Here is a 71,079-nt window from a genome sequence, read left to right on the forward strand (position 1 = left end):
CAATACTACAATCTTGTGGACAGGTGAACTGCAAATGGACATAAAATGGAGGGAGGTCAGAAAAAATGGTCGAGAGAATAAAAGCCACCCTCGTTATGTAATATACTATTTGATACGGTTTTCAAGAACCAACTTGCATCTTCAATGTTTTAATTAATTCTCTAACCCATCTTTTAACCTTTTCCACTTGTGAGTAAGTAAACTATCTAACTCTAATAGTTACTAATATACGTCAACATAATAGCCGTTTAGAATATTGTGGAAAATTACGGAAAAGTTGAACCAAACTTTGCAGTTTAAATAAAATAGAGCTAACGTAAAATGCAAACGTTTGCACAGACTGATGTCCGTCGTTAACACGCTAAGGGTGGATCTGTTACGTGAAAATACGAAGGTGGTTCAATTCGCTTACACGCGAGAATGGCCCTCCTTGACAGCAATCGCCCTCATTTCCTTCCAGACTTGTAATCTACTGCGCCGTTACGAGGGCAACAAATTTGACTTACGAACTCAAAGGCGTACGGCGGAACTGTAAAAAAATCGAGTAAAGAAGCTAATCTCATCGGTTAAAGAAGGGAGGTGGGCGCTCCATGCAACACGTGCTCAGTAACCACGTTACTACGGTTTACCCCTAATTTCCGAGGCGGTTCACAGGTGCTTACGGCAGTCTGCCCTCGTTATCCGCGCCAAACCTTGCCTTTTTTACTTCTATATTTTTATTTTACGACCCCCCCTTTTGCAGATTTATTCCTTTTCATGCAAACAGCTTAGAGAGCACGTTTTCTTATTTTCTTATTTCAAACGTGATACGCAGATTTTATTAGGGAGCCGTTACGGGGAGACAATCTTAAACCGGTTAAATGTTTTTTTTTATTCTCCATCCCCTCGGTTTAAAGGCGTGAAACTTTCATGAGTATAGAATTACATGTCGGCCCGATGTGTTAAGGGGGTAGTAAAAGCGGTTACCTGAACCGCACATTCGATGCTTACAATCGTAAAGGCCGTTTACGGTCGATATGTGTTAGTATTGAGCGAATTGCCTTCTTTTAATCAAATCGCAGCCTCGATACCGTGTTCGAAAAGGAATTCGATAGCAAATACGGCCATTTAAATTTTCGTCTGAGGAAATTTGGAGACGCGTTCCTCTTTTCTCTCTTTTCTTTACCTTTGGGCATTTTGTATAAAATATGGAAAGGATATTACAATTTTAATAGTGACAATTATGTCTAAAAAAATGATTTTGGGGGTTGAAAATTGCGGTATAAAAGTTTCATGATGAAGAAGTTCAAAGATTTATAATTGAACAGGTTTGAACACTACTGCTACTGCCGATAGTGATTTGAAATTTTGATAAGAAAAAACAAAAATTGACAAAACTTCGTCCGTGTTCGGTTGACGCAATTTGGTTCAGGAGTTAACCACGCTTTAGGCTTATTAGTTGACCTTTGAGTTACTCACAGAAATAAATTCCTAAAATGTACCGTTGTAACTTAGGGTTTTAACAACCAGAAACTTAAATTTAGTCTTTAACCTTTTTACCGGTAGCCGTTTTGTTCATAATTTTGTTCGCACTTAATATAAACATATTGGATGCACAACTTTAATTAATAAATTGGTTTTTTACGTATTTTTCCACTACACAGCTGGCGGGCGTACCGGAATGTTTTGCCCCGTGAACCCTAAGTCGTTTACGTGTTAATACGGTCGCTTCGCAATATTCACGTCCGTCCGATCGCCTATTTCGCGCAATAAAGTTCTCTTTCTGCATAAACCAGTCACGTATGACTAGGATTACTTCTGATGACTACTCGTAGCTAATTTAGAAGGCACCGACGTTCGCTATACTCGTAAAAGATAACCCATAATTGATTTACTCCACGAAAAATTTTTGTCTATTGTTCATAGATAGGACTAAACGCCATGGAATCGGGTTTGGCCTTTTGCTCAACAAAATTGGTGCATAAATAGTGATTTTCCCATCTGTTAAATAGAAATATTTTTTTCATCAAAAATACACATTGGTAAATTCTTGGCCATCGAGCAATTGAGCGTAGTGTTTTTCCCAAGAAAATAGATGCAAGTGCAAATGGGAAAGTTCTGCATATTTGCTTACTTCCGCTTCCGCTTTCGATTCCCCTATTTTGTAACGGAAGTGCGAGCGGGGTTTGTCAGCACAGTCTGTTGCGACTTGTTAGTCATTGTATGCTTTCAGAATCACCTCATTAGTTCATCGCAACAATTCGTGCGTTTTATAGTTACAAGTTGTATCCTTGACTAAATGTATCTATACGTCCATTCTTTAGATTAGATTCTTTAGATTCTTTAGATTCTTTAGATTCTTTAGATTCTTTAGATTCTTTAGATTCTTTAGATTCTTTAGATTCTTTAGATTCTTTAGCTTCTTTAGCTTCTTTAGCTTCTTTAGCTTCTTTAGCTTCTTTAGCTTCTTTAGCTTCTTTAGCTTCTTTAGCTTCTTCTTTAGCTTCTTTAGATTCTTTAGATTCTTTAGATTCTTTAGATTCTTTAGATTCTTTAGATTCTTTAGATTCTTTAGATTCTTTAGATTCTTTAGATTCTTTAGATTCTTTAGATTCTTTAAATTCTTTAGATTCTTTAGATTCTTTAGATTCTTTAGATTCTTTAGATTCTTTAGATTCTTTAGATTCTTTAGATTCTTTAGATTCTTTAGATTCTTTAGATTCTTTAGATTCTTTATATTCTTTAGATTCTTTAGATTCTTTAGATTCTTTAGATTCTTTAGATTCTTTAGATTCTTTAGATTCTTTAGATTCTTTAGATTCTTTAGATTCTTTAGATTCTTTACATTCTTTAGATTCTTTAGATTCTTTAGATTCTTTAGATTCTTTAGATTCTTTAGATTCTTTAGATTCTTTAGATTCTTTAGATTCTTTAGATTCTTTAGATTCTTTAAGATTCTTTAAGATTCTTTAAGATTCTTTAAGATTCTTTAAGATTCTTTAAGATTCTTTAAGATCCTTTAAGGTTCTTTAAGGTTCTTTAAGGTTCTTTAAGGTTCTTTAAGGTTCTTTAATGTTCTTTAATGTTCTTTAAGGTTCTTTAAGATTCTTTAAGGTTCTTCAAGGTTCTTCAAGGTTCTTCAAGGTTTTTCAAGGTTCTTCAAGGTTCTTTAAGGTTCTTTAAGGTTCTTCAAGGTTCTTCAAGGTTCTTCAAGGTTCTTCAAGGTTCTTTAAGGTTCTTTAAGGTTCTTTAAGGTTATTTAAGGTTCTTTAAGGTTCTTTAAGGTTCTTTAAGATTCTTTAAGATTCTTTAAGATTCTTTAAGATTCTTTAAGATTCTTTAAGATTCTTTAGATTCTTTAGATTCTTTAGATTCTTTAGATTCTTTAGATTCTTTAGATTCTTTAGATTCTTTAGATTCTTTAGATTCTTTAGATTCTTTAGATTCTTTAGATTCTTTAGATTCTTTAGATTCTTTAGATTCTTTAGATTCTTTAGATTCTTTAGACTCTTTAGACCCTTTATACCCTTTAGGCCCTTTAGACCCTTCAGACCCTTCAGACCCTTCACACCCTGCAGACCCTTCAGACCCTTTAGACCCTTTAGACTCTTTAGACTCTTTAGACCCTTTAGACCCTTTAGACCCTTTACACCCTTTAGAGTCTTTAGACCCTTCAGACCCTTCAGACCCTTCAGACCCTTCAGACCCTTCAGACCCTTCAGACCTTTCAGACCCTTCAGACCCTTCAGACCCTTCAGACCCTTCAGACCCTTTAGACTCTTTAGACTCTTTAGATTGTTTAGACTCTTTAGACTCTTTAGACTGTTTAGACTCTTTAGACTCTTTAGACTCTTTAGACTCTTTAGACTCTTTAGACTCTTTAGACTCTTTAGACTCTTTAGACTCTTTAGACTCTTTATACCCTTTAGACTCTTTAGACTCTTTACACTCTTTAGACTGTCTAATTCTGTAGGCTCTTTAGATTTTTTACTTTTTAAACTCTAGACTGTTTGTACTTTAGACTCCTCAGACTTGACTCAGACTCCTTAGACTCCTTCGACTCAGACTCCTTAAAGTCCGTAGACTCTTTAGACTCGTTAGATTCTTTAAATTCTTTAGACTCTTTAGACTTAGATTCTTTAAACTCTCTAGACTCTTTAGACTATTATATATTATTATATATTAATTACGATTAAGGCGAATTTATTAACGATCACAACAAACGAACTTAAAATATTATTGAAGCTGAAGGCAAAACTTTTACGTCAACACTTGTACTACGATTCTCAACTATTTTACTTGAACGAATATGATAAACAAAACTGGATCGTCGTTAAGCGACTATCAATACAGAATATAAAATACTGTAGGTACAAATTGATATTATTTTAAAAAGAAATGTGTCTTTTCTCTATAAGACTCTTTAGACTCTTTAGACTGTTTAGACTCTTTAGACTCTTTAGACTCTTTAGACTCTTTAGACTCTTTAGACTCTTTAGACTCTTTAGACTCTTTAGACTCTTTAGACTCTTTAGACTCTTTAGGCTCTTTAGACTCTTTAGACTCTTTAGACTCTTTAGACTCTTTAGACTCTTTAGACTCTTTAGACTCTTTAGACTCTTTAGACTCTTTAGACTCTTTAGACTCTTTAGACTCTTTAGACCCTTTTGACTCTTTAGACATTTTTGGAGTTTAGACTCTTTAACCTTTTCTTACTCTTTCAAGTCTCTTGAATACCTTCAAATGGTTTTAAACATTTTTTTAAGGCTCAATGCTCAAAGAGATTGTTGAAAACCTTTTAAGATTCATAAAACCTCGTTCTTGAAAAGAGGGTGGAAGACTCTGAGAGCTCTTTGGTACCTTTTGAGGTGTAAGTAGTCTTTAAAAGTCTTTTAAAGATAGATACTCGTTTTTAAGTGCCTTTTGGTATTGGTTTATAAAGGCTCTTAAAGATACTGCTACAAATGTTTTTTAAGCGACCTTTTTATAGCTTCAAAACCCTTGCCGCCTCATAACAAAAGGGGTTAATTTCGACTTTAAATTCTAAGCAACTTTGGCAGCTTTTCCGGTTGTTTGAAACCTTAGTAGACCTCGAAATGTCCTTAAAAACCCTTAAAGAATATGTGCCAGCTCTTGAGGCGCTCTTTTAGAATATCGAGGATTTTTTAGCATTATTTTGAAATTCTATAACCCACAAAGGTTCTAGACTTCTAGAAGACGTCTTGCATCCCTTGGAGGGCCATAAATGTTTTTAAAGACCCAAAAACTCATTCCTTTAGAAGCTTTTGGACACTTTAAAAAACCACCACGTACGCTTGAGATGCCTTAGAGTTAGCTCCGAGCCTTTATACCTTAAGTACCCTCAAGAGGTCTGCCTCTAAATTAGAGACTCATAATGGTCACTTACTAAAAGCTTTTACGAGCTCGAAAGTGCCATGAAATTTTTGAATTTTTTGAATGCTCTTTCAAGCATTTTGAAAAAAAGGGCCTTCAAATGTTAAAAAATAGGTTCTTAAACATTCTTTTAAAACCCTTCTTAAAAAGCCCTTAAGACACTTACAGCTTTTAAAAGCTCGCCTCCTAGATGCGAATGACATTTTCCTATTAAGTAGAGATTTTGAATTGTAGATATTTTGCCATTAAAAGAATTTATGTCGGGATTTTGTCGTGTAGATGTTTTGCGCTGTAGAGACATTGGGGTCGGAAAAGTTTTGGCAATAAGCGATATTGGGAGCGACATGCGGCAAAATTTGAAAATGACTTCCTGCGATTATTTAAAGCAATTTTCCTCACCATAAACTTCCAACCTTTTCTACATAAACAAAAAATACAATAATAATTATAGTAATTCCTTAAATGGATTACACCGGATATAAGCCCGTGCCCCTATGATTATATTTAAATTACGAGCATTATTATTAGATAAAAAGGTGCTAATTTATAAGCGTACTCTTTTTCGTACGAGAAAACGCATTACCCAAATACCGACGATTACAAAATAAACATATAATAATAAAGATAATGATGATTGCGATATTAATAATTTCCTAAAGGTAATTTTACACGAAACGTGTATAGCGTGCACGAGCTTATTGTAAGCTTAATTAAAACAACTCTCTCACGTAATTAGCATATTTTGTATTTCGGCGCTGGCGAAAAACTTAGGAAGTGGAATAGTTATCGTTATCATCGCCGCCACAATTCATTTTGGTAGCAATTTTTGTGAGAAAGGGAAATTAATCAAACGGATAAGATTAGCTCATAACTTTCCCTTGTACTACCTAGCGGCTTAGGTTGGGAAATTGAAAAGAAACGAAAAAAAAACGTAGAAAAGAATGGTGGACACGCAATTCCTCCTCACACGTACGAAATTATTTCTCTCGCTCATATCTGATTTAAATTATAATTGAGGCGCTAATTTGATATTGGAGGGTAGTGATCTTATTTTCTTTGCAGATGAGGATGTGCGAGAGGAATAATGGATGTCTACCAAAGGAACAGGAGGAAGTTTTGGTGATGATTTTTTTATACTTTTTTACGCGGTAATGCGGGTTTCAATTATTAACGACAGGCGGAGTTCGGCGTAAATTTTATCTGCTTATCATTTCATCATTGCGAATAGTTTTAAAAGCGACTTTTCATACAAGCAATGACAATACAAAGATTTTAGGAATTAAAGGACCAATTTTGAGAGTTCTATTAACCTCCTCGTGTAGTAGGTAGTCAGAGAACATGTAACAGATACATCGTGATATAGAAGCAGTATTTATAAAAGTATTTAAATGAAATTTTTTACATAGTGATGATATTATGGGACTTTTTTTAACGAAAAATCGTATGGAAAGTGGTACTTCTTTTCACGATTTTTACTATACGTTTCCATGGAGTTTAGTCCTGTCTATTAAGTTATACACTAGAAACCAATTTCGAAAGAAAATTCAAAGGGCTGTAACTTTTGAACTAGTAGCCCACTCATGGAACTGTTTGAAATTATGGATTCTACAGGCCACATTCTATAAGAAAAATTTTCCGGGTCGATCTGAGACAATTTTTTTTAAGGGCCTCAAAAAAAGGCAGTGTATAACCTTCCTTTTTTATCAAAAATCGACTGCACCCAAATTTCTCGGGAAAACACTTTTTCTTATTAATTTTGGTGCGTAGAATCCAAAACAATTCGTACTTTTTCGATCAGACTTCTCAATCAAAAGTTATAGACTAGAAATCAATTTCGAAAGAAAAGTCAAAGGGCTGTAACTTTTGAACTAGTAGCCCAATCTTGGAACTGTTTGAAATTATGGATTCTACAGGCCACATTCTATAAGAAAATTTTTTTTCCGGGTCGATCTGAAACAATTTTTTTTCGGGGCCTCAAAAAAAGGCAGTGTATAACCTTCCTTTTTTACAAAAATCGACTGCACCAAAATTTCTCGGAAAACACTTTTTCTTATTAATTTTGGTGCGTAGAATCCAAAACAATTCGTACTTTTTCGATCAGACCTCTCAATAAAAAGTTATAGACTAGAAACCAATTTCTAAAGAAAATTCAAAGGGCTGTAACTTTAGTACTAGTAGCCCAATCTTGGAACTGTTTGAAATTATGGATTCTACAGGCCACATTCTATAAGAAAAAATTTTTCCGGGTCGATCTGAGACAATTTTTTTTAAGGGCTTCAAAAAAAGGCAGTGTATAACCTTCCTTTTTTACCAAAAATCGACTGCACCCAAATTTCTCGGGAGAACACTTTTTCTTATTAATTTTGGTGCGTAGAATCCAAAACATTTCGTACTTTTTCGATCAGACTTCTCAATCAAAATGCACCACCTTGCACATTGTATTGTCCTGACACGACATTTTACACTAGAAACAGTTGTATAACATTCCTCCTAGAAAAATACCTCCTTATGAATTATAGTCTCCTAGTAGCTAGATACCTTTTACATATTCTTAACAGATACTTGAAATACCCCTTCAGCAAGGGAGGTCTCACCACCTCGTTCATTAAATTTTCTTCACAGCCTAAACGAAAATAGTACTTGTGCTATTGTGTTCTCCTGATAGCTACAGAAATGTTACCTTCTTAGCAAATACTCCGTGAATTAGGTGCAGAAACACAATCTTTCACATTATATTTTCCTGATACAAACGTTTAAATGAAAGTAAGGTGTTGGAATATTTCCCTTGAGCATAGATTATGTTCTCCTGGTTATCGGAGAAACATCTTTTTGTGCACTAACAGCACAAACACCATTTTGCAGTCAGATGAAAATATAGTAGTAGAAGTTTAAGCTAAAAAAATGCCTCCTCATGGATTATGTTCTCCTAGTATTTGGAGAAACTTTATACTTCCCTAATAGATATTTTGTGATTTAAGTGCCAAAAGTTTAAATTACTCACCCTCGCGCATTGTGTTTTCGTGTTACAGCAGTTTAAACGAAAATATGGAGTCGGAACGTGTTCCTTGATCTTACAAAAATAATTCCGCATGAATCTCCTGGTAGCAACAGAAAATAGAGATAATCCGTAAATTGGGAGCAGAAAAACCACTCGGACCATTATATCCTCCAGACAACACTTAGGTATTGATGGCATGTTTCTCATATTATGATCTCCTGATGCTATCAAGAAAAAATTTACCTCTTTCCTAACCGATACTCCGTGTATTAGGAACAAAACACCTCCTTCTGCATTATATTCTCCTGATACACCAGTTTAACGAAAACAGTTCTCTTATAAAAGCACTTCCTCATTTATTATGGTCTCCTGAGAACTTTTTCAACATTTTCCTAACAGATACTTTGTGAACTAAGAGTAGATACACCACCTTGTACATTAACATTTTTTCACACAATGGAAATAGCGTATTGGAACATTTCTTTATGGCGATTATGTTCTCCTGGTAGCTAGAGAAACGCCTTCTTAACAAAAACTCCGTTAATTATGTGTATAAACGCCATTACTCACATCATATTCTCCTAATATAAGAGTGATGAAGTCTTGGAATATTTCTAGTGGGCATGGACTATATTCTCCTGGTTTTACGAGAAACTTTATCATTTTTCTATGAGGTTTTCTGTCCACAAACAATACAGACACCATCTCGCACATTATGTTCGCCCAATGCAACAGTCGAACGAAGATACACATTTCCCTTCAGCTAAAAAAAGACCTCCTCATGGATTATGTTCTCCTGGTAGTTGGACAAAATTTACATTTTCCGAACATATACCTACTCCGTGAATGAGAAGTAGAAGAGCAGTATTTTCTCGACACAAGAATTTAAGCGACAAAAAAGTGTCAGAACGTCTCCTCTGAGCTTACAAAAAGACCTCCTCATGAATCTTCTGGCACCAAGAGAAAATTTCCAACATTTTCTAACAAAAAATCCATAAATTACAAGCGGAAGGACTACCTCGCACATTATATTCCTTCTACCAGTCCCGTCAGGAAGGTATAGGCACTTTTCTCGTATTATGATCTCCTGGTATCAAAGAAAAATACAAATTTTATTAAGAGAAAAACTCATTATATTCGCCTGGGACATTTTCCATTAAAATAACATGTTAGAGGAATTCTTATGAACCTTCCGTGTTATATTTTCCTGATACAACAGTACTGTTTCAGCATTTCTCTTGGCCGTACAAAACGACCTTCTCGTGGATTTTCCTTTTATGACATAAAGTTTACCGAATTATGAGTAAAAACGTCACCTCATGTTGTTTTTCTTAAGCTTACAAAGAGAATTCGGCTTACCAAACTCCTGGCAGCTAGAAAAAACTCATTTCTTAATAGATACCCACTTCCTTGCAAATGACACTTTTCTGATACATTAATAGTCTAAGCGAAAATGAGGTATTGGAAAACTTCTCTTAAGATTAGCAAAAGCCTTCTGAATTATGTTCTCCTGGCACTTTTCTTGAGATTACAAAAATATCGTCTTATTGTTCGCCTGGTAGCTAGAGGAACATTACAACATTACTCACAGAATACCCAAAAATACCTCCTTACATATCACACTTTCCGAATAGGTATAACGGTTTAAATAAAGATAAGGTGCTAGAACGTTTCTCACGAGGTATTGTGTTCTCCTGGTTATCGAAGAGAATTTGCAAGGCTTTCCGAACACATAATCCGCGGGTTATGAGTAGAAACACTACCTCACGCATTATATTTTCCTCATCCAAGAGTTTAAAAAAATATATATCCCTCTTGCGTATAGATCATGTTCTCCTGGCCGTTGTTGTAAATTTGCTACGTTTTCTTAACAAGATACTCAATGAATTAGGATTAAACCTCGTACACTCTATTCCCGATGCAACAATTTTACGAGAACAAGGTGTTGAAACATTTTTTTCAGCCTGGATTCTGTTCTCCTGGTTGTATTAGGCGCTTTGTTAAGTTTCCCTAATAGCTACTCAGTGAATTAGGTGTAGAAACTGTACTTCTCACTTTATATTTTACTGATACAAGGATTTCAACACTATATTCTCCTGGTAGAACAGACTATACAAAGCAAGGAACGTTTCTTTCGAGCATGGATTATGTTCTCCTAACTGATACTCTGTGAATTGTACAAAAGTGTGAACGAAAATGAAGTGTTGACACAGTTTCATGTTTTCTATGTTTTCCTGGTGGTGGGAGGAACTTGACAATAGACACACCACCTCTCACATTATAGGTATCTTCCTGTTTAAAGACAAATAAGGTATTGGCACGTTTCTCACTATATGATCTCCTGGTATCGGGAAAACACTTACCTCGCTTTACTAACAGATACTCAATGTATTAGGAGCAAAACACTTCTTTGCGCATTATATTCTCCTGATACAACAGAAACGAAAATAAGCTCTTTGAACTGAGTTGGAGACCTGTTCTCAAAGAGTAGAAACACCACCTCACACTTTATATTTTTCTGATATAACATTTTAAACGAACGTCTTAGAAAAATACCTCCCTATGGATTAATATAGTCTCCTGGTAGTTAGAAGATCTTTGCAACGTTTTCCTAAGAGATACTTCGTGAACTAAGAGTAAAAACACCCCCTCGTACACTAAATTATTTGGATTCAAGGGTCTAAACGAAAATAGCACTTGAGTGATTGTGTTCTCCTGTTAGCTAGAGAAACTTTATAACATCCTCTTAACAATAATACCCCATTAATTAGATGTAGAGACACTAGGTCTCACATTCTGTTCTGCTGATACGAGAGTTTAAAAGGAAGCTTGCTATTGTTTTGATTTTGTATTATGATCTCCTGGTATCAAAAAAATGTACCTCATTTTCCTAACAGATACTTAGTGTATTAGGAGCAAAGCACGTCCTTATGCATGATATTCTCCTGGTACACCAGAACAGTTCTCTTAGAAAAGTATCTCCTTATGGATTGTGTTCTCCTGGTAGCCAGAGAATCTTTCCAACGTTCTCCTAACACCACCTCGTACATTAAATTCTCTGGACACAACTGTCCCAATGATAATACCTACCGCTTGAGCGCGATTGTGTTCTTCTGATAGCTATAGAAACTTTTATAACACCCTCTTAACAAATAACCTATTGGCACGTTTTTAGTATTATGATCTCCTGGTATATCTCCTCATGGATTATGGTCTCCTAGTAGCTAGAGAATCTTTGCAACATTTTCCTAAGAAATATTTTGGCGCATTAAGAGTAAAAATACCACGTTGCAAGTACTCTCTTGACGCAACAGTTAAAACGAAAGTAGAGCGCTTGAGCGATTGTGTTCTCCTGATAGCTAAATGCTTTCTTGATCAGTACTCCATGAATTAAGTGCAGAACTATCACTTCTAACATTATATTCTTCTGGTACACGCGGGTTTAAACGAAAACAAGGCATTGAAATATTACTCTTGAGCATAAATTATGTTACCCTGGTAGTTTTCCCGAACAATTTTGGATTAAGGCTATAGTCTTCCCTATAAACTGGGTAGAAAAAGTAAATTTCACAAAATTTGCTAGGTTATTCTAATGGATACTCCGTGAATTAGGAGTAGAAACACCACCTCCTCACTTGTCCCCTGGTTTATACAAAAAACCTCCTCATGGATTACGTTCTCTTGGAAGTTACAGAAACTACAACAGTTACCTTACTGTTGCTCCGTGAACTAACAGTAGAAAAACCACTTCGGGAAGTTTTTTCTTGAGCTTACCACAAGACCTTATGGATCTCCTGGTAGCTAGAGGAAGTTTCGTAACGGATGTTCCGTGAATTATGAGCAAAAAAAAACTCCTTTTCAGGGATTCTAAAATACTCAAGAGGTTATTCAAACATTCAAACTAGGGATTTAAGGTTCCTACTCTGAAAAGGTTGAAGAAATGCTTTAACCATCTAAACCTCTTGTGATAGTTTAAGGAATGCAAGATATGATTCGAGAATGTCAAGCGGTTCCCAAAAGATCTCGTAGCTTAACGGTCTCAACAAACTAAGAGACTTTGAGGTACATTTTGAAGATTGAGGGAATACAAATCCAACCTGGAATCCCTTTGCCAGAACGCTGGGGTTTAGAAATCCTCAGAATTTTGGATTGGAAGGCATGAATCTCGAGTCCATTCAAGCGCTTCAAAATGTTCAGTTCAAATTCATTTTAGGTGTCAATTGTAATGGAATTAAAATCGCGTGTTTCAATCGCCATTCTTGACGATTAAATCAAAACGGTGGTGCTTTTGGATCCACTTTCGCGTTTCCGCAATCGCCCACTTTGCACCAACGTGCAACCCTCAAGTAAGTGTTAAGTTAATGCACAATCAGCCATTACCGTTTAGATGGGCATTAAGTAGATATGGCACTTACTTTTCGTTACTAATGAGTGAGTCCCATTAAAAAACTTGAGGCGATAATTTATGTATCTTTGTAAATATGTCCAGTCATTAAAAATATTCAGGGGAAAAAAGGCGGTGATTTCAGAGATGCTCATACGGAGGATAACCTTCGGAGCCGGACAACAAAAATAAATTAAATCCACAACGCGCGCACACTGCACCCCGAAAAAAAGAAAGAGGTGTAATAGTTCGAAAACTGAAAGAACCAGTAAATAAAGATAAATTATAATTAAAATAAGATGGCGGACAGAGATAGTGCACGTTTCGGCGCGTGCAGGTGAGATGGGGCGAGTAATAAAGTTACGAGAATTTGTGTGTTAGAGAGAGTGAGTGATGGGCGTGGTAAAGTGGCGCCAAGGTGGCCGCAAATGTAAGTACATTCCCCGATATAATTTTATTCGGAAAGGTTGCTTGAGACGCTTCTTTCTTAATGATCTCCCTTCATGGTTCAAGGAATTTAATTTGTAAAACAAATAATAGGTTAAATGCTGTCGTGTTCAACAATTTAAGGATGCGGCTCGCCGTGTCTCCCCCCGCGACGGCGCACCGAATTTAATTTTAGATTTTTTGGTCGCTTAATTAGAGCTAAGTGAATTAGTCGAGTGATTTTTTTCCCTTTTCCTCTTGTTAATGCAATTAGGGATAACGTGCGTAACGAAATTGGCGAGCTCACATGTTTCTCTGTGTGAAGTTTACATGCAGCTTGTCGTAAGCCTTTAATTTGATTATCGGCGCAAAGGTCTTAGCGGTTTACACGGAAAACTTATTATGGGGAATGTAATTACATTAAGTACATTGACTATCCGTTCGTCTTATTCGACAATGAAGAGACCACCCTTGGGCGAAGCGACCTGCTGAAAGGTCCGTAGGTCAAACGTTTCAGATCCTTTACTTAAATTAACAATTAACAAGTGCTTTATATAATCCGCAACAGCACATTTACCTATTTACCTATATCGCGCTTTTCAGCACCTAGTTTTCCGGAATCTCTTAGTTTCAACATCACGACTCAAATTTTAAAATTACCTACTTAAGGATTTTAGGTACTCACTTTAGGATTAGGGGCAGTATCCTTTATCTTTCAAATTGAAAGAAAGATTTAAAATTATTATTAGACTCGATCCTAAATGGGAGTGTGACAACTTTAACTCAGAAACCTACTGTATAATAGTCCAGGCTAAATAGCTCTAAAATAATTTATTTTCAAAAAAAGGTAATTAACGGGCGGAATCGGGTTTTTCAGGCAGGTGAAATGATTAGAAATTGGGAAAAAATAATTAAAACAGTTGAATTTTTCCGTGGGTGAAATCCCGGGGGTTGAAAGGGATGGAAAGTGGTGTTTTGCAAATTGTGGTAAAACTATTAATTTTAGACGAAAATGTTTAATGTAAAAGTTATAGAGACTAAAAAAATGAGCAACTTTTGTATCTGCACTATTTTCACAGAAGAAGAAGAAGAACCTCCAATTTTCCTAGAAGAACGGGAAAAACTGTTTTTTTCGTTTTTTATTCTTATTTTTGCGAAAAACGTCGTAGGAGTTTGAAATTGGGAGGAAACATCTTGTTTTATGATAAAAAAGGAGAGGGAATTTTTTGGGCCCGTAAAGTTGAACCGTTTCCAAGATCTCACGATTTCTGAAAAAACCACCTCTTTCAAGGGGATGAAAAATCTATTTTTTTTATCGTACAGAGGTGTGCGGGGTAGCAAAATTTTCGTAAGGACTTACATTTTAATAATCAAAAATAAAAAATATTATTCCAATAGAAAAATTTTAAGAAAAGCGGCAAAAACGGGGGGAACAGATTTAAGATATACCTACCGATTATGACAGTAGATAAATAAGCTTTTTTTGCAAATAAAACGTATTGGATCCGCGCTAATAAAAAGTTTTTGAAATCTGTCTTCTCTCTCCTCTTTAATGTTGCTAAAATATTTTCTTTTGTTTCCCAGCGCCCAACTGCCTTAATTAAAACATCTTATTATATTATATTATTTCTTTTTTCTGTATTTTTACCGCAATAAAAGCAATTCGAAGTAAAATCGAATTCTTTTGCTTCCTGATCAATTAGTCTTTGTTCACTAACACTTCTTCCTGCCTGTGTTGCAGCTGATGGGATTAAGCTGGGCCTGTTGATCGTTAATTTACAGGAATTATGAATAAAAATCCTCACGATTCCAGGATATCTCAAATCATTTGCTTTGGCCGGTAAAACTAACGTTCTTATTGCAGATTTCGCAAGTTTATCAAGATCAACAGGCCCAACGCTATAAAACAGGCAGGACGAAGAGTCAGTGAACAACAACAAATTTTTCAGGAATCGGGAAGCAAGATAATTCGATTTTATTTCGAATTGCTTTTATTGCGGTAAAAATGCAGAAAAAAGAAATAATAAAGATGTTTTAACTAAAACAGTTGAGCATAAGATAACAAAAGATAATATTTAAGCAAACATTAAAGAGAAGCAAGAAGACATACCTATTTCGAAAAAATCTTTATTAACATCCAACATGTTGATTTATCATGTCAAAAACCGTGTGTATGTATATCTTAAGAATGTTTTTCCAGTTTTTGGCGATTTTCTCGAATTTTTACTATAGGAATAATATTTTGTTTATTTTTGTTTATTAAAATAATATGTCTTCCCGAAATTTTGCTACCCCGCGCACCTTTGTACCATGAAAAAAAAAATAGATTTTTCATCCCCTTGAAAAAGAGGTGGTTTTTTCAGAAATCGTGATATCTCGGAAACTTACGGGCCTCCTCTTTTATCATACAACAAACTATCTTTACTCCAAATTTAAAACCCCTACGACTTTTCTTCTTAAAATAAGAATAAACATCGAAAAAAAAACGTTTTTCCGGTTTTTCTAGGAAAATTGAAGGTTATGTGTAAATAGTGCAGATACAAAAGTTATTTATTCTTATATTCTCTAAGTATAACTTTTATATTGAACATTTTCGCCTAAGATTAATAGTTTTGCCACAAATTGCAAAATACCAGTTTCCACCCCGTGATTTCGCCCGCGGAAAAATTCAGCTGTTTTAATTATTTTTCACCAATTTCTAAATATTTCACCGGCATGAAAAACCCGGCTTGAACCGGTAACTAATTTTTTTCGTTAAATATATATAGCCTGCACTATTAGACAACATCCCGTGGAACGTGAAAACGTCAAGGGATGAGACTAGCTCGGAATGTGCCGAATCCGCCTTCGGATCGCTCGGCAATGATAGTACTAGAGCCAAAAGATGACGGTGCCGAGCCAGCCGAAGGACTACCCAGACCAATTTCATCTCAGCAAAATGTCAAGGCACGAGTCTAGCCCGAAGTGTGCCGAACTCGCCTTGGCTTTGCTCGGCAAAGATTTTATTAAAACTTATTTATTCGACGTGATAAATTTTACGCGAAAAGACGTTTTTTGACGAGGGAGCCGCAGGAGAGTTTGGCACAACTCCTCCCAAATGCTTCTTAGGAAAGTGTCAAAGCAGAGGGTTGACCCGAAGTGTGCCGAACTCGCCTTCGGCTCGCTCGGCATTGATAGTACAAAGTTACTTATTCGATTTGATAAATTTCACCCCAAAATACATTTTTTGGCGAGCGATCCGAAGGCGACCTTGGCACAACCCCTCCAAATTGCTTCTTAGGAAAGTGTCAAGGCACAGGGTTGGCCAGAAGTGTGCCGAACTCGCCTTCGGCTCGCTCGGCATTGATAGTACCAAATTACTTATTCGATTTGATAAATTTCACCCCAAAATACATTTTTTGGCGAGCGATCCGAAGCCGACCTTGGCAAAACCCCTCCCATTTGCTTCTTAGGAAAGTGTCTAGGTACAGGGTTGGTCCGAATTGTGCCGAACTCGCCTTCGGCTCGCTCGGCATTGATAGTACTAAAGTTACTTATTCGATTTGATAAATTTCACCCCAAAATACATTTTTTGGCGAGCGATCCGAAGGCGACCTTGGCACAACCCCTCCCAATTGCTTCTTAGGAAAGTGTCAAGGCACAGGGTTGTTCCGAAGTGTGCCGAACTCGCCTTCGGCTCGCTCGGCATTGATAGTACTAAAGTTACTTATTCGATTTGATAAATTTCACCCCAAAATACATTTTTTGGCGAGCGATCCGAAGGCGACCTTGGCACAACCCCTCCCAATTGCTTCTTAGGAAAGTGTCAAGGCACAGGGTTGTTCCGAAGTGTGCCGAACTCGCCTTCGGCTCGCTCGGCATTGATAGTACCAAATTACTTATTCGATTTGATAAATTTCACCCCAAAATACATTTTTTGGCGAGCGATCCGAAGGCGACCTTGGCACAACCCCTCCCAATTGCTTCTTAGGAAAGTGTCAAGGCACAGGGTTGGCCGAAGTGTGCCGAACTCGCCTTCGGCTCGCTCGGCATTGATAGTACCAAATTACTTATTCGATTTGATAAATTTCACCCCAAAGTACATTTTTTTGGCGAGCGATCCGAAGGCGACCTTGGCACAACCCCTCCCAATTGCTTCTTAGGAAAGTGTCAAGGCACAGGGTTGTTCCGAAGTGTGCCGAACTCGCCTTCGGCTCGCTCGGCATTGATAGTACTAAAGTTACTTATTCGATTTGATAAATTTCACCCCAAAATACATTTTTTGGCGAGCGATCCGAAGGCGACCTTGGCACAACCCTCCCAATTGCTACTTAGGAAAGTGTCAAGGCACAGGGTTGGTCCGAAGAGTGCCGAACTCGCCTTCGGCTCGCTCGGCATTGATAGTACCAAATTACTTATTCGATTTGATAAATTTCACCCCAAAGTACATTTTTTTGGCGAGCGATCCGAAGGCGACCTTGGCACAACCCCTCCCAATTGCTTCTTAGGAAAGTGTCAAGGCACAGGGTTGTTCCGAAGTGTGCCGAACTCGCCTTCGGCTCGTTCGGCATTGATAGTACTAAAGTTACTTATTCGATTTGATAAATTTCACCCCAAAGTACATTTTTTGGCGAGCGATCCGAAGGCGACCTTGGCACAAACCCTCCCAATTGCTTCTTAGGAAAGTGTCAAGGCACAGTGTTTGTCCGAATTGTGCCGAGCGAGCCTAAAGCATCTTAAAATCAGTGGCAGTATCTCCCAGCCTTTCAAACTGAAAGTTGCCAAGTGAACCTTGAAGCAGTTTCTTTTGGTCTCTTGTTCAATTGTAGAGGTAAAGAAGCCGTAGACAGATAACGCCATCTATGTACGTTAACGGTGGTCAAATTCCGTCCTTACATTTTAGTTTCTTTCCCTAACTTCAATTTAATCTAACCGAAAGAGGTTGGCAAATAGTGGAAATAAGACATTGGTTTAGCAGGAAAAAATTACAACAACCCCCGTAGCGGTAAACGGAAACGAAAAGAACTAGATCAATGTATGAACTTCCGGAGTGGTTAGTTAGCTTTATACGCGCCTCGAGGGGTTAGCAAAAGGGGGACGCCCGATCGGTCGGATTGTTATTTTCAAGAAGAAAACGCAAATCGCGACCGGATCGATCCCTTAATTGCGATTGGAGACTGCGGCCCCGCGGCCTTAATTATTCTTACGCGAGCGGTTGCGACGATAAATTTTCGAACATCAAAGTTCAGTCATCCCTTAAGCGGTATCTCGAATCGCACGGGTGGCTATCTATCGGCAAAGACCCGAACTAAAGACACCAGTTTTACATTAACGTATACCGAGGTATCTCAACGCTACCGTACCGATAACCGAAACAGTCGCCCAGCCGAGTTCTGTCCGTCGTTCCTCAGCGCGGACCGTCGCTACCGGACCGGCCGATTGGCCCCTTTTAAGTGAAACGCATATATATTCAAGAAAAGTGATAATATACTACTTAACTGGTGTTGAAATGTTAAATAATATCGAGCGGCTCGCATTGATGTTCGGTGAAAAGGCAAAGTAATACCCATAATCTCCTCTTTTTATTTGCTTCTCGTTTTTTCTACTTAAAGGTTGGGCTTCTGGGAAAATCTAAATTGAAATTTTCGAATCATAATGGACTTTATTTATTAAGCGCGGCGGCGGCGCCCTCGATATGTCCTCGACGAAATGAGGGGCACCGAATTAGCGCAATTTAGTTAGAAACCCTTCCGTCATTCTTTTCACCTAGATCATGCAAGTTTTGGTTCTAAGGGTTGAAAGGTCTAAAAAATAAGCAAGTGTGTCAGAGGGTGAGAATTTAAACCTGCGCTTCTAAATACTCGGGTTTTTAGGAGCCAAGAACAACTTGAAAGGTCTCGAAAGGTTTGTCAAACCTCCGAAAGATCCTTAAAGCTTCCATAAGAATCTTTGAAAGTGTGAAGTCTGTCAAGGTTCCCAAAATGTTATCCTTTAGAAACCTTGCAGAACATTGAAAAGTGTTAAAGCTCATTGGCAGCCACAGGCTACCTTTGAGGATTAAGAAGGATCCATCAGTTAAAGAGTAATGAAGAAAATTCAAAAATCCGAATTTTAGGCAATTTTAGACATATTGAAGAGTGAAGAGAAAACATTTTTGAAAGAATTAGGGCCTACCCCCCCCCCCCCAAAGTCCTTTGGCGACCTTTACGTTTTTTGAAAAATCTGGAATCATGAGCTTTAAAAAGCCATTCAGGTTTCCAAAAACTCCTTCAATGGTTTTGAAGTCTGTCTTTGAGGATCTTAAAGGGCAAGGGAATGATCCTTAAAAGCTATGAAAATGTGTCGCAAAAGATTTAAAAAAAATCTTGAATCCTTGAAGAGTCACAAACAATCCTAATAAGTTTCAGGTTTCTGGTAGTTTTTCGAAGGGATTTCTTCAAATGGAACGGAGGATCGGAAAAGGTTTGGCACTATTAGGGTATAGTGAAAGTTTCTAAAACCAAACACAAAGGTTTTGGAAACCATCCTTAAATTGACATTAGTAATGGTTTCGACAAACCCACAAAGAGCATTTAAACTTCTGGGAGCATTTTACAGCATTTAACGACTTTAAGTAGTATTTTAGGAACTTGAAGAATCCATCAATCTTTGAAGAGTCAGATCCTACCAAGCCATAAGCTTTGCTCATGGATATCAATTCAAGGAGACCCAATTGTCACGAAGGACGGTGGAGAGATTTAGGGTCTAGAGGAGTTTGACAGTTATGTGAAGGTATTTAGACAAGATCTGAAGGACTGTTAACAGTTTTGATCCATTCAAGGGTACCTAGTAGAGGAACTTATATAGTTGGTATGATTCAGGGTTCCGAACAAATTTAAGGGTCGAATTCCTTGAAATATACTGGTCTCGAAATATTAAGGGGTAGCGCAGGCTCCCAAAAGCACATGCGAGGATTTTGGGAACTTTTGGGAGCATTTACACTATTTAAGGGCTTTAAATGGAATCAAAGGTCTTATGTGCCTCTCAGGATCTTAAAAAGGAAAAATGAAATCAGCATACATTAAAAGGCCCTGGAATATCTCTTAGTAGCCTAAGTAATCCGAGTCGGGCAGAGCTTCGAGAAACCCCAAACCCTTTGAGAAACGTGAATTTGTAAGGGCCCTGCTTAGTCATCAGAATCTTAGAGAATCTTACAAAATCCTGAACCATCCTAGAATCCTGAAAGGCTTTCCAAAGGTTCCAGAAGATTTGATACGTCCTAAACTAGGGTTTTAGAAAATTGGAGGATCTGACAGAAGCTTAGTTGGATAATACTGAAAAAGACATTAAAAACCTTAATTCTATAGGGCGTAGTAGTTGAGTAATGTCGGGTATCCTAAAAGCCTCGAAATTTCTGACAGCTTTTAGGAAAGTTAAGGTTGAGGGTCTTAAGTGATCATCAAAGCATTTGAGGGCCTGATCTTGAACCATTCAAGCGTAATGATTGATCATAACAAACTTTAGGGGTAGGAAAAGACTATAGTTGGGATTTTATTCGCTCTACCCCTTAATACCTTTTAATAACAATTCGTCAGAGAGATTCACAGAATACTTCTTTCCTGGAATTTGTACCGGGTGGTATTCCATATCCCCCAGATCCCCCCGGTGATACTCCCCAAATTGTTACGCTTGCAACATCCTTGTGATCATTTTGCCAGGAGAGCCATCGAATCTTGTGATTACCTTTTTAAACGTTTTGGGAGACAATACAGGAAGAGGGAATTTAAGAAATATGGAAGACCTTTCAGGTAAAAAAAGTTTGATAGTCCCCCCTGAAAATTGATTAAAGGGAATTGAAGGCGTACAAAATTAAGAGAGGATTTAACAGCGGGGGAGGTATGGAACACCTCACAGGCAAATACATTCCAGGAAGCTTTCGCGGGAGAGATTTAAAAAATATTTTCTCCTGGAATGTATACCGGAGGGTATTTCATACCCCCCAGGCCCCCCGGTGTTACTCTCCCCCAGATTCTTACGTTTGCAGCACTCTTGTGATCATTTTTTAGGAAGAGCCATCGAATTTTGGGAGACAACACATCAAGAGGGAAAGAAATTTGAAATACCTTTGAGCCAAAGAAAGTTCGATAGTCCTCCTTTCAAGAATTATCAAATTGAACTGAATGCTTACTAAGTTAAGGGAGGATTTAACATCGGGGGGTCTGGGGAGCATTCGGAACTTTTAATAACAATTAGCTAGAGAGATTCACAGAATATTCCTTTCCTGGAATGTATCCTGGATTCCATACCCCCCCCCCCCCCGACCTCCCGGTGTTACTCTCCTCCACATTGTTACGTTTGCACCACTCTTGTGTTAATTTTTCAGGAGCGCCATCGAATTTGCATAGTTTTACGGGGGGTGTTCCATACCCCCACACTCTCCGGTGTTAGCCATCCTCACTTTGTTACGCTTGCAGCAGGGAGGTATTGCATTGGGGTAAAAAATAACCCCCACTTTTTTTGTCGGAAATACACGTTCTAAAGCACCAGGAATTCGAATCATACAAAATCTCGATTATGTCAGTCTGCCGGTCCATCTGTACTCCCCTTTTCGCAGGAAGAGGGAATTTAAGGGATATGGAATACCTTTCAGGTAAAGAAAGTTCGACAGTCCTCCTTGAAAAATGATCAAATAAAACTGAAGTAGAATTAAGGGGAGGATCTGCCACGGGTGGGGCTGGGGGGCATGGAATACCCTCCCCCAGGCAAGTACATTCCAGTAACGAAGAGCATTCGGAACTTTTAATAACAATTCGCGAGAGAGACTCATGGAATATTTCTCTCCTGGATTGTATACTGGGGGGTACGGAATACATTTCAGGAAAGAATCCTTCTGTGAATCTTTTTTGCGAATCGACTGCTTCTTTCCTGGAATGTACTTACCTGCGGCGGTTTTCCATACTCTCCAGTTCAGATTCCAGGGTGTTACTCTCCCCCACACTATTAATCTGGCAAAGAAGATTGTCCTCTCTGAAAAATGATCAAATTGATCTGAAGGCTTACGAATTTAGGGGAGGATCAAACACTTGCAGATCTGTGGGAATTCGCGGGGAAGATTCACAGAATATTTCTTTCCTGGAATGTTTACTGGGGAATATTCCATGTTACGCTTCAGTACTCTTGTGATCATTTTTCAAGGGGGGCCATCGAATTTGTATTGTTTTCTTAACGTTTAGAAGAACAAAACAGAATCTGGGAATGTAAGAGATGTGGAATGCCTTTCAGGCAAAGAATGTTCGATAGTTCTGAAAGTCGTATATGAGTCTCCATTGAGTTTCTACCTTGAATCGTTAAATTTCTATTGATTTCACTGTTGAATTCTGAACGAATCCTCAATTAACCATTTCTGAATCACTGTTGAATCCTTATTGAGGTGCTTTTAAATTCCTACTCAAATTCTGTTGATGGTCGATGCAGGAAAACTTAATTCGGAGTAGCCGGCAGAATGCTCGAAACTGGTCTAAGGTAATTCCCGTCTCTGCCACAGATGAAAAATTCACCTCAACCTAGGTTCGAACACCCGACCTCCGGATTTATAGCCCAACACGCTAGCATTGAACCACAAAGTCGGTCGGTCGGTAGATTGCTACTGGATTTGGATCGAATAACTGTTGAATCTGAATATCAAGGTCCATGGCTGCAATTACGAGGTTCAGTTCAAAAGGTTCAGATCAACCTTAAGGTTCAAAATTGTTAAACGTTAAGGTCCAAAATTTGGGTTTTCACGTTCATTGTGCGCGACTGTTGTCCTGTCTCATTCGCTGATCCTGTCGATAGGAAGACCACAAAAATCCAATCCACCCTCTCGATCTCCGAAGATGAAGCCGTCGTCCCCGTCGGCTAATTACACCAAATTTGCAATTCCGACCGCGAATTCCTTTCAAAATCTCCATCGCGATCGTACAAAACCTAATTATGTGCCAAGTGTCGATTGTATACACGTTGCCAAGGTAATAAATAATTGAATATTAAAAAAAGGATGAAAGCGGGCAAATGATTTTTGGACCGCCGCGTGGTGTTGATATTAAAAGTTAACACGCAAATAACTCTTAGAAATAATTAGCGAGTCAGTTGGATCATTTGGCTCAAAACGTGCATAATTTTTACATTTGAATTCACTATGGCGCATCCTGTTTCGCTTTGAAAAGGTGCCGCGCACTATCGCCATCTTTGTCCTTCGCGAGTTAATTACGATTCATTCCGTTTCTCTTCACTGTTTATACACGTAGGAATTTAATTCTCGTTTTTTTTTTTAATTGTGTACTATGCGTTTCTTTTGTAGTCTAGCGATAGATGGATTGCTTTATTTTACGTTTCTGCATTTCTTACGAACGAAATAATTTTCATTAAAACCAAATTACGTCGGCGTTAATTGGCCGCGCTTTTACATTAAAATTCGTTCGGAAATTAAAGGCAGGATGTTTTAAGGGAGTGAGCGAACACTGCTTTTCTCGCTTCCGTCGATGTCGGTAGCTGTTGTTGTGCTCCTTTGCTCATACGGCATAAATAAAGCGAGATGGCGAAAGATTTTAATCCGGATTTCAGTTGAAAGTGGGAATGAAGTCCGTTTAGATCGCTTTGAGGATAAGCGAAAAAATTGTTTTCGGCTTCCGCTTACACAGGCCAAGGCGCCGCTCGCTGTCCCACTTACATTTCTCAGCATTTCTCACTGAATTCGGATATAATTGGCAGATTGAATAATGGATGAGCGTATAATTTTTGCGCGTACAAGATTTCTGATTCAGATTTCAAATTTACAAACGCCACCAAGCCACCATCAAACGGTACCTGCGATCGTTATGTCTCAATAACCAAGCCCTCTCCTTTCGTGCCTTTCGGAAAAAATCTTCAACGATCCTTGGATGGCTAAGTGAGCTTTGCGACAGTTCAAAACAAGTGAGAAAAGATAACGCCACTTTGATTATATTAAAAGATACTACCAAATAAAGTTACCTTATTTTTGCTTAAACCTTGGCAGCCTTGGTACTAAAAAGATACGAGTATATATTGGATATATTTCTTCCTGACGTTCCAATCTCCCTGTCTAAGTACCTCCACGACAGTCTGTGCTTTAGACATAATGAATTATATCCGATCGTGATAAGGGTCGAGGACTATAATTGGCAGAAATTAATTCCTGCCGTTAAGACCTTTCATTGGAGTACCATGAAAGATAAAGTTAATTTCTACCCCCTTCCCCCTCGGTCTCCAACTGCTCTGGAAAATGTGTCGCATGGGAAGGTTATAAATTGTACAAAGCAATTCATTTCGATGAGACCTTTCATTAGAATACCATGAAGGGTAGAACGTGCCCCCCCCCCCCCCCCCAATTTTTAAAAGTGTTATTTGAAACCAATAAAGGCATGCGTATGAAAAATCTGAGACCAATTGGTTGATGCATGTAAATCGCGGATTTTTTAAAAGTTCCGAATGGCCCCCCTGTGTTAGATCCTCCTTTTAGGGGGTATTGAATACTCCCCAGTAGCCATTGCAAGAAAGAAATATTCTGTGAATTTCTCACGTGAATTGTTATTAAAAGGTCCAAATGATCTTCCTTCCTGGAATGTAGGTACTTGCTGTACCCCTCAGACCCCCCGGTGTTAGATCTTCCCATAAGCCTTCAGTCTTTTGCTTGAAAGGTATTCCTTAAATTCCCAGTTGCTGTGCTGTCTCCGAAAACGTTAAAAAAATAATTCGAATTCGATGCTTGAAATTTGGAGGGCGGGGGGGGGGGGGCGAAACTCTCTATATGTGGAAGACATATTCGCGAATGTTACCCGCGAATGACTATTAAGGGTTGGGGATGCTCTTCCGGCCTTAAAAGTACTTGCCTGGCGCATGAACCTGCAGGCTTAATGATTCGAGGGAAGGACCCTCCTCCCTCTCTACCGCTTCTACTTTGGCTACATCACGCTCTCTTCTTCACTTTCTCACACACCTCTTCCCCTCTTATGTTGCTCTCTCATTTCCCTCGTCCTCGTCAATTCGACTCTCCCTGTCTATTCGTCATTCCCTACGTACTCCCACGTTCCCCCTCATTACCTCTTCCACTTATTTTCTGTGCATGGTTTTAAGTTTATTTTCTTAAACTAAAGCTTCCAGTAATCGTTCAGCGTATCAGGCGTACAGAAGTTGTGCGTTTGATGATACCGACAACAAATCGAGAGAGGTTTTGAGTTTACTAACGTTAGGGATCGAAGTCTTCTTGAATCAGAGCTTGCAGTAATCGTTGAACGTATCAGGTGTACACAAAAAATCGCGTTTGATGTACTCCTAATACCAGCAACGTATCCAGAAACGTTTGAATGAATTTAAATTTGCTGTTAGACGCTCAGAAGTGCAATGCATTAGCTTACAGTAAAAGATGAACGTATCAAGGGTACAAAAATTTCGCATTTCGTGCACTTTCGGTAAAGTAGCTTGGGCAGAAACCTTTAATTCGGTCTAAATTTTCTTAAGGATGCTCGAAAACCGACTACTGGTATGTGTTCGTAAACCAAAGCTACCAATAATCGTTGAATCTATCAGGCGTACAGAACTTTACCGTTTGATGTACTTCTGATACCGGCAACGTAGCCAGAACCGCTCAAGTAGGTTCAAATTTGTTTAAGAATGCTAGAGATTGAAGTCTTCCTGAATCAAATCTTCCAGTAATCGTTGAATGTATTAGGTGCACAGAACTTTTTGACGTTTCATGTACTCCTGATACCGGCAACGTAGCCAGAAGCGCCTAATTAAATTGAAATTTGTATGTGAACGTTAGGGATTGTAATATTTTTGAACCAAAGCTTCTAAGTAATTGTTGACGGTATGAGGCGTACAGAAATATCACGTTTCATGTACTCTCGATACCAGCAACGTACGCAAAAACGTTTTATTAAATCTTAATTTACTTAATGACACTAGGGAATTGAAACCTCTTTTATATCCTCTTAAACCAAGGCTTCCAATAATCGCTAAACGCATCAGGTGTACAGAACTTTAGCCTTTGATGTACTCAGGTACTCTTGATACCGGCAACGTACCAGAAGCGCTCAATAGCGATAGGGATTGAAATCTTCTTGAATCAAAGCTTCCAGTAATCGTTGAACGTGTCAGGCGCATAGACCTTTTGACATCTGATGTACTCCTGATACCGGCTCCGTAACTAGAAGCGCTCAATTAAATTGAAATCTGTATACGAACGCTACCGATTAAAATTTTTTGGAATCAAATCTTCTACTAATTGTCGAAGGTATGAGGCGCACAGAAATATTGCGTTTCATGTGCTACTGATACCGGAAACGTAGCCAAAAACGTTTAACTAAATCTTAATTTACTTAATGACGCTAGGGAATTGAAACCTGCTACATATCTTCTAATCATTGGACTTATCAGGCAAACAGAAATTTTGCGTTTGATGTACTCCTAATGCCGGCAACGTAACCAGAATTTTTTAAATTAAATCTGAATTGACTGAATGCCACTAGAGAATTGAAATCTGTTTTATCTCCTGTCGAATTAAAGCTTCCAGTTTTCGCTAAACGTATCAGAACTGTGACCTTTGATATACTTTTGATACTGGAAACGTATCCAGAAGCCCTCAATTAGATTTAAATTGGTTTTAGAGCACCTAGAGATTGAGATCCTCTTGAATGAATGCTTCCAGTAATGGTTGAACGTATCAGGCGCACAGAACTTTTTGACCTTTGATGAACGAATTTTCGTAAGAACGCTAGGGATTGAAATCTTCTTGAATCAAAACTTTGAAGGTATAAGACGTACATAAATATCGCTTTTGTGTTATATGGACACCTGATATCGGCAACGAAGCTAGAAACGCTTTCCTAATAACCCTAAGAAATTGAATCTGTTTTATATCCATTGAACTAAAGCTTCCAGTACTCTTTGAACGTATTAGGCGTACAGAAATTTTGTGGTTGATGTACTCCTAATACGCTCATTTAGATTTAAATTTTTGTAAGAATGCTAGGGATTGAAATATTCTTGAATCAAAATTTCCAGTAATCGTTAAACCTATCATGCATAAAGAAATATCGCATTTGATGTACTCCTGAAGCTGGCAACGTAGCCAAAAACGTTTAATTAAATCTAAATTTACTTTATGACAATAGGGAATTCAAACATGTGCTATATCCTCTTGAAACAAGGCTTCCCGTAGTAGCTGAAAGTATCAGGCGCACAGAAATGTTGCGTTTGATGTGATCCTAATACCGGCAACGTAGCGAAAAAGTTTTCAATAGATATAAATTTACTAGGGATTGAAATCTTCCTGAATCAAAGCTTCCCGTAATCGTTGAACGTATCAGGCGCACAGAACTTTAGCCTTTGCTGTACTCTTGGTACCGGCAACGTACCAGAAGCGCTCAATAGCGATAGGGATTGAAATATTATTAAATCAAAGCTAGCAGTAATCGTTGAACGTACCAGGCGCATAGACCTTTTGACAATGGACGAACTCCCGATACCGACAACGTAGCCAGAAGCGCTCAATTAAATTGAAATTTGTATACAAACGCTCCCGACTAAAATTTTATTGAATCAAATCTTCTACTAATTGTTGAAGGTACGAGGCGTACAGAAATATTGCTATTGTTACCGGAAACGTAGCCAAAAATGTTTAACTAAATCTTAATTTTCTTAATGGCAATAAGGAATTTAAAAAACCTCAGTGGACTTATCAGGCATACAGAAATTTTCCATTTGATGTACTCCTAATGCCGGCAAGGTAACAAGAAGTTTTTTAATTAAATCTAAATTGACTGAATGCCGCTAGGGCATTGAAATCTGTTTTATCTCCTCTTGAAGTAAAGCTTCCAGTAATCCCTAAACGTATCAGGTGTACAGAAATGTACCCTTTGATACTCTCTTGATACCGGAAAACGTAGCCAGAAGGCCTTAATTAGATTTAAATTGGTTTAAGAACGCTAGGGATTGAGATCTTTTTGGATCAAAACTTCCAGTAATGGTTGAACGTATGTATCAGGCGCACAGAACTTTTTAACCTTTGATGTACTCCTGATATCGGCAACGTAGCCAGAAGCGCCCAATTAAATTGAAATTTTTATAAGACCGCTACGGATTGAAATCTTCTTGGATCAAAACTTCTAGTAAACTTAAGTATCGCGTTAGAGAGATGGACTCCTGATCCCAGCAGCGAAGCCAGAAACGCTTAATCAAATCTAAATTTTCCTAATGACGCTAAGAAATTGGAATCTGTTTTATATCCTCTTGAACCAAGGCTTCCAGTAGTAGCTGAACGTATCAGGCGCACAGAAATGATGCGTTTGATGTGCTCCTGATACCAGCAACGTAGCGAGAAAGTTTTAATTGATATAAATTTACTGAATGATGCTAGGGAATTGAAATCTGTTGGTGTATCTTCTTGAACTAAAGCTTGGAAATCTGCAGAACCCTCCCTTCACTTACAAACATCGCAATATCTCTATCCTGAAAAACATTAAGGGTGAAACCTTTGATTTTACACGATTAAAGTTAAATAATTCGTGTCAAAGGGAATGTTAGCCATATAGCAAAACCAAGTTGATCTTTAAAAAATGACAAATTCTGCATTTCAAATTTTAGAAAGTAGCAAAAGCAAAGCGTTCAAGCAAAACAAATGAATACACGTTTTCCTAGGCTGTTGGAAAATAATGTCTGTTAACGCGTCTGTAGACGCTCGAACACTAACAGAAATTAGGAGATATTTCGTTACTATGCAATGAGGAAACGCATTCGAACGTGGTTCTTATCTTGGCTAAAGTAAAGTAGAAGTTTGATCCTTTAAACTTGAAACCTAAATATGAAACTTAAGTTGATGATTCTATCGTGACGATCGAACTGTAGACGAGCATTTTTGAACTTTAGTTGCGATATGGACAAAAAATGTATGCCGAACTCGCCCGCGGCTTACTTCTAAGCGCGAGCATCCTTCGTCCGCCTATTTGTTCTTGGCGTTCGCGGTATCAAATCCGTCATCTTTCTCGGAATCCACCGGCGCCAGTTTCGTCTCATCGCATCGGGATCGATATTCGAAATGAGCGCGGTGGGAAAACTTCTTAACGGCCGTGTATCGTCGCGCGATCAATTTTGACACCTTATTAAAATGACGCACGGCCCGGCGAGCAAGATAAACTTCTGGGTCCTTTCATAAATTTAAATTAATTAAACGCGCTAACGGTGCCTCCGATTTCCATATTTACCCGATTTCACTCTCTCTCTCGTCGCCTAATTGAGCGCGCATCGCCTTTGATCGAGGATTATATTAGGTTACGTGTTAAGTTTTAATTAATTATGCAAATTTATATTAATTTCATAAGTTTTACGCAAGTCGAGCCGAGAAGTTTACACAAAAAAACACCTGCAGTTTCTTTTCGGTTAATTAGTTCCAACTGGTGACAAACGCCGAACTTTTGGGGGTTGTTGCTCAATTAAATCTTGAAGAGGATCCGTAATTAGCATGGAGAGGTAAATACAAGGATCAACAGTGGACGATAAGATCGAGCCGTATCTCGACCTTGTATCTTTGATATTTAAATGTAATAGCAACGTGTGTGACCAGAAGTTCGAGCCTCAAAGACCACACAGGGGCGTACTTTACACGCACACAAATCATCGATCAAAGGAAACCAAACCAGTTTATATATCGCTAGTTAAGAGCTCGATCTATTCAAAAATTCATGTAATATGTTAAGGACGTGTCCCAAGGTTCCGCGTTTGGACCGTTGCCGTTGTTTTTTTTTGTCCTCTTGCTCGCTTTTAAAATGCGATATGAACTGAACGCCTTTTTGTTTTGTTGTAGACGATACTCAACTCGATGCACAAGTATCAGCCGAGGTTTCATCTGGTCCGGGCGAACGACATACTCAAGTTGCCATATTCGACGTTTAGGACGTACGTGTTTAAGGAGACCGAATTTATCGCGGTCACCGCATATCAAAATGAAAAGGTGAGCTGCTATTTCTCTTAGGGAGGGAAACTTCGAAGTCGATCCAGAGATCTGGAATGCACACTGGACTTCTTGCTTTTACCCGGTCCCTCAGTGCATTTTGATACCCTTTTTTAACTATAACTTCCAACCTTCAAGAGACTCTGAAGTCTTAAATCGAATGTCGTTAGGTCGAATTATGTAAAGTTTTGGTTTCCGGGATGTACAGCTGGTGTAGGTTCTAAAGATCCTGGAGGGCCTAGAAAATTTGAGGAACCTGGTACACATCCGACGAGTCAAAAGAGTGCGAGAGGCTGAGGAGTTTGACGAGTGTAATTACTTGTCACGAGCCACGAGAGAATATGAAGACATGGACGCTAGAAAATTAGAACGATCTAAGAGCATGAGGAGTCTGAAGGACCTGGAGAACCTGAAATATGCGAAAAATCTAAAGAAAATACAAACAGTCTGACGAAACTAAGAATAGAAGAATGAAGAAATAAAAAAAGAGCGAAGTATTAAGGATCTAAGCAACCCGAAGAGCGTAAACGGCTTGATAGGTTTTTGAAAAGAAAATGAAAAATCTGGAAAACATGAAATAATGTGAGAAACTTTCCTGAAGAATGTGAAGGAAGTTTGAAACATCAATTGAAACCGACAGATCCTAAAAAATGAAAGATTTTGGAAAACACAAAAATAAAAAAATTCACCTGCCGTTTTTTTTTGTATTATAAAACTCGCTTCGAGTGTTTGGTAATCTCCCGAAAACCTCTCGAATATCGTGTTTTGCTGCTTGATTATGCTGAAACCCTTGTTCCATAGACACGCTCCCAAAGTGCTCCTGAAATTCGTTTGGAACTTTCTCGGAATTTTCTAAAAAATGTGAATTCATATAAATGATATTCTCCTGATATTTACCTTGGTGTTCTCTGGCTTCTCATCAAACTTTTGAAACCCCCCTTTTCTATTACAATTGTCCTGAAGTCTGGGGGTATGGAGTATTTTTTCGAATATTATCAAATGTTTTTGGGAAAGAGTGGATCTGGGGGGTATGGAATACCCCCAAGTAGCAGCTTGTGCCCCTAGCAAAGTAAAATTGGGAAATATTTTGCTCTTATCATTTTCATTGTCGTGTTTGGTAAGTAATCCCATTTTTGTCTGCTGGGGGGTATTCTATTCCCCTCAGGCCCCCCCCCCCCAGTATTAATATTTTTTATTAACGGTGGTGGAATCTTTTTTTCCTGAAGAGTATTTCATAACTCACAGGATCATGGTTCTAAGTGCTGACACAATACGTTTTTGAGAAAAAGCGAGGTACCGGAGGGTCTGGGGAGGTATGGAATACCCCCAGCTAGCAGATTCTGCCCTTAGCAAAGGCAAATTCGATAATATTTTGTTCCTATCACATTCATTGGCGTTTTTGGGAAGGAGTAATCGCATCTTCGTCTACTGGGGGGTATTCCAGTACCCCCCCCCCCCAACTCAGCCCTTGGCAAAGTAAAATTCCTTGTAAATTACACCTATCACTTTCACAGTGGTCTTTGGGATTATAGGTGATCGCATTTTTGTCCTCTGGGGGAGACTTAGATTCCTTCGAAATTCTTTGAAGTTCATTTGCATCACATCTCCAGGGACCCTTTCCAAAAAATTTCGAAGGATTTGAAGGTTCCAAAAAAAATCCGAAGAACTTGTAGAACCTTAAGGAAATAAAGGACACGAGAAACCTGAGGGAAAGATCTGAGGCAATTCTGGAATATCTGAAAAATCCGAAGAATATGAAGGCGCCGAGAAATCTGAAGAGTCTAAAGGCCTAAAGGACCTGAAGGAAATGAAGGATCAATAGAATTTAACAGACAAAAAGGAATTTAATAATCTTCATGACTCTGGAGTAGGTTAGAAAAGGGAGGAAGTGATGGAGTCCGACGAAACGAAAGAAGCCGATGAAACTGAGGCATTCGAAGAACTAAAATTTCTTGTAAAATTCAAAGAATCCGTGGGATGTGAAGTAGGTACTTTAAAAATTCGGAGAGTGGTTGCGTGGTAGTCTCCCTCAAAATTTTGCAACCACTTAGGCGGAACTCAAAATTCCTTGGTTCGACTATGTCTTCTAAGTGTAACCAGAGAGTTTAGTAGCATCTAGTGTCTTAAAAATCTATAATTTATCTAGGTAGGTTCTCGAATATTTCTTGAATTATTGTTGAGCTGAGACACGTTCTCTATCTATGGAGATCTTAAAATTAGAAGACTCTTGGGGGACTATTTGAGGCTCTTGGAGGATTTTTAAGAGGTTCTAAAATTCTTTGGAGGCCCATAGAGGATTTTAAAGCATCTTCAATCCGGTAACTGTTAAAAACTATTCAGGACTTTTAGAAATCAGGTCTAAAAGATTTTAAAATGTGTTTGGAGACTTATGGAGGTTCCAATGGATTTTCACAAATACTATAAGACTTTGGGAGGCTTATATAGATCCTTGGCGTTTTTAACACCTCTTAGAAACTCTGTTAACTAAGACTTAAAATCGATTTGATTTAAAAAGAGTCCCTGCGATCATATGATCTGTAATTATCTAACTTAATTTTGTAGATGTTTCCCTTTCTCTCCATCTAAGTCTTGAATTCTAGAGATTTTAGGCGCCAGAAACGTTAGAAGCTCTACACTTTATTTGATCTTCAGACTGTAAAGCTCTAGAAGGCTATATTCTCTAGAAATATAAGAGATTCTAAATAAGTTCAGTCTATGAACTTGATTGTCGAGCTTCAAGTCCCTGGTCTTTTTACTTTCCGGTTTAATGTTCGTCCCTCGAAATTATTTTCTAGATTAATTGCAATTCTTCTGAAACCTTTATTAAAAGATTCAAAATCACTTCAAAACCTCTTTAAAATCTATTTAAAATCTTTTCAAATCTCTTCAAAATCTATTAAAAAGCTCTTGAAAATCTCTTCAAAATCTCTTGTAAATCTCATCAAGATCTCTTCAAAACCTCTTCAAAATCTCTTCAAAGTCTCTTTAAAATCTCTTCAAAAGCTCTCCAAAATCTCTAAAAAGCTCTTGAAAATTGCTTGTAAACCTCTTCAAAATCTCTTGTAAATCTCTTCAAGATCTATTTAAAATCCTGGTCAAAATCTCTTCAAAACCTCTTTAAAATCTTTTCAAATCTCTTCAAAATCTATTAAAAAGCTCTTGAAAATCTCTTCAAAACCTCTTGTAAATCTTATCAAGATCTCTTCAAAGTCTCTCTAAAATATTTTCAAAAGCTCTCAAAAATCTCTTTAAAATCTTTGAAAAAGCTCTTGAAAATCTCTTGTAAATCTCTTCGTTTCAGTACACGTTAATTCTATTGAAATTTCCAGTAAAGCACCACGAGAGCACTGAGGGTAATAGGTAGAGGCATATCGAAGTTTTCTATTGAAAATCTCTTAAGAATCTCTTCAAAAAGTCTTCAAAATAAGTCTTTTCATAATCGCTTCAAAATCTCTTAAAAAGCTCCTTAATTTCTCTTCAAAATCTCTTGCAAATCTCTTCAAGATCTCTTTAAAATCTCTTCAAAATCTCTTCAAGATCTGTTCCAAGTTTCTTTTCAAATCTTTCCAAAAGCTCTTCAAAATTTGTTCAAAATCTGTTTTAAATCTATTCAAGATCTCTTTAAAATCTATTGTAAATCTCTTCAAAGTCTCTTTAAAATCTCTTCTCTTAAGAAGTACCTACTGCAGCGCATATTGTAGCACCTGGGGGTCTGGGGGGTATGGAATACCCCCCAGTACACGTTAGTTCTATTGAAATTTCCAGTAAAGCACCACGAGAGCATCTGAGGGTAATAGGTAGAGGGATATCGAGGTTTTCTTTTGAAAATCTCTTAAGAATCTCTTCTAAAATCTTCAAAATAAATCTCTTCAAAATCTCTTGTAAATCTCTTCAAGATCTCTTCAAAGTTTCTTTAAAATCTTTTCAAAAGCTGTTCAAAATCTGTTGTAAATCTCTTCAAGATCTCTTTAAAATCCCCGTCAAAATCTTTTTAAAACTTCTTTAAAATCTATTTAAAATCTTTTCAAATCTCTTCAAAATCAATTAAAAAGCTCTTGAAAATCTCTTCAAAACCTCTTGTAAATCTTATCAAGATCTCTTTAAAACCTCTTCAAGATCTCTTCAAAGTCTCTCTAAAATCTTTTCAAAAGTTCTCCAAAATCTCTTTAAAATCTTTTAAAAAGCTCTTGAAAATCTCTTGTAAATCTACACGTTAATTCTATTGAAATTTCCAGTAAAGCACCACGAGAGCACTGAGGGTAATAGGTAGAGGCATATCGAAGTTTTCTTTTGAAAATCTCTTAAGAATCTCTTCAAAAAGTCTTCAAAATAAGTCTTTTCATAATCGCTTCAAAATCGCTTCAAAATCTCTTCAAAATCTCTTAAAGAGCTCCTCAATTTCTCTTCAAAATCTCTTGCAAATCTCTTCAAGATCTCTTTAAAATCTCTTGAAAATCTATTGTAAATCTCTTCAAAGTCTCTTTAAAACTCTTCAAAATTTGTTCAAAACTATTTTAAATCTATTCAAGAAAATCTCTTGAAAATCTATTGTAAATCTCTCAAAGTCTCTTTAAAATCTCTTCTCTTAAGAAGTACCTACTGCAGCGCATATGTAGCACCGGGGGGTATGGAATACCCCCAGTACACGTTAATTCTATTGAAATTTCCAGTAAAGCACCACGAGAGCACTGAGGGTAATAGGTAGAGGCATATCGAAGTTTTCTTTTGAAAATCTCTTAAGAATCTCTTCAAAAAGTCTTCAAAATAAGTCTTTTCATAATCGCTTCAAAATCGCTTCAAAATCTCTTCAAAATCTCTTAAAGAGCTCCTCAATTTCTCTTCAAAATCTCTTGCAAATCTCTTCAAGATCTCTTTAAAATCTCTTGAAAATCTATTGTAAATCTCTTCAAAGTCTCTTTAAAATCTCTTCTCTTAAGAAGTACCTACTGCAGCGCATATGTAGCACCGGGGGGTCTGGGGGGTATGGAATACCCCCCAGTACACGATAGTTCTATTGGAATTTCCAGTAAAGCACCACGAGAGCATCTGGGGGTAATAGGTAGAGGCATATCGAAGTTTTCTTTTGAAAATCTCTTAAGAATCTCTTCTAAAATCTTCAAAATAAATCTCTTCAAAATCGCTTCAAAATCTCTGTAAGACCTCTTCAAAATCTCTTCAAAAGCTCCTCAATTTCTCTTCAAAGTTTCTTTAAAATCTTTCCAAAAGCTCTTCAACATTTGTTCAAAATCTCTTGTAAATCTATTCAAGACCTCTTTAAAATCTCTTCAAAATCTATTGTAAATCTCTTCAAAGTCTCTTTAAAATCTCTTCTCTTAAGAAGTACCTACTGCAGCGCATATTGTAGCACCTGGGGGTCTGGGGGGTATGGAATACCCCCCAGTACACGTTAGTTCTATTGAAATTTCCAGTAAAGCACCACGAGAGCATCTGAGGGTAATATGTAGAGGGATATCGAGGTTTTCTTTTGAAAATCTCTTAAGAATCTCTTCTAAAATCTTCAAAATAAATCTCTTCAAAATCTCTTGTAAATCTCTTCAAGATCTCTTCAAAGTTTCTTTAAAATCTTTTCAAAAGCTGTTCAAAATCTGTTGTAAATCTCTTCAAGATCTCTTTAAAATCCCCGTCAAAATCTCTTCAAAACTTCTTTAAAATCTATTTAAAATCTCTTCAAAATCTCTTCAAAATCTCTGCAAAATTTGTTCAAAATCTCTTGTAAATCTCTTTAAGATATCTTCAAAATCTCTTCAAAAGCTTTTTTAAAATCTCTTAAAAAGCTCTTGAAAATCTCTTCAAGATCTCTTCAAAACCTCCTCAAGATCTCTTCGAAATCTCTTCAAAATCGAAGTTTTCCTTGATTGGGGTTTATATGGGGGGGGGGATTAAACCTCCCGGTAGCATTTTCTTCCACAGAACGTTCATGATCGTTGTTGTGTCAAAATGATCATACCCTCTTCTCCTAAGAAGTACTGCAGGGAATATGCGGCTGGAGTTTCTGATCGGATGCCTCATTGGCACCAAATCCGAGGAGGATCCTTCCTGCAGAAGAACGTCTTCCATAGGCTCGTTCTGAAACCAGGATTTTGCCTCTGGAGGCGCTTCAAAATGGTGGCCGTGTCATTCTGGAACCCATATAACAGCCTGCCACCCCAGGGCCTAATAAGAGGGATGGTCCTCTGCAACACGTCCAAAGTCCACAAGTCCTCGCATTCGGTCACAAGGACTTTGCAGCTGAAACCTGCCAGCCGAGGAAAGCCCCCCCCCCCCCCCCCATTATAGAATTGTGGTGAGAATCTTTGTACTGTGTTACGGGATCGCTAGAGACTCCTGTGCATTGGACCCAATCCATCTTGTACTGTCTCTATTTAGAGTGGCAGGATGCTCTGGAGTCTTTTGAGAATCTAAGAGCGTTTGTAGAGTTTTGCTCTTTCAAGGAAAGTAGTACATACAAAATCCCATTACTATAATCCGATTTAAATAAATGACGTCTTTGCACTTTTTCCTCACTTCAAACGGTAATTATCCGCCGCGGAATTTAATCTCCGACCATGCGATCTCCACAAATTTCTCATAAACAATTTTTTTCGAGTGCAATTAAACAATGCGTGTTTGTTTTCAGATCACCCAGCTCAAGATCGACAATAATCCCTTCGCGAAAGGTTTCCGGGATACCGGCGCGGGAAAACGGGAGAAGAAGTAAGTATACTAATTTGCCGAAAATTACAACCCCCGCCCCCTTGCGTTTATTACAGTGCGATAAACAAAGCGACGCGTTTTTTTAACCGCCGATTCTTCTTTTTTCGAGTTAAAGGGCGGAAATTGCGACCGTGTAAGCTTTTAATTTTAAATGTACTCGCGTCGGCCCCCCCTCGTTCATCACTTCGCTCGTGTTGTGTGTTCGTAACAATTTTCGGCTTTGCATTTTTATAACGTTTAAAGAGTAAAATATGCAGGTCGACGGACGACTTTCGCTCCTATCGCGTCGTGCGAAATTGCGAGAAAGGAACCCGCACAAAATAAAAGATCACGTTTTGCGGGAGGGTGACAATGCGGCCGCGAACGGGTAGTATCAAATTAAGGTTGGCATTTCGTTTGGAAGGTCAAAAACGAAAAGGGGTCGCAGATTAGGGGTCTTCTTTTAATTTGCATTTACAGTAAGTGATATACATACATTAGGGCCTTTGGGTAAATTATGGCCTAATTGCGTAAGATCAACAGTGCCAAAAACTGTCTATTTTTAAGGGAAAATAGACCAGAGGATCATCTCGAGGGGGAATTATTGATGAGACAATTAAAAGTTTTCCGCGTCCCTTTAGTTTTATTATTTCGTTTAATCCGAGCTAGTTTTATTCGATGATCTATAAAAAGTTTGGAAAAATACTTTTAATGGCCGGATACGTGTAAGCTGGCGTCGTTTTAATTCCGATTTGATGTTAGTTTGCCTTTTCCACAACTCTCGAACGAGTTTTCAGCGAATCGTTTCCAAACTACAACATTAAGGGTGGATTTATTAAGTCCCACACCATTCAACAAATAGAAAGGAGCTGAGATCTCGCCCTATATACAGACAAAACGCCCGAAGAAGGAAAAATTTCAAAAATAAGACAAACGGAAAGTGGGGAGAAAAGGAAAAGGAAAATAGGAGAGAATTAAAAAAGGAAAGACAAAGGAAACCCGAAAGATGAAACAAAAAAGGAGATAAGATACACCTCACAGTAAGGAAAGGAAGATAAAATGACAAAAGGACATGAACAAAGACAGAAACAGAATAGAATGACAAGAGGATTAAAAAAAGAAGAATCGGGAGGAGTGGCAAATGCGGAAGAGGCGGAATTTCACAAGACGATAGTCCTGTGTGGTTGTCAGGATTTCTAAGAAGAGAAAGAAGAGAAGTGACAAACCGACGACAGCGTGCATAAAGCGAAAATCAAAAAAGAAAAACCGAACAAGAGTAGAATAAAGAAGATATAGGGAAGAGTGACAAGAGCGAGACGAAAGGAAACCACGAACGGAATGAAGACAAAGAAAATGAAAATTGCGAAGAATTTGAGATAAAGAAACGAATAATCGGCGAGAAGGGAAGAACAAGAAAAGTAAAGATAGTGAAAAATCAGCCTCAACGGTAAAAAAAAGAAGAAGGAGAAGGACAAGAACTGGGAGGAGCGGAAAGAAGAGGAAGAATGTGAAAAAAAGAAGCAAATGACAAAATCAGGATGACTGATGAAATTACGAAAAAAACAGAAAAGAACAAGAACAGGCAGCAGAGAGGGAAGAAACGGGAAAATACAAATGAGCGAAACGAGGCGAAAGCGAACAAAAAACAGGGGCGAAATTGTACGAAAACAATAGAAGGAGTTGGGCGAGAAGATTAGGAATAACTGGAGGAGCGGGAAAATTGCAGGGAAAGGGAGAAAAGCGAGAAGGGGCACAAATGAAAAGAATGGGAAGCGCAAGACGTTCCGAAAGAACGAGAAGGACGACAAAAACAAGAAGATCGAGAAGGGAAAAAAGCGGGAAGTGTGAGAAAAACTGAAAAAGTGTAATAGAACGAGAAAAATTGGGAAGAACGGATATACAAGGAATAAAGTGAGGAAAAAACGAACCAGAAGCGAAGAAGACATTAAAACACTAAGAGCGGGAGGAATGGGAGAACTGAAAGACAGAGAAAAACGGGTAGAGTGGGAAAAAGAGGGAAGAAACATGATAATGGCAAGAAGAGCTAGAGGAACGAGAACTGGAACAAAGAGAAAAATGACAAGGGTGGAAAAAATGTCGTGATAAGTGGGATACGAAAGCAAGGGGTTAACAAGGTGAAAAATACGGACGGGAAGAAAGTAGAGAACCAAAGAATGAGAAGAAGGGTGCGTGGGAAGAGGGAAAAAGCGCGAAAAAAATCGCCAAATGTGAGAATGAGGAAAAGAAAAAATAAGTGGGAATAAAAGAGAAGAATAAAAGGGAAGGGCGATAAGTGAATGAAATTAAGTGAATGGCAGGAGAACTGAATGATGTGCGTGGGGAGTGGGAACAGCAACGATTAAGATACCTAGAGGAATGGAGGAAAAGGAAAGGGTGTGGCGCGAAATGTGAAGAACGACAAGCGTGGGAAAAACGAGAAAAAAACGAATGAAAGAAACAGGAGGACTGTAATAAAAGGGATAGCGGCAAGAGAAAAAAAGAAAAATGCGAAGAAAAAAACGAGAACGGTGGGGAAGATAGTAACGGTAAAAATTACGAAAATAAGACAAAAGGAAAGTAAAGTGGGGAGAAAAGGAAAAGGAAAATATGCGAGAAAATTAAAAAGAGTATGGCGAAAGTTGGAAACTGGGAAACGCGAAAGATGGAAGAAAATAGTAGAACCTCACAGTAAAAAAAGGGGCACGAACAGAGATAGAAAAAGAATAGAATGGCAAGAAAGTGCAGGAGAAAAGATTAAAGAAAGAAGAAACAGGAAAATGGCCTCAATAGATCTCAATCGCGAAAGAAGTAAAGGAAGGAGGAGTAGGGAAAGATTTTCTTTCGGAAGATTGAGAAGGAAGAGAAAAGAGAGCAACAATTGAAAGAGTCACAACAGCGACAAATATACCAGGCTAAACGGTAATAAAAGAAGCGGGAAGAAGAGGAAGAAAGTGAAGAAAAGAAGAAAATTACAAAGAACAAGAAGAGCTAACAGAGAGGGAAGAAACGGGAAAATCCATATGAGCGAAATAAAGGATGAAAAGAGAGAAAAGCAAAGGGAAAACAGGGGAGACACAATACGAAAAGAATGGGAGGAGTAGGGCAAGAGGATTAGAAATAACGGAAGGAGAGACAAAAATACGAAAAACTGAAAAAGCGAGGAAAATGAAAAGCGATAAGCGTCAGAAGAGTCAAATAATACGAAGAATAAGAGAAGGAGGTAAAGATGAGAGGAGCGACAAACGTCTAAATCCTCGAGGAAGGACGGGAGTGGAGGATAGGCGCCGGAAGTGAAAAGTGCCAAATGTGAAGTAAAACACGCGCAGAAAGAGTGAGAAGGGTGGGAAGTGCGATAAGATCCGCAAAGGCGAGAAAAACGTAATGAAAGGAAAGAATGTCAATCAGAAAGGGGATAACAAGGGCGAGAAGTAAAGGAAACAGAAGGGGAGTAGGGAAAGATGTTCTTTTGGAAGATGCAGAAGAAAGATAAAACAGCAACAATTGAAAGAGTCACAAGAGTGGGAAATGTTGAAGAAGAGGTTAAGGTATAGGGAAGAGTGACAAGAACGACAAGGACTACATGTGCGAGAAGAGAGAGACGAAAGGAAACAACGAACAGAAAAAAGAAAGAGAAAATGAAAATTGCGAAAAGTGTGAGATAAACGAAATGAAACAGAAAAAACAAAAAGATAATAAGTATGGACAAAAATAGGAACAGAGGAGGAGAGGGAAGAAACGACAAGCATGAGAAAAGCAAAAGAAACAAGAGAAGAACAAAAAAACAGGATAAAAATACAAAGAACATCGACAACAAAAGAAAGGACGCTAGTGAAGAGGAGAGAACGTGAAGCATAGACGTGGAGGGCCACAACAGCGACAAATTTACCAAACCAGCCTAATCGGTAATAAAAGGGGCGGGAAGAAGAGGAAGAATGTGAAGAAAAGTGCAAACAACAAGAAGCTAACAGAGATGGAGGAAATAGGAAAATCCATATGAGCGAAATAAATGGAAAAAATGTCAATTGTCAGGAGGATGCAAAGAGCTGGACGAGAAGAGATAGGAAAAGCAACGGTAAGACAAAAGCGAAGGGAAAACAGGGGAGACACGATACGAAAAGAATGGGAGGAGTAAGGCAAGAAGATGAGAAATAACGGGAGGAGCGACAAAAATACGAAAAACCTGAAAAAGCGAGGAAAAAGAAAAGCGATAAGGGTCAAAAGAGCCAAATAATGCGAAGAGTAAGAGAAGGAAGTAAAGATGAAAAGAGCGACAAACGTCTAAATCCTAAAAAATAAGAGGGTAAGGATAGATAATGAGAAATACGGGAAGCGCAAGAAGATAAGAAAGAGCGAGCAAAGCGACAAAAATAAGATCGAGAAGAAAGAAAATGAGGCATGAAAAAATCTGGGAAAATGCCAGAGAGCGTGAAAAATAGTGAAGGACGGAAAGACACGGAGCGAAATGAAGAAAGAACGAACCAGAAGAAAGGAAAGAACGAGGAGAGTAGGAACACTAAAACATGAACAGAAAAAATGTAGAAGATGAGAAAAGTAAGGAAAGCAAAAAGAGTGAACAGAGCGGGAGGAAACAGGAAAAAACGGAAGAAATGGAGGAAAGCAACAACATGAAAATGACGAAAAAAAACATCGTGACAAGCGAAAAATCAGAGGGAACAAGAAACGAGATAAGTGCGAGAACAACGAGAAGAGTGAGGGAGCGAAAGAGAATGGAAGAGCAAGAAAAACAAAGAAGTGACGAAGAATTCGATGAACGAGGTCAACACAAACAGAGAAAGAAAGAAATGAAGGTTCGCAAAAGAACTGATAAGATCCGGCATACGGCAAAGCAATAAAAATAGAAAAGCAAGAACGCGGAGAAGAGAGAATGGGAAAAACGAGAAGAAGGATTGTCTCAACTGCAAAGAAAAGTATAAGAATTGAGGGAAAGTCCAAGACGGGCAAAAACCGTGACAAAAACAACAAAAACCAGAGAGAGCGAAGAAAAAGAAGAAGGAAATGAGGAGAAAGAACTACGAGGTTGAGAAACGCAGAGATTGCAAGGAAAGAGGAAGAAATTGGAAGAAGTATAACGGCAAACTAAGTGAAAATTGCGAAAATACTGCGTTACACAAAGTAAGGGGGAACAACAAAAATATTGGAGGGTACCAATGTCAAGGAGGACATGAGAGATGAAAGAAAGAGGTTAACAAAGCGCAAAATACGAATGGAAAGTAAGCAGAGGATGAAAAAGGCGAGAAGAACATAAACGGTGATTAGAGCGTGAGTAATGAAAGAAAGACTGAATCATCATTTCCAAAAGAACAACAAACTTTCTACCAAAGGTAACGTTTGGCCCTCATAGACAAACAGAAAAAGCGACAATAAGAGACAGAATGGGGAGAAGAAAAAGAACATGAACAGCGAGAAAACGGAAAGCTGGAAGGGATAGAAGAATAAGAACAACGAATTGCGAGAAGGGTAGAAATAACGACAACGGCGAAGAAAGATCGGAAAGAGAGAGAAGTTGGAAGAGCTAGAAAAACAAAACAACAAGATCGAGAAGAGGTAGAAGGACCGAAGAACCTGGAGAAATGAAGAAAAGTGACAAATATGAGATGGGCGAGAAGCGCTAGATGAACAAGAACAACGAGAACAGTCAAAAGGAAGAAAAGAGAACTAAGGACGGAAAGAACGGAAAACTTGAAAATGCCTGCATGGCAATAGGTAAGAGGAATGCAGGAGGCACTAAAAGAACGGGAATAGAGAAAAGGTAGAAAAAAGATAGAGAACAAGAAGAGGCGGAAAGGCGAGAGAAACGTGAAGATCAACAATAATCGAGAATAACAAAAGGACCGTATACCGGTTGCAAGAGCAATAAGAATGACAAGTCAAGGAATAGGTACACGAGTGAGATAGCGAAAAGAGCAAGAAGGGCGTAAGTAAAGAGAAAAACTGAAATAGTAGGAAAAGTAATAAAAATGAAAAATAGAAGGGTCGGAGGAAGGTGACAAGTGGAAAAGATGGAATATCCACCAAAGGGAAATTGGGAAGATTTAACCATCTCCATCGTAATATATACTGAGGGGGTACCCCCGGACCCTCCGGTGCTACGCTGTTCCCTACAAAACGTTTACTGCAAATAGACATCTTGACAAAATAAAGAGATAATTGAGAGGGGACAAAGAAAACGGATAACGAAAAGAACGAAAAAACGAAGAAAGTTGGAAGAAGAATAAGAACAACGTGTAATGCGATAAGGATAGGAAAAATGACAAAGGAGAAGAGCGATTGAGCGAAACAAAAAAGGGCAGAAGATCCAGAATGAACATAGTGAAAAATGATGTCAAAATGGAGAAGAGTGGAAAAGAAGCTAAATACATCATGGAAAATTGAACCAAACGCGAGTGCAATGGAGGAGGGGAAGGGGGGAGGCAAAGGAAGTTACGATTCCAAATTAAACCATAAGATCAAACAGGGGAGATAAATAGGCAAACAGAATATAAACATGAAACGATGGGAACGAAATGGTAAGCATAAAAAGAATAACATTGGAGGGGGGGGGGGGATATAGTATGCTATCTAGGCGAGTTCGGCATAAGCCAATTGTTTAAAGTGTATTTTCTTCGTTTTCCAGGCAAGCGATGTTAGCAGCGAGGCACGGCTCGGATTCCGACAAGATCTCCCATCCTTTACCTGCGCGAATGTCGGCCGATAGTAGCACCGTGTCAAAAACGGAAGAGTCAGAGCTCGACGTGGTGGGCACGTCGGAGAGTCCAAGACCTTCACTGCATACGTCGATGACGCCGGTTTCGGCGTCGATGAACCATTCAAGTAGGTCTTTTGCACGAACTCCTCTGGTCGAGATACTAATTTGAGTTTTTTTTCTAAGTAGGTCAAGATGACGATGTTATACGAAGGCGTCTGCACGACGATTCCGGTTCGGAGTCGAGCTGCTCGGAATCGCCGGCGAGTACGGCGTTTCGGCCGAGGACGTCGTCGCCGAAGAACACGCCGGGGCCTTCGAACCCGTCGGGCGAGTATCCATCGCCGAACATCAGCGTGGGTCCCCCCATACATCCGCCACCTCACTTGTTGCCTTACCTCTACCCACCCGGACTGTACCCGGGCGCGGGCGGCCCTCACTTCGGACCACCCCTGGGTCTCTTCGCGAGCGCTCACAGTCCAAGTATGAACCCCAGCCTTCTGTTCAACGCACAGCTCGCGCTCGCCGCTCAGCATCCCGCGCTATTCTCCCACTACACCAACCTGGCGCACCCGGCGGCGACGAGCCACCACCTGTCGCCCACGTCACCGATACACAACCACCTCAAGGGCGGTCACCGGTTCGCCCCGTACACGTTACCGAACTCCTCGGGCGGCGTGAACAGCTCGCCGCTCGGCAGCGCGTTCGAGACGGTAACGCCGAGCTCGCACACGAGAAGCCTGAGCAACTCGCCTTCGGGCAAACCTCGCCAGAGTTCGCTATCGCCGCCCCTGAGACCGAACACCTCCTCGCCCAAAACGGACGTACCGAACTCGCCGAGCGACCTCAAAAGCATAGAGAAGATGGTGAACGGTCTCGACGTCAAACAAAGCGAGGACGCGGACAAATAGTGAGTGATTGTTGCCATAACGTAAAATGCTTGAGACACTGACGCGAAACGGCACCGTTAACCCTACGCCACTGGACGCCCGCGGTCAAAGGCTCGTGATTTTCTTTTAAAACCCTTTTTTTCTGCTCCGTGGAAAAAATCATTTCTAAATTTACTTCTAGTGAGGCTACAAATCACTGCGGGCGCACGTAGCGTTAACCGTTGCATGCGCGTGCGCTGTTGCAATATTTAGTTGTTAATAATGTATAGCTCTATGGTGCTCAATAGTTTTAGTTGATATTCCAGACGAACAATGCATTCCTATCTGCCAAACTGGCAGCACTGTTTTCTGCTGTAGTGAATGTTCCTTTGTTAAACAAGTACTGTACATACCGCCTCCATACACACAAGAAAAACTTTAGGTACTAAGACTGTACATATATAGCGCTTTATTTCCTATGTAAATTGTAAATAGGTAATGTCGTCATGTAATTAGGGGGAAAATCAATATAATTTATATCTGCCAAAGATCACCAGACGTTTCTGGAGCCACAAAAGCGATCGATGTATATAAGAAACAAAAAAAAAACTAAAGAAATTGCAATATTTCTCAAGCTTCTGTTTCGTGCCGACAGAGGGAGGTAATCAAAATTATTGTAACCTACACAGTTCAATCGATAACGCACTGTATTTATTATTTTCTCGATACTGGTACCTAAACTTGTATTTAAGTAGAGAATGTAAACGTGTCGTGTGTGTGTAATGTAAAATAATTTTATGAATTAAACATTGATAATATAATAAACAATGTCTTTTATTTTGAAAAAAAAACGGAGGGTACCAAATTGGGTGTCGCTGGGAGCGAGGAGACTCCATTACCCCTGGGTGACAGGTAACAAAAAATTTCACAACACTTCTGGAACCATTATCCCACAAGGCCTTCCCACCCTGACCTTGAAAAAGGTTCCTAAAATCATTCCCATGACCCTTTTGAGGTTTTTCAATGATATTTTAAAGATCCCTACTTACATTCAAAGACCTAAAGACACTTCTAGACAAAAGCTTTAAAGAATTTTTAGACAATTTCAAATTTTTAAGGCTTAGGTTTTTGTGTGACATTTCACGCCGCTTAAAATCAATTAAGACTCTCCAGGGACCCTAAGGTTCTGGTGACTTTGAAGGTTTTATTATTCTTCAACATTGTTTCGCTTAATGAACTCCAAAAACCTTTACGGGCTTTTCAGTGTTCTCATGGACGGCGTTCTAATGCATATTTTCAAGGCTCCGGAAGTCAAGACGGTTTAGAGCTTTTTTTAGTAATTTAAAAATTTGCGACCTTTGAGAGTGAATACTGTCCGAAGCCCTAAAAATAACCATTCCAAAGGGACCTCTACAATTAAACCTCCAATGTGAAAATTATCTAAAATATTATTCAAAGCCATTTTTCAAAAGGCCGTAAATTTCCTAAGGTTCGAAATTATTCCAAAAAATTTGTTACTTCTGAATCGCAAAGGCTCGTTTTCACCACTATTTGTTCCCTCAAAGTCTCTGACGGACCCTTCAAGAATCCTAAAATGCTGCTGGAAGCGTTTAAAAAGCTTTAAATTTGGTTCTGTACCTTTTATTGTCCGCCAAAAGCGAACTTTAAAATTCCTTTATTGCTTCCTTTTAAGATCCGAAAATCCTTTAAATATCTTCAATTACTGAAACCTTATCAGGCCTTATTGAAAACCCTTCAAGGGCTATTTAGAGCTTTCACAAACTTTAAAATTCATTTAAGGCCCTAAAGTTATCAAAAGCGGGTAACCAAACATTGCTTAGAACCCACCAACCATTATTTGTGACCTTCAGGACTCTAATAAACCTTTCATGTTTCTGATGATGCTGCATGAAGCGTTAAAAGCCTTTACATTTGGTTCACTTCCTTTCATGTCCCTCAAAAATTAAAGTTTTCAAGCAAAGGATCTCGGAAGGGTCCCAAAATCTGTAGTGCTCTGGCAAGCTATCTCGAGCCTTCTTCGAGCTTTCAGGGTGTTTACAGAATTCAGAATTTCCAAAATTCGTTTAAGGCCCTAAGTTATTTGTTACACGTAACCCGATCATTGCTTTAGAACTACACCAGAACCTTTAATTGTGACCTTTAATGACTCTTGCGAACCTTTCAAGGTCCGAAAGCCTTTATTTGGTTCTATTTCTTTAGGTTCCCCAAAATCCTTCCGAATTCTTATAACTTCCTACTTGGTAAGACCCAGAATTTCGTTATTTCCCTTGAAGTTCAAGGAGCCTGGCAAAATCCTTAAATACTTTCAAAAAAGCCTTGAAAGCTTTCACTGAAAGGTCCTTTACAAAGCTCAAATCGGTTCAGGACCTAGAAACCCACCAAAGGGTCCCCAATAATCCATTCGTGCTTTCAGAAATTCCATCAATCCTTTTCATATGTAAAAAAAAATTGGCCAAAACCAAGCGAAGATGCAAAAAGAAACAATGAAGGGGTCGTGGTAAATGGAGACGGTGGAGCAGTAAAAAAACGAAAAGGAGAAACGCCATTTTAAAAAAAGTTTTACAGTAGAAACAAAAAGGTAAGGTAAGAGAAGCAAATTTCTTATAAAGAAAATCATGTTCAGGGTCCAGATTTCAAATAGGCATTAGGATTTCAAAATTCAGATCTTTGATTTTGAACTTAAGACCAAAATGGAATTTCCACCCAATAAACAGTAACACGTTTTCAGCCTAGCGATCAAATCTGGCAGATTATCAAAAATTGCGAATTGACACCAATCATTAATATTATTGATGACGGAAAGGCGACGGGCGTCTCGTAGCTCTATCAGATTTGCCCAGTTTGCCAATAAATATTTGCCGCAACAAAGCCAAGGGACGGATACTTTAAGAAAATTGTCCGGTAATAACACCATAAATTACCCCTAACGTAGTTGACGAGTTCGCCTATGATCTATCGGTGACTTCCTGCGATGCGTAATTGCGTCAAGTAATAACATTTAGACAATGTAATAAATTTTTAAAGCGAAAAGTCGTGGAGATCGACGACGCTTAACTGCGAAGGGATGAGCTCATCTTTAATCTCCTTGGGTTTGTATTAAAATGGTTTATGAATTAATTTCATCGTTTCCTTAGATTAAACTCGTACTCAGCATTTTGGCAATATTTTTTGAGGCCAAATATTCATATTCTAAAACTCAGAATTTAAGGTTACGGCAGCTTGCAAGGTCTAGAATTTTGGAATCGACGCGATGATGATTCCGAATTTAGGGCATGAGATAGGAGATCAGAGCATTCACAATCCGGAATTCACCTTATAGGATGCACGATACGATTCAACATATCAGGAGTCAAGAATCTAGTTAGCCAACTGTTGCAGTTTATGGGATTCTTAGAGGCGAAAATGTTTTTCAGGCCGATTTCAAACAATTAATTTTTTCGACCCAAAAATATAGGCAAGTGTATAGCTTTTGCATCGGACCACTCAATAAAAAATTTCGCGAAAAATACTTTTTCTTGCACTTGCTTTTCTGAGCCCGAAAAAAAAAATTGTCTCAGGATCGACCGAAATAAAATTTTCTTATAGAATTGCCCTGTAGAATCCATTAATTTCAAAGAGTTTGAAGATTGGACTACCAGTTTCAAAAGTTACAGCCCTTTGATTTTTTTTTCGAAATTGGTTTCTAGTCTATACACTTTTGATTGAGAAGTCCTAATCGAAAAAAAGTACGAATTGTTTTGGTTTTCTACGCCCCAAATTAATAGAAAGAGTTTTCCCCAAGAAATTTTGGTGTTGTAGTCGATTTTTTGGAAAAAAAGGAAGGTAATTACACTGCCTTTTTTTGAGTCTCGAAAAAAAAAAATTTGCTCTCAGAAATCGACCGGGAAAAAAAATTTTTCTTTATAGAATGTGCCCTGTAGAATCCATAATTTCAAACAGTTTTTGAAGATTGGGCTACCAGTTTCAAAAGTTACAGCGCTTTTTGAATTTTCTTTCGGAATTTTGGTTCTAGTCTATAACTTTTGATGAAAAGTCAATCGAAAAAGTACGAATTGTTTTGGATTCGTTACGTCCCAAATTAATAAGGAAGGTTTTTTTCCCGAGAAATATTGGTGTAGTCGATTTTGCAAAAAAGAAGGTAAAATACACTGCCTTTTTTTGAGGGCTTCGGAAAAAAAAATTGTTCTCAGATCGGACCGGGAAAAAAATTTTCTTATTAGGAATGTGCCCTGTAGAATCCATAATTTCAAAACAGTTTGAGATTGGGCTACCAGTTTTCAAAGTTACAGCGCTTGAATTTTTCTTTTCGAATTTGGTTTCTAGTCTATAAACTTTTGATGAGAAGTCTATCGAAAAAGTACGAATTGTTTTGGATTCTTACGCCCCAAATTTAAAGAAAGAGTTTTTCCCCAAGAAATTTTTGGTGTAGTCGATTTTTTGGAAAAAAAGGAAGGTAATTACACTGCCTTTTTTTGAGGCTCGAAAAAAAAATTGTCTCAGATCGACCGGGAAAAAAAATTTTCTAAGCCTATAAGATAGTGCCCTGTTAGAACTACAAAATTTCAAACAGTTCCAAGATTGGGCTACTAGTTCAAAAGTTACAGCCCTTTGAATTTTTTTTCGAAATTGGTTTCTAGTCTATAACTTTTGATTGAGAAGTCTAATCGAAAAAGTACGAATTGTTTTGGATTCTACGCCCCAAAATTAATAAGAAAGAGTGTTTTCCCGAGAAATTTTGGTGTAGTCGATTTTTGGAAAAAAGGAAGGTAAATACACCGCCTTTTTTGCGGCTCGAGAAAAAAATTGTCTCAGATCGACCGGGAAAAAAGTATTTCTTATAGAATGTGCCCTGTAGAATCCATAATTTCAAACAGAAGATTGGGCTACCAGTTCAAAAGTTACAGCCCTTTGAATTTTTTTTCGAAATTGGTTTCCAGTCTATAACTTTTCATTGAGAAGTCTGATCGAAAAAGTACGAATTGTTTTGGATTCTACGCCCCAAAATTAATAAGAAAGAGTTTTTCCCCGAGAAATTTTGGAGTAGTCGATTTTTGGTAAAAAAGGAAGATTCCTTGCCTTTTTGAGGCCGAAAAAAAAAAATTGAGATCGAGCGGGAAAATACATTTTCTTATTGAATTTATCTCCTTTTTTCTCACTAACTCTTGTTGTTCTTATCGCTCATCTCGCTTTTACCATTTTCTCTTATCTGCGAACTTGTTTCCCCACTTTTTGCACATATTGTTTCAGGAGAATATAATTTGCGAGGAAGTGTTTTAGCTTCTAATACGCAAAGCATGAGCTATCATATTCTTGGAAAATTTCTTTGTATATCAGGATTACATAATGGGGAAAGGGGCCTCTTTATATCACCAAGAGATATATTTTATCACATTAATCTTAAACTTTACAAACTTTGTATCAAGAGAGTATAGTGTGCGAGGAGGTGGTTCAACTAGTAGGTAGTACAAGTAGCTCAGCTAATAAACTATTCAGGGGAACATGGTAGACGAAGACATTTTTTCCACCACCAAGATAAATAAATCAAAACTTTATTCAGACTTAAACTAAAATATCGTGGGGCAACTGATCAAAATTCAGAAACCACGTTGTCGATCATAGCTTTCTTCAACCTCCTTGACACTACAATGCCAAAATAAGCGCACTCGTGTAGTTGACACAACTTACTCTTGCAACGTCATCCTCCGTAGTTGCGCCAATGACACGTACCGCTGAAATTTCCCTTCTAAAGCGTGCAGTATTTCCGCACTGGAGACTGAGGTCATCCCCAGATCAGCCAGAGGTGTGTACATCCCAACCCCTTCCCGTCGTACACCTAAAACCCCAGCTCGTTTAGTTGCCAATCGAAAACACAGTCACCTAGCATTTCGCATATATCGGAGACGAGATCGACACCAACGGACTTCTCGGCGAGCTTCCCGGCGACAACAAAGCTCGACACTATCGCCTCGGGTTGCGTTAGAAGTGAGTCGAGCACCTCAAGGCACGAGGAGATTGCCTGCAGTCGAACTCCAGCAATTTCCGCGTCCGCATCCCAATCGGCCATCATTCCCACCTCTTGAATCGGTCCCCACTGCACAGCGAGCCCGCTGAACCCGTCCCGCCGCCGATTCTCGCAGATGCGTTCCATTGCCGAATTCGCCATGCCGTAATTGGTCTGGCCCAGGTTGCCCTTACCGCAGGAAATCGAGGAGAAGGTTACGAAGGACCTAAATCGTAAAAATAGAGGTGGAACGGCATCTCGGGTACAACCTCAATTGTGGACATAAACGCCGGCTGACTTTGTCCAAGTTTGAGGTTATGAGCGCCTTTGGGAGCATCACCAGGCTGAACGTTTCCGGGGTCTGCTTGTCGAAGAGAGCGTTGCGAAGCACTCCCGATAGGTTGAAGATGGCGTCGAGCTCGCCCTGGCGCAAGGCATCGGCGAGAAGAGCCTCGCAATTTGCCATCGAGCTAAGGTCCGCTGTCTTCACGTTCACGGAGGCTTCACTTTCAATCCAACCCCTGGAAGGTTAAGAGGGTGGAACAGTTTTGCGTCGGTTTCCTCACCTACTGCAACTTGTAGCTTTGGTATGAGGTAAGGTGCCCTCCTCTGGAGACGACTATTAGGTTCCTAGCGCCGCGAGCTACAAGCCAGTCTATCAGCTCGAGGCCAAACCCTCCAAGACCTCCCACTATGATGTATACACGACGAGGGTGGCAAAAATATCTACAGAAGAGTGCAAAAATTAAGGCGTTTGAGTGAGTGAGCTGCTCACTTTCGCATGGCTTTGTATGTGCGCCGTGGTTTGCCTTCCTCTTGCATCCTGACCACCGTTTTCCCCGCGTTTTTACTTCGTGAAATTTCGCTTAGTGCCTCAACGACTCCATCACTTCCACAAACCACCTTGGGAAGAGGTTTGATGTACCCATGACGAATTCCGCAATCCACCAGGTGCTTGAGCCGCTTCCACGAGCATTTTTGCAGATTGTCCAGGTGAACTCCACGAACCGTTCGGTTGCTGCAAACGTCAAAACGAAGCGCAGCGTTCGTCAGGGAATCGTGCTTGCCAATTGCCAGGTATTGGCCACCTTTAGCCAAGCAAGTAGGAGGGGTTCGGGGTGCATCGTCCGTTAGTATGAGGTCAACGCCTCTTCCGCGTGTCTCCCTCATGATGACCTCGTCATTGGCGCAATCTCTTGTAAGGTGAAGGTGCGTTGCTGAAAGTTCCGTGCCCATGTTTGACTTTGCTCTCGCGTTACTCACCTGGAATCGAAGGGTGCAGCATCTTCACGGTTTTCCATTGTTGCGTGGACCCGACGACCGCGAAAATGTCACACTTGTAAAACCGCGCAATGTTTATGGTCGCAAGCACCAGGTCATCCACAGCGCGCACCAAGACGCTCTGCCCCCGCCTGATCCTCGCCACCTGTTTCAATGGGCGAAGCTGGACTGTGATTGCAAGTTAACGCCTTACCTCAATAAGTCCCCAGACCACGTTGCTATAAGCAAAAGGTACGGTTGCCGCGTCCTCCATCGACCACTCCCTTGGAAACTCCCACAGTGCAAACTCATCGGCTACCGCTAAATTAGAAAGTCCACCATCCTGCACCAACCCCATAACTCGTCTGCCACTTGAGAACTAGTCAGTATCTAAACTCTCCAGATCAACCTACGTACCTCGCGTCCTTACCAGCGATTTCGATCCCGGCGCAGTAGTTTTCGGTAAACCTCCGCGTCGACGGGTTCGTGGTGAACGTCCCGGAAGCTTCGACCGCGTCCTTGGTGTTTAACGCACAGCTGTAAACGTGGACCAACCCCTGGGGGATCGATCCGCTGAGAGGACCCTCAATCCACCTGACCTTCGTCGTGTCTCCCCTGATGAATCTGCCCACGACGTGCTCGCAGTTTTGCGTCTCCAACCCGAGAGGTAGGTGACGATAGGTCCCCCACTCGCCGTCTCTCATCACGTTGATCAGTAAGCCCTTGCGCAGCTGATTCGCGTGGGCACCTTCGTCGAACGCGACGTCCATTAGGCAGCACGTGAGCAGCTTGCGGCTCACCTCCAACACCAAACAGTTAACCAACCCTACGAGTCCGCTGGTCGCGTCTCCGTCGGATACCAGCAGAACGTTTTGCGCGCGCGCCACGGCCCGCTTCACCTCATCTAACCACGTCATCGAGAAATCTACGCGAACCACCAGCGGGGAGACCTTGACGCATTTGCGAAGAAGAACCAACTCCTCCGCATCGGTTTGGTAGACCGATACAAGGTCTTCAGGTGACCACTTCGTGAACGTTCCGATGGGTTCGCGTGACAGTACGAACCCACCCTCTGGTAGCCTGGCGAAAATGGCCGAGAGGATCTGGAAGTACAACTTGAGCGTTTAGCGTAGTCGACGGGGTGGTTTACCGTCGGTCTTGTAAGCGCATCGGAAACGATCACCAGGTCGTTGTCATTGGACAGGTCGGAGATCGATCGCCGTTCCACGCTGAAATGGTCATGGTCGAGGGGCATTTCTGAAAATACTCTGAGACGACCTAGAGCTCTTGGCTCGTCCAATAGAGCCTCGTGGATTAAAGTCGACAGCAGCGGCTGGGGATGTCCTTCAATTACCTCAGTCGCCGTTATGGATCTTTCCTGGGTGTTTTCCAAGACGAGCTGGGTGTTAACTCTCATGGCAACTTCCAGTGAGAGCTTGCCTATGAGAGGAACAAAGCGGTATGCTTGCAAGGTAGGTGGAGGTTTCTTCCTTAGACCAACGGGAGTTGTACGTAGCGATTTCAGGTCGACCCCTGGTGATCTATAAAAAAACGTGTTAATGCAGGAGTTTGTGTTCCAATTTTTTCTCATGAAAATGGCGTGGGAAGGATCCGCAAAAGCAAAGGAAAAATAAAAATGAAGAGGTCCAAACTCTGAAAGGTGCTCATTCCCTGTCAAGGAAGAGTCAGACCAGCACAGACAAAGAAAATAAACATAAATCGAAGATTCTAGGGATTTTGATCCAGTGGATCAGGAGATTGGAGACTGTGGACTCTTTCCATATATGGGAGACAATGGATCCATTTGAGATTTTCGATCCATTAACGAAGCTTTGTCGTTTTTGGGCATTTTAAAGACTATGGATCATTTAAGGACTGCGAAAGCCCCTTTTCGTTTACTGGGGGGTATTGGAATACCCCAGGCCCCCGGTGCCCCAGAAAACACAACACCGTGGGTTCTGGGGGGTATGGAAGACTCCCAGCTGTGTGCATTTTCAATAAATTGGGGATTGCAGCCGTTTGGAAATTTTGGAACCTTTGAAAACCTTGGCCGCTTGGAAGACTGCCCTTTGGAGATTCTTTGGAGCACCAGGGACTCTATAGTACTTTGAAGAATTTGAAAACTGGAAACTATGCAGACTGCGGATTCTTTGAAGAGTATTATACTGTATCGTGTATCGTATCGTGTATCGTATCGTGTATCGTATCGTGTATCGTATCGTGTATCGTATCGTGTATCGTATCGTGTATCGTATCGTGTATCGTATCGTGTATCGTATCGTGTGTCGTATCGTGTATCGTATCGTGTATCGTATCGTGTATCGTATCGTGTATCGTATCGTGTATCGTATCGTGATCGTATCGTGTATCGTATCGTGTATCGTATCGTGTATCGTATCGTGTATCGTATCGTATCGTATCGTATCGTGTATCGTATCGTGTATCGTATCGTATCGTGGTATCGTATCGTGTATCGTATCGTGTATCGTATCGTGTACCAGCTTAAGTGGTCACCCCCCCCCCACACACAAATGAACACAAAATTTTAGAGAAGCTTGGCACACATACCTGATAAAGTTGCAATTGTGAGCCGACAAGGCGCGCACCGAGTCCTTCTTCTGGTCCTTCAACCGGATCAAGTGACGTGGAGCGTCCACCGTTAGATACCCGAGGTAGGTTGGCACTCGCAGCACGGACACCTTCTCCTTCACGCACATGATGTGGAAGATTCCGTCCAAGTACGTCATCCAATTTCCGTTCCACTTAACCATTGAGTCGGATCCATCGTAACTGATCCTCTCCAATCCGCGAAACTCCCCCCTAAAAGTTCATCTAAGAATCGGTCGCGCAAAGAGTCGCCTTACTTGTATTGGTAACCGACGAGTTTGAGCGACTTATACACGTCGGCCTCCTTCAGGACCTTGCCGGTGGTGGTGGCTATCGGCGAGTCGTCGATGGTCTCGCGTGCCAAAGCAGAACGTACGATACCCGTAACCAGGACGTTTTCCCCGTGGAACACCTCAAACTTCTTCGACACCTTGCAGATCTGCACCGTCAGCTGGATGGACTGAAATCGGTTCGTGGAAAGAACCAACTTCTTGAGAAACCTGACGTTTTCGAACACGACCTTGCCTTCCTCGAGCAGCAGGTCGGAGTGCTCGAGGTGCGTCCTCCAAACGATGGAAAGGTAGAGCGTCGCCGGAATCAGAAGTTGACCTGCAGATCTGGAGTGTGATCTGAGAGAGTTCGGACGCGTTTCTTACCGTCGACCACGTGACCTGAGAGAAGCTCATCGTCGCCGAGCGAGACCTTGAAGACCTTCGCCCAGTACTGCAGGTTGACCTTAAAGTCGTGGTAGTGGTACGATTCCTCATGGTTCCACTTAATCGACGGTGAAATTAGGGGCGCCTTCACCGGCCAAGCGGGTGGTGGATAAAGCTGCTCCAGCCGTGGATTGAAGCCGAGTTGGTACAGCCTGCTCAAAAGTACCAGTACCAGTAACTCCCAATTGGGAGAACTTACCTTCCTAATGATACAAGAAAGTTGTTCTGGAGCGGAACGTGTTGTGGCTGTGACTCAACCCCTAGGAGGGTGACCTGGTTTTTGATCGGCAAATCAGTAAGCTCTGTTGGAAGCCGTAACCGTTCCAAAACCGCGATCAGCGCGAGCTGGGAGAGATCTCGCGCCATAGTCATCTCTTCCTCGCCCAGTTCTAGGTTTTGCATCATTTTCTCAAAGACAACCCCCTTACAAATCCTGGAAATGCCCCTACAGTAAATTAAACCATCTGGCACTCTCTACCCGTAGAGATCCTCGCGAAATAGGTCCTTGATCGAGTGAAAAACCTCAACCCACTCCTCCGCCTCACCGCCCGCTAACACACGCAACTGCTTCCGCTTTTCTCGGCAAAATTCAACGGACCTTGCCACGTCTTCCCCGTCTTGGAGCAACAGAAACCCCCGCCAGTGAAATCCTGCAATGTTCTCCCTGCAAAAGGTCTTTTGTCCATTGCCTGCGCGTGACCATAACTCCTACCTGTACGTGCTTTGGAGGAGGGAGAGGTAATTTTCATTGCGGGCGTGAAGGGTGGCGCTTTTGAAGGTCAGCTCGCACGACTCGCGGGTTCGTGCACTGATGCAAATTAGGCGGTGGCCTCCCCTAAATTCGGGAGTGCAAGATTCGGCCCGCTCCAAAATGAGGTGCGCGTTCGTACCCCCAATTCCGTAGTTGTTGATACCTGAAAGGGATTATGCTGATTTTTTCGACCTCAAGGCTCTTAATATCCTTTCAAGGTTCACCCACAAAGTCTCAATGAACTCCAGTTCATGGAAAAAACCTTGAAATACCTTCAAAGGTTTTCCATTCTCCTAAAGTCTCCTCAAGGTTCACCATATTCAGGAGTCTAGAGAAACTCCAGGGTGCCTAAGGTTTTCACACACTCATGATGAAATTTCAAGGTCTTTGCAGATCCTTGGGGATTCTTTAAAAACCTTGAAACCTTAAAACCTTGAACCCTGAACCGTCTACTGGTGACACCTTTTGATGTCTAAGTGTGAAAGCTCGCCCAACGCCCTCAATTCATAAAGAGAAGAGGGGGGGGATCTTACCGACATATTTACTGCGATCCTCCATAACTTCAGTGAGAACGCGGATTTTTCCATCGCACAGCGCCGAAATGTCACTTCTCATTTTGGTAAGTGTCTTATTCGGAAGCAGGCAGTTGTTTTCCATGCCCAGTAAGACCTGCGCGCAAAAATGACGAGACGAACCGACTAAAAAGTGGTTACCTTAATGAGCGAACCCATCCCGGACGCTGCCTCTGAGTGCCCCATGTTTGACTTTACCGACGCGATGTAGAGGGGTGTTCTGGGATCGGCGCAGAAGACGTTGCTCAGCGCGGATATTTCGGGGGGTTCCCCCATCTTGGTACCTAGACGAATTCGCTTAGAAAATGATGGAAACGGGAAACTGGGCACCTGTAGCGTGAGCCTCTACAAAGTTAACGAGTCTGGGGTCAACCCGAGCCTCGGTGTAGGTCTCCTCCAGCAGCTCTTGCTTGACGTTTTCCGACAGTGTTAAAATTCCCTCGGGCTTGTACCCGTCGCAGTTCGTCTTGGTATGCACGACCTTGGCGTAGATCCGCTTGGCGTCCTTCATCTTTTGCAGGAAAATCACGGCGACCGTTTCCGATCTGACGATTCCACCGGCGGAATCGTCAAAGACGTTGCCAATTCCCTCCTTATCCAAAATGCCAACACTGCAAGAAGAGCGAAATTATTCGGCTTTGGATGAGTTCGGAGATCTACTGGAAGAAACCCGAGTGCACCCGGAAGTTCAACAAAAAGCTGGTACCGCCGACGATTGCGTTCTCGCACAGCCCCAGCTTGATCGCGCGGAAAGCGTGCTCCAGGGCGTAGAAGGACGACGAACACGCTGTGTCCACGTTCACCACCGGTCCCTCCAAACCCAAGAAGTAGCTCACCCTCTGCGCGTGCATAGATCTGGTGCCACTGCAAGTCAACGAATGAGAACCTGGAGATGTTGCGCTGCTTCTACCCCGTTATCCCGAAATGTGGACTGGACAAGTCCTGGTAAAGGAGGTACTCCTCGCACTCGTTAAATAGCCCATTCGCCATAAACACGCCAGTAGCGGACCCCCTCAAGCTGTCGGGGTTCGTGCCAGAATCGAGTAACGCCTCCACGGACTTCTCCAGCAACTTCCTGGAACCCGGATCCATCCCGTTCGCCTGATAACGGTGGACGTCTACAAGAAAAACCTAGTACGCGAACGCCACGACGATACCAACCGAAGAAGCCCGCGTCGAAACGGTCCAAGTGGCTTATTCTGCCGATCGTTGGAGGAACCTCGGGAAACATCACCTTCCAGTGTCTGGGCACGGCGTCCAGCATGTACCTCTTCGCGCGAAGGCTCTCGAAGAGCTCCTCGACGTTCTCGCATTTCGGAAAACAGCCAGACATCCCGGTGACGTAAATATCTTCGTCGCGCGACATTGTCTCGTCAATGACTAACGAATTTGGTCAAAAATAATTTGAATACAATCGATTTGCTTAATCAGGCGCATTGTGCGATTCCTATGAAGTGCAGGTCGAGAGATTAACAAACAATACGATGTTGCGTTCTAACATTGTCAATAGGTCCGATTGCGCTCCTACTTTGGCATACACGTCTAGGAGGTTCATGGTCAAAAAAGCAACTGTGCTCCTGATAATTAATTCTACTGTCATTATCTGGCATATCACAGGCACCCAAACGGCGAATTCTCTGCGATCCTGATCCTACGCGCCCGTTTAAGAGTTACGTGTGGTTCCATTTCAAATGACTGGGGGAAAAAGGTCGAAGGTTGTACAGCTGTGGTCCTGTTTCTCCCTTTACTTTACCTCGACTATTACTGTCCATTTTGTGAACGACGCGTGGGGCGTGAATCCAATCGGACATTCACAGAGCACTGCAAAGTAAAATTCTGATGCCCTGATCCCTCGCGCTTCGGAACTCCTCTCATACACCAGCTGACAGTACTTTGCTTTTAAAAAACCGTTTATTTAAAAGAGAAATGTGTAACAGGATGTTTACTTTAAAATAGTTGATGGTAAACAGTGGTTACACAATCCCAAAAGCGACCTTTCTGTGCTCCTGTTTGAAACTCATAAGTAGACATATTGTATCATTCAATATTATGTCATCCTGTTCCCCCGGGATACGTAGTTCTCTCATACACATTATACAGTACCGCCCCCTCGCCGTTTAAAATGTGTTACGAGATATTTAATTTGATTTAATTTACTTACCTGAAGAGAAGTAAGTTCTAGACACAAATTCTCTGCGCTCCTATTTTGCCACCAAAAACCTCCTAAGTGCCCTACTATAACAGTGGACGAATATACTTTAGGCCACTTGTACAGATATTGCGTGCGAATCAATGACCAACACGGTACTAACAATGAATATTCTGCGACCCTGATACCTCGCGTTTCATAATTCTTGCATACATCTCGCCTAAATTCTATTAAAAACAATGTGTCACATAGTGATTCAGTTACGGTGCCAGAAGCAAACCTTCTGTGCTCCTGTTTTACCTACCTCCTCACGGTTCTACATAAAATGCACCGTCAGATGTATTGTATGTTAAGTTGGGGCGGTTTATTTGGTAATCTGATTCCATTCCAATACCCACACGGTACCAGATAGGCTATGATCCTGACTTGCCGCCTTTCGGAATTTAAAAAAGATGTGGCGCAGGTAGTATTAGAAATTCCTTAAATACAACGAGAGGTCATACAGAACCAGAAGCACACATTTTGCGCACGGCACCAGGAACACATACGTACTGCGAGCCTGATCCAGAGATTCCTTTCGGCGTCTCACAGCACTATCCTCGAACAACGAGCAATCCTGCTGTACTCCTGTTTTTTTCTGCAAAGAGATATCTCACAATTGTACCTCTATAAATTTTCTGTGCCCCTGATTTTCTGTCAAACATTCCCGCATATAAGTGAATATGCTGTAACCCTGATCCTCCGCGCTCCAAAATGGTTCCGCACACTACCTCTGCTGTTCCAATGCCGTTTATTTAGGAAAAAACGTGTTGCAGGATGAAGTTAGCTCAAGTGTAGCAGGTGTTACACAGTACCAAAAGCAAATTTGAAACGTTTTTGGGGGAGAACGTAGTACCAGCGGTTCTGGGGGGATGTTATACCATCTAGCAATACCCTGAGCAAAGGAAGACTTGACATTATTTGTTTCTATAACCCCTAACGATGTCATGCTAGATTTTGAGATTTTCATATGCAGCCGGGGGGGGGGGGGGGGTTAGTATAGACCCCCCCGTAGTACCTTCCGCAAAAGAACACTTGATCTTTTTTTCTCTATTGCAGCTAACGACCTCATGCTAGCCTTTGAGAGAAGGTAATCCAATTTTTAAATACTGGCGGGGGGGGGGGAGATTCCACAACCTCCTGACCCTCTGGTTGTACGATGATGCGCTCAGACTCTCATATGCTAACGATAAATGTTGGAAAGAACGAAGTACCAGGATGTCTGGAGAATACCTCCCTCCCCCGCACCCACCCGAACCCTCGGCAAAGAGGTCCTGATAATTTTCTCTATTGAACTCATCGACCTCATGTTAGCTCTTCAAAAAAGGGAATCAAATTTTCATATTCTGACCGAGGGGTATTCCATACCCCCCACAACCCCCGGCATTACGATTTCTCTTAATTAGTTCTTAGAAGCGACAGACTCTCTTTGTATGGTAACATTAAATGTTAAACGTTTTTGGGGAGAACGTATTACCAGGGAGTCTGGGGGGTATGTTATACTATCTCGCAATACCGTGAGCAAAGGAAGACTTGACAATATTTGTTACTATTACCCCTAATGACCTCATGTTAGATTTTGAGATTTTCATATACAGCCTTGGAGGGGGGGGGGATTCTACACTATTACGTTTTCCCACAGGAGCGCTCAGACTCTCATAATTAGTTATTAGAAAAGGACAGACGAATCTTTCTTTCCTGTAGAGTATACTAACTGTAAACGTTTTTGGGGAAAACAGTCCAGGGGGTCTGGGTAGTAGAGAACACCCCCCCCCCCCCAGTAATGCCTTCAGCGAAAGAAGACTTGACCTTTTTTTTTCTCTATTGCACCCAACGACCTCCTGTTAGCTTTGGAGAAAAGGTAATCAAATTTTCAAATACTGGTTGGGAAGGGGGGGAGGGAGTATTCCACACCTTCCTGACCCCGCGTTGTACGATTTACCACAACCGCGCTCAGACTGTCATATGCTAACGCTAAATGTTGTTGGAAAAGAACGTAGTACCAGGATGTCTGGGGAATGCCTCTCTACCCCGCCCCCAGCAAAACTCTCGGCAAAGACGTCCTGATAATCTCTATTGAACCTATAGACCTCATGTTAGCTCTTGAGAAAACTAAACCAAATTTTCTTTTTCTGACCGAGGGGTATTACATGCCCCCCCCCCCCCCCCCCGAACCCCCGGCATTACGATTTCCCGCAAGAGCGCTCATACTCTCATAATTAGTTCTTAGAAGCGACAGACTCTCTTTCCTGTAGGGTATGCGGTAACATTAAATGTAAAATCTCTTTAAAATCTCTTCAAAAATCTCCTTAAAATCTTTTCAAAATCCCTTCAGAGTCTCTTCAAAATTTCGTCAGAGTCTATTCAAAATCGCTTCAAAGGCTCTCCAAAATCTCTTCAGAATATTTACCATCTTCAGAATCTGTTGAGAATGTCTTCAAAATTTCTTTAGAATCTCTTTAAAATCTCTTTAAAATTTCTTTAAACTTTCTTTAAAATCTCTTTAAAATTCAAATTCAAAATTTGTTCAAAATTTCTTTAGAATCTCTTTAAAATCTCTTTAAAATTTCTTTAAACTTTCTTTAAAATCTCTTTAAAATTCAAATTCAAAATTTGTTCAAAATTTCTTTAGAATCTCTTTAAAATCTCTTTAAAATTTCTTTAAACTTTCTTTAAAATCTCTTTAAAATTCAAATTCAAAATTTGTTCAAAATTTCTTTAGAATCTCTTTAAAATCTCTTTAAAATTTCTTTAAACTTTCTTTAAAATCTCTTTAAAATTCAAATTCAAAATTTGTTCAAAATTTCTTTAGAATCTCTTTAAAATCTCTTTAAAATTTCTTTAAACTATCTTTAAAATCTCTTTAAAATTCAATTTCAAAATTTTTTCAAAATTTCTTTAGAATCTCTTTAAAATCTCTTTAAAATCCCTTTAAAATCTCTTTAAACTCTCTTTAAAATCTCTTTAAAATTTTTTAAAAATCCCTTTAAAATCTCTTCAAAATCTCTTCAAAATCTTTTCAAAATTTCTTCAAAATCTTTTCAAAATCTCTTCAGAAGCTCTACAGAATCTTCTCAAATCTCATCAAAACTTCTTCATAATCTTCTCAGAACTTCTTCAAAATCCCTTCAGGGTCTCTTCAAAATTTCGTCGGAGTCTATTCAAAATCGCTTCAAAGGCTCTCCAAAATCTCTTCAGAATATTTACCATCTTCAGAAACTGTTGAGAATGTCTTCTAAATCTCTTCAAAATCCGTTCAAAATTTTTTCAAAATTCTTTAGAATCTCTTTTAAAATCTCTTTAAAATCTCTTTAAAATCCCTTTAAAATCTCTTTAAACTCTCTTTAAAATCTCTTCAAAATCTCTTCAGAAACTCTACAGAATCTTCCCAAATCTCATCAAAACTTCTTCATAATCTGCTCAGAACTTCTTCAAAATCCCTTCAGAGTCTCTTCAAAACTTCGTCGAAATCTATTCAAAACTTCTTCAAAATTTCTTCAAAACCTATTCAAAATCTCTATAACATCTCTTCAAAACCTCTTCAAAACTTCTTCGGAATCTACCCTAATCTCTTCAAAACTTCTTCATAATCTTCTCAGAAACTCTTCAAAATACCTTCAGGGTCTCTTCAAAACTTCGTCGGAATCTATTCAAAACTTCTTTAAAATCTCTGCAAAATCTCTTCAAAATCTCTATAAAATCTCTTCAAAACCTTTTCAGAAATTCTACAGAATCTACCCAAATCTCTTCAAAACTTCTTCATAATCTTCTCAGAACCTCTTCAAAATACCTTCATGGTCTCTTCAAAATTTCGTCGGAATCTATTCAAAATCTCTTCAAAATCGATTCAAAGGCTCTCCAAAATCTCTTCAGAATATTTACAATCTTCAGAATCTCTTCAGAATCTCTTCAGAGTCTCTTCAGAATCTCTTCAAAATTTCTTCAAAATCTCTGCAAAATCTCTTCAAAAGGACAGACATATCTTAGTGTAGAGTATGCTAACACTAAATGTTTTTGGGGAAGAACGAAGTACCTGGAAGTCGGGGGGGGGGGGGGGGGGTTATTTCATACCAGCCAGTACATGACAATTTGATTACCTTGTTCTCAAAAGCTACCACGAGGTTAGACAGAGAAAACAATTTATTATCAAGTCTTCTTTTGCTGAAGGTATTGGTGGGGGTTTAGGGAACCGGGAAGATTCAAACAGTTAGGTCAAGGATTTAAGTTCAAAGGCATCCATCTGTTTTTAGCGATTTTATTTTGTTGTCATTTCTGGGTCATTGTTCAGCTGTTCAGTTTCCCAAGGTACCCTCCGTAAGTCTGGAATGGAGTAACTCAAAACCATTGGTAAAGCGTGTATATTGCACTTACTGATAGAGCGTTACCTTTCTAAGCTTGGGAATCGATATGACGATGCCGAGTTTGTCTTCGAGCAACTGTTGCACCTGAACTCCACTGATGGAATCCATTCCCAATTCAGCGAATGTTGTATTCAAACTTACGTGCTCGAAGTAGATGCCTACAAAATTACTTATGTCGCTATTTCAGAGTTATCATATAGCACAAGTACGTACTGTGTACGTCCATAGAATGTACATTTCCGTACAAACGTACGTACATCATACGTACAGTCATGTACGCCGCCGTACACTGTACGTACCTGGTACGTTGCTATGGCATAGCATTGTACCAAACAAGTACGTACACACTGTACGTATAGTGTACGTTTTGTGTACGTCGGCGGTACATGACTGTACGTATTATGTACGTACGTTTGTACGAAAATGTACGTTCTATGGGCGTACATGCCAACTTCCTTATTTTCATCCGTTGTACGTACAAAGTACGTACATGTTTTGTACATGGACGAACGTACGTGAAAAGTACGAAAAATGTACGTACTATGTACGTATGTGCACATACCCATAGCTAGTGCAACTTCTGAAACGATATCTGTGATGGGTGAAAGGTCATTGGTTTCCAAAGTAGGCAACACACTGCACGTGACAACAGCGTCGCCTTGCTTCAGTAGTGCGTCCAACGCCTGAAGGTACACGGAGACCTTTTGTCGGGTGGTCCCACCAACGGGAGTCAAAGGCCCTCTTGGGTCACCTTCCAGTAACCCAACCTACACACAGCGTCAAAGTTCTATCAAGAGAGCCACAACTCACGTTCAAAACCGCGCCCCACTGAATCGCAACCGCCGGGTAGCCGTCCCTCCGTCGGACCTCGCAGACTCGTTCCATAACCGCATTTGCCATAGCGTAATTGCTCTGTCCAACATTACCTTTGCCACAACTGACCGAAGAGAACACCACAAACCACCTGAAAGCATCATTCGCAAACCTCCTCCTCCTCTCGCACAACCCACCTCAAATTTACAAGTGACCTTCTGGAGACGACGTCCAGGTTCCTGGTAATGAGGGCTTTGGGCGCAAACGACGCCTGGAACTTCTCGACCGTCTGATTCTCAAAGAGGGCGTCATTCAAAACGACGGCCACGTTGAAGATACCGTCAATCTCCCCTAAGTGACTGAATTCGGTTACCAACCGCTCGCATCCGTCCAACGTTCGCAGATCTTGACGGTCGATTTCCACCGTCACGCCTGCGCGCCTCCAAACCCTAGCGCCAGGCGGTCAGGGTTGTGTTGCGATGCTGGCCACTTACCCCACTTTGAAGCTTTGGTAATCGGTCAGTGTTAGACGAGTCGTGACCAGCACGAGGGCTCTCGCACCTCGGGCGACTAGCCAATCGGCAAGCTCCAAACCGAAACCTCCGAGGCCGCCGACTATGACATACACTTTGGAGGGGTCGCAGTAGAACCTGAAATGCAAGGGGGATACAATGCCATGCTCAAGTGCCGCAACTGTGTAAACCTGGGGATTGCACGGAAGGGTTCCGGTTTCTCTTCGTCCTTGACCTTGACAATCACTTTACCGATGTGCGAGCTCTGCTCCAGGTGGCTGAGACCACTTTTCGTCTCAGTTCTACCAATGACCAGTCGAGTGATGGGTTTGACGTAGCCTACCCGAATGCCTTCGGCCAGGAGATTATGCAGTCCTTGTTTATCCTCCAGTTTGAGTGCGCCAATATCCACCCCGACCACGGTGCGCCCGTTTGCAGTGCAGCCGAGGTCGAAACGTTCGTTTTTAAGAGCGTTGCTTCGGCCAATTTCGACCATGGTGCCTCCCTTGGCCAGGCAGCGGAAGCTCGCTCGCGTTCCTCCCATGGCTAACGAGTTCAGTATCAGATCGACGCCTCTTCCGCCAGTTTTCCGGATTACTAATTGCTCAAAAATCTCGTCGCGAGACTCGCCGATGTGGTCGGCTTAAAGTGGAAGATCGTACGAATTCGGTGAAAGCTGACTAGTTACCTGGCAAACTCGGGAACAGTTCGAGCATGGTTTTCCGCTTCTTTACGGTTCCGACGGTGGTGAAGATAGCGCAATTGTAAGCCATGGCGATGTTGATTGCAGACTGGCCAACTCCCCCGGCGCCTCCGTGAACTATAACGCTCTGTCCCCTCCTGAGTTTTCCCACCTGGTATGTTTCCCGATGTGTGATTGGCCAACGACCTGATAATACTCACCACAATTAGCGTGTAAAGAGCGGCGCAGTAGGTTAGTGGAATCGTAGCCGCTTCGTCCAGGCTCCAGTGCTCGGGCACCTGCCAGGTGAGCAGTGGGTCCAGAACGACCTCGTCACGCAGAGCACCATCCCTTACCAATCCCATCACTCGTTCTCCACTGCAAAAGTAAGATTTAATAGATATTTTTAGATTTTGAAGAAATTTTGAGGATTTTTGAAGAGGGTTTGAAGAGATTTTGAAGAGATTTTGAAGAGAATTTGAAGAGATTTTGAAGAGATTCTGAAGAAACGCGCATGAGAAATTTTGAGAGGATTTTGAATAGATTTTGAAGAGACTCTGAAGGAGATCGTGAAGATTCTAAATGTTCTGAAGAGATTTTAGAGAGCCTTTGAAGCGATTTTGAAGAGATTTTGAATAGCTTCCGACGAAATTTTGAAGAGACCCTGGAGGGATTTTGAATAGGTTCTGAGAAGATTATGAAAAAGTTTTGAAAAGATTTAGGGAGATTCTGTAGAGGTTCTGAAGAGATTTTGAAGAGATTTTGAAGGGGTTTTGAAGGGATTTTGATGAGATTTTGAAGAAATTTTTCAAGAGATTTTGAATAGCTTCCGACGAAATTTTGAGGAGCCCTGGAAGGATTTTGAATAGGTTCTGAGAAGATTATGAAAAAGTTTTGAAAAGATTTGGGGAGATTCTGTTGCGGTTCTGAGCAGATTTTGAAGAGATTTTGAAGATACTTTGAAGAGATTTTGAAGAAATTTTAAAGGGATTTTGATGAGATTTTGAAGAAATTTTGAAGAGATTTTGAACAGATTTTGAGGAGATTTTGAAGAAATTTTGAGGATTTTTGAAGAGGTTTTAAAAAGATTTTGAAGAGAATTTGAAGAGATTTTAAAGAGATTCTGAAGAAACGCGAATGAGACTTTGGTAATATTTTGAAGAAATGTTGAGAGGATTTTGAATAGATTTTGAAGAGACTCTGAAGAGATTGTGAAGATTCTAAATATTCTGAAGAGATTTTAGAGAGCCTTTGAAGCGATTTTTAAGAGATTTTGAATAGCTTCCGACGAAATTTTGAAGAGACCTTGGAGGGATTTTGAAGAGGTTCTGAGAAGTTTATGAAAAAGTTTTGAAGAGATTCTGTAGAGGTTCTGAAGAGATTTTGAAGAAATTTGGAAGAAAGATTTTGAAGAGATTCTGAAGAAATGCGAATAATATTTTGGTAATATTTTGAAGAAATTTTGAAGAGATTCTGAAGAGATTGTGAGGATTCTAAATATTCTGAAGAGATTTAGGAGAGCCTTTGCAGAGATTTGAATAGCTTCCGACCAAATTTTGAAGAGACCCTGGAGGTATTTTGAAGAGGTTTTGAGAAGATTATGAAAAAGTTTTGATGAGGTTTGGGGAGATTTTGTAGAGGTTCTGAAGAAATTTTGAAGAGATTTTGAAGATATTCTGAAGGAATGCGAATGAGATTCTGGTAATATTTTGAAGAAATTTCGAGATTTTGAATAGATTTTGAAGAGATTCTGAAGAGATTGTGAGGATTCTAAATACTCTGAAAAGATTTTGGAGAGCCTTTGAAGAGGTTTAGAATAGCGTCCGACCAAATTTTGAAGAGACCCTGGAAGGATTTTGTAGAGGTTCTGAAGAGAATTTGAAGAAATTTTGAAGAGATTTTGAAGAAATTTTGAAGAGATTTTGAAGAGATCCTGAAAAGATTCAGAAGAGGTTTTGAAGAAATTATGAGGAGAGCATGGAGGGATTCTGTAAAGCTTTTGAAGAGATTTTGAAGGGTTTTGTAAACAGATTTTGAAGAACTGATGCTCCTATAACGTCTACTAACTCAACAGTCCATAGTCCCCATGACTTCTATGATTTCTGCGGTCTGTATGGTACCTACCCATGGTGTATCATATCCACAGCTTAAGCGATCCCTTTAGTATCTCTGCCGTCGGTACAACCTTTATGGCCACTATAGTCTCCTTGGACCATTTTCTGGTCTTCTGTGTTTTCTATGTTAAATGGTTTGTTTGCCTCTATGACCTCGTCGACCTTTGCGGTACCCATGCACTCCTTGGTCTCTATGGTTTTAATCGCCTACTACCGCCTTTATGACCTACTCTCTCTATTGTTCCCATAGGGCTCTATAATATAGCCCCCATGTTCTTCATGATCTGTATGGTTTCTTATGTTCAGTCCCTATAGCTTCTATGGTCTGTATGCTACTATAGTCTTCCGTTTTTGTAGTATCAGAGATTTCTGTAGTCTCCATTGTCACTATTCTTTATAGCTTTATAAACTCTATATTGCATCTATAGTCTTTATTGTATCTACAGTTTATATGTTTTCCATGATCTCCACGGTTTCTATGCTTTCCATGTTCATTGAACCGTTTGGTTCTATGAATCCTATGGTAAATATCTCCCCATGGTCCCACGATGGTCCTCTACGATCTTTATCGCATAATTGTGATCCCCATCTCTATGTGATGTGTTTGTAGTTTCTACGGTTTCTATAGCCTCTAAGGTTTCTCTACGCAGTTTTCCATGGTGTGCAGTTTCTATGGCCCTTATGGGCTATCGTTTCCGTAGTCTCAACGGTCTCTGTGGTCTGTATGGTCTCTCTGGCCTTTATGATTCTTATGGTATCTAAGGTCTCCATGGCATCTATGAGCTTCCAGGTGCTTTTACGTTCAATGGTCGGTTTGGTATCTATGTGCCCTATACCATACATGGTCCTTATGGTATCTAAAACCTGTATGGGCCCCACAGTATGAGTCTCGGTACCGTTTCGATAGTCTCTATGGATTCGATTGCTTCCATGAATTCTATGGTCTGTGCGGTATTTCTCAAAAATCTATAGTCTTTGTGATCAATCGTTACTCTATGGTCTCTATGCATTGCATGGTTTCTATGCTTTCTATGTTCAATGGCGCGTTTGCCATTTGGTCTTTATGGTCTGTATGATCCTTATGTTCCCTACAGCGTGTATGGAGTTTATGGGCCCCACGACTTCTGATCTACCATCTCAATGGTTTTTATGATTTCTCTGACCTGCATGGTACGTGTCTATAGTCTATCGCTTTCGTTGTATCAGTGGTCCCTATAGTCTTTATTTCTATGGTCTTTGTAATATGTACGGTTTCTACAGTATTTGGAGCTTTTGGGGTCTCCATGATCTCCATAGGCTCCACGGTTCTCAAGCTGTCTATGGTCTACAGTCTTTATGATTTTTATGGCACCTATGTTCCTTATAGCTTATAATATGGTCCCAGTGGTCTATCGTTTCTGTAGCTGCCCCCGTAGTCCCTGTTGTCGTCAAAACCAATAGGATCTCTATAGAGACCCTTAACAACCATTAGGGACACCAACAACTAGGCGAAACGCAAAGACTAAAGACACTAGAGATTTACGGGTTCTAAATTATTTAAACACTTCAGACCTGAAGACTCTAGAGGCTCGTATGAATTGACAAACCCCAACGACTCTGACAAGTCCTAGGTCTCCATGGAGTCAAAAGCCAAAAATTGCAAGGGATCCACAAACACACATTCCGAGCCCCTATAAAACACCCCACAGGTCTGGAAAGCATAGATGCTCTTACAATTCGAAAGGCTCTAATAAGCCCCCAGGCTCTATGGACCCTATGGAACCCAATGTCTCTAGGAACCGTATGAATATTGAAGGCATTAATTAATAAGGCATTGATGAAGTTCTTACCTAGGGGTCCTACCGGAGAACTCGCATCCCAGCGCAACTTCGTTGGATTTTGAAACGCCATGAACCCTACCACTTGCAACGAGTAAATCGTTGTGACACATCCCCGCGTAGTTCACCTTCGCCGTGGGTAAGCGATCGGGAGCCGCCGGCGCTTGCACCCAGCGAAAACTGGCGATGTTCCCCATCTCGACCACTCCGGCCGCGTGTTCGCACTTCACTCCTCCATCCGTAGCCAACGGAAGGTGCAGGTAGCCGCCCCACTCCCCGTCCTTCCAAACGTTCATAAGTAGGCGCTTGCGCAGTTGGCCGCTGTAGAAAGCGTCGTCCGGCCGAAAACTCGGGGCGTCGTCGATGATGTAGACGTACGAAATCGACCGATCCTCGTACTCGAGCCTTAAGGTTCGCACGAGACCGAGGATACCGCTGAACGAGTCGTTTTGAACTACGAGTGCGATGTTGTCGTTTCCGCCGAGGGCGGCTTGCAGCTGGGCTATCCACGCGAAGCCGTCCTCGAGACGAATCACCGTCGGTGGTTGGTAACGGGTGATCTTCCGCAGAAGGTAAAGCACAACGTCGCCGGTTGCTTGCATTGATATGACCTCAGCGTTGTCCACGCGAGGTAGCGCGTCGGTCCCGCAATTCACCAGGAGAAAGGCGCCTTCTTGCATATTTTCCACAATTTGGGAGAGATTAAGATTTGCGGTCGAAACGACCACGAGACCCGTGTCGCTCGCGATGTCCTTAACGGATTTGCCCGTGATAGTGTGTTGGAGCAGGTACTCGTTCAGAATGGGCGTGATGTCGAATCGTTCGCCGAGAATCTCGACCACCCTCAGACATCCCGGTTCTTTGTTATCGAGCACGATTTTCAACGTGGCACGGATAGCGTCGTCATAGCTGAGTCGGCCCAGGTACGGAACAAACCTGTACGTCTCCAAAGTGGGTTTCTGGGCGCCCATCTTCTGGGAGTTAGGCAAACAAGTGACTCCTCTGATTTCAGCGAGCGGTGACCTGCAAGTTTCGGTTTAAATGGTAATCAAAAGGGGGTGGACCCTTTACTTCACCAGGGTGCATTCGAGAGGTGCACGTACAAATTGGCTGCACTTCGGCTGGCAGCTGGTTGGGTTTATGGTGATGTGATCGATTGCGGTTATAACGCCTTGGTCCCACCCACTCACATGCCTCACAGAAAGCACGTGATCGAGGAAGGTCACCAAGTTGCCGTCCCACTTCACTAGGGCTTCCGTACCTTCGAAATTGACCTGTTCGATTCCGCGAAAGTCGTTTCTGGAACAGGATTATGAGCACTGACTGGACCCGGTGAGTTCACTACCTGTATTCATGCCCGTACAGAGCTAGGTGCTTGTAAACGGAGTTGAGGAAGAGAGGATTTGTGATTGTCAAGCCGGTACTGCAGTCAATGGCTGGTGAAGTGTCGAATTCAATCGTGCCACTAACCACGAGCTGGCCACCGTGAGATATCTGGAACAAACGCTGTCAACTCAGGTCGATCCAAAATGGAGCCGAACCTCAAACCGCTTGGTCACTTTAAAAATTTGCACTGAGAGCTTCACGCTCGAGCTCTTCGAGATGACCACGACGCGATGTAAGTGAATATTCTTCATTACGACGCCTCTTTGCCAAATCAAAGTCCGCTCCAATTCGCCAAACGCTTTCCGTACGAAATGGAGATACGCCGAGGTTGGCACGATGCTACGACCTCCAAAGATCTGTAGATTTCAGGGCTCAAAGTCAAGTTTCTTACCATCCAAGATGTGATCCACCAGGAAACTGAGATCCTCCTCGGCGTCCAAGCCATTTATGTCAACCAACTTCTCCCGAGCCACGTTGCTTTCGGGGGTTATCACATGAAAGCTGTCCTCGTGATTCCACGTGATCAATGGCGATATTGAGGGTGAGCTCACCGGCCATTCGTTTGGGTATAGCTTGTCTATTCTAGGATCGAGGCCCGCTTCGTAAAGGCTAAAAGCGAAACTCGTCAAAATCCGAGACTATAAAGATCCGTAAGACACCAGGAAAACCAATCACTTTTGGGAGTCGAGAATCTTTCGGTGCTAGTGCGTATAGGTACCTATTTGACCTTGCCAACCCTGAGGATCCTCGGGACACTAAAAACCATAACATGCCCCCGAAGGTTCCAAGGTGCCGAGACTCCAAAGGCTCCCAAAGACTCAAAAGGTTTCGAAAACTCACACGAAATGTAAAGACACAAACCACTACAC

At 40.6% G+C, this 71,079-nt stretch overlaps 3 protein-coding genes across 3 annotated transcripts in view; 1 reads left to right on the forward strand and 2 right to left on the reverse strand.

Moving 5' to 3' along the window:
* The first annotated feature begins 6,409 nt into the window (after window positions 1-6,409).
* LOC116161591 (optomotor-blind protein-like) lies at window positions 6,410-45,227 on the forward strand. Its single transcript, XM_031474984.1, has 5 exons — window positions 6,410-6,492; window positions 29,998-30,144; window positions 36,782-36,858; window positions 43,472-43,668; window positions 43,730-45,227. Exons 1-5 carry the CDS (start codon window positions 6,436-6,438, stop codon window positions 44,449-44,451), a joined length of 1,200 nt encoding a protein of 399 aa, XP_031330844.1. The 5' UTR covers window positions 6,410-6,435; the 3' UTR covers window positions 44,452-45,227.
* A 4,735-nt stretch (window positions 45,228-49,962) lies between these two features.
* Window positions 49,963-57,701, reverse strand: LOC116161982 (fatty acid synthase-like). Its single transcript, XM_031475490.1, has 22 exons — window positions 57,499-57,701; window positions 57,248-57,455; window positions 56,998-57,201; window positions 56,668-56,948; window positions 56,479-56,621; window positions 56,299-56,434; window positions 55,727-55,928; window positions 55,493-55,678; window positions 55,214-55,447; window positions 54,955-55,166; window positions 54,556-54,907; window positions 54,260-54,511; window positions 52,842-53,232; window positions 52,109-52,794; window positions 51,906-52,062; window positions 51,695-51,857; window positions 51,207-51,648; window positions 51,002-51,157; window positions 50,701-50,952; window positions 50,308-50,657; window positions 50,116-50,263; window positions 49,963-50,070 (listed from the first exon to the last, which is right to left on the reverse strand). Exons 1-22 carry the CDS (start codon window positions 57,668-57,670, stop codon window positions 50,025-50,027), a joined length of 5,373 nt encoding a protein of 1,790 aa, XP_031331350.1. The 5' UTR covers window positions 57,671-57,701; the 3' UTR covers window positions 49,963-50,024.
* A 5,072-nt stretch (window positions 57,702-62,773) lies between these two features.
* LOC116161983 (fatty acid synthase-like) overlaps window positions 62,774-71,079 on the reverse strand; it is a 14,537-nt gene continuing 6,231 nt past the window's right edge. The window contains exons 9-22 of the mRNA XM_031475491.1: window positions 70,602-70,819; window positions 70,366-70,556; window positions 70,170-70,318; window positions 69,896-70,123; window positions 68,837-69,847; window positions 65,115-65,271; window positions 64,900-65,065; window positions 64,403-64,853; window positions 64,194-64,349; window positions 63,897-64,148; window positions 63,697-63,850; window positions 63,449-63,653; window positions 62,897-63,044; window positions 62,774-62,845 (exon numbers count right to left, since the gene is read on the reverse strand). Coding sequence (XP_031331351.1) covers window positions 62,818-62,845; window positions 62,897-63,044; window positions 63,449-63,653; window positions 63,697-63,850; window positions 63,897-64,148; window positions 64,194-64,349; window positions 64,403-64,853; window positions 64,900-65,065; window positions 65,115-65,271; window positions 68,837-69,847; window positions 69,896-70,123; window positions 70,170-70,318; window positions 70,366-70,556; window positions 70,602-70,819 — 3,514 coding nt within the window. The 3' untranslated portion in view covers window positions 62,774-62,817. The remainder of the gene's footprint in view (window positions 62,846-62,896; window positions 63,045-63,448; window positions 63,654-63,696; window positions 63,851-63,896; window positions 64,149-64,193; window positions 64,350-64,402; window positions 64,854-64,899; window positions 65,066-65,114; window positions 65,272-68,836; window positions 69,848-69,895; window positions 70,124-70,169; window positions 70,319-70,365; window positions 70,557-70,601; window positions 70,820-71,079) is intronic.

This window comes from Photinus pyralis, unplaced genomic scaffold, assembly GCF_008802855.1.
Source record: "Photinus pyralis isolate 1611_PpyrPB1 unplaced genomic scaffold, Ppyr1.3 Ppyr1.4_LG10, whole genome shotgun sequence".
NCBI classification, from domain to species: domain Eukaryota; kingdom Metazoa; phylum Arthropoda; class Insecta; order Coleoptera; family Lampyridae; genus Photinus; species Photinus pyralis.

Coding starts and splice junctions, on each gene's coding strand:
- LOC116161591 (XM_031474984.1), top strand. CDS start 6,436: ATGAGGATGTGCGAGAGGAATAATGGATGTCTACCAAAGGAACAGGAG. Junction 30,145..36,781: donor CCGCATATCAAAATGAAAAG/GTGAGCTGCTAT, acceptor GTTTGTTTTCAG/ATCACCCAGCTCAAGATCGA. Junction 43,669..43,729: donor GGCGTCGATGAACCATTCAA/GTAGGTCTTTTG, acceptor TTTTCTAAGTAG/GTCAAGATGACGATGTTATA.
- LOC116161982 (XM_031475490.1), bottom strand. CDS start 57,670: ATGTCTGGCTGTTTTCCGAAATGCGAGAACGTCGAGGAGCTCTTCGAG. Junction 56,949..56,997: donor GTGCACTCGGGTTTCTTCCA/GTAGATCTCCGA, acceptor CTCTTCTTGCAG/TGTTGGCATTTTGGATAAGG. Junction 56,622..56,667: donor TGTAGAGGCTCACGCTACAG/GTGCCCAGTTTC, acceptor GAATTCGTCTAG/GTACCAAGATGGGGGAACCC.